At 43.2% G+C, this 72089-nt stretch overlaps 3 protein-coding genes and 1 long non-coding RNA gene across 5 annotated transcripts in view; 2 read left to right on the forward strand and 2 right to left on the reverse strand.

The window, feature by feature from the left end:
* LOC127297270 (uncharacterized) overlaps positions 1-1207 on the reverse strand; it is a 2151-nt gene extending 944 nt beyond the window's left edge. Inside the window, exon 1 of the mRNA XM_051327565.2 lies at positions 444-1207. Coding sequence (XP_051183525.1) covers positions 444-1006 — 563 coding nt within the window. The 5' untranslated portion in view covers positions 1007-1207. The remainder of the gene's footprint in view (positions 1-443) is intronic.
* Positions 1208-27843: 26636 nt separating this feature from the next.
* Positions 27844-33392, forward strand: LOC127348104 (uncharacterized). 2 transcript variants are annotated; one of them, XM_071819524.1, is made up of 6 exons: positions 27844-27911; positions 27981-28269; positions 28405-28469; positions 28536-28860; positions 28995-29139; positions 33054-33392. In XM_071819524.1, the coding sequence occupies exons 1-6, from the start codon at positions 27883-27885 to the stop codon at positions 33197-33199; spliced, it is 999 nt and encodes a 332-aa protein (XP_071675625.1). In that variant the 5' UTR covers positions 27844-27882; the 3' UTR covers positions 33200-33392. The 2 variants fall into 2 exon arrangements, with proteins under 2 accessions (XP_071675625.1, XP_071675626.1); XM_071819525.1 differs by having other exon boundaries at positions 28539-28860.
* A 1396-nt stretch (positions 33393-34788) lies between these two features.
* LOC139830271 (uncharacterized) lies at positions 34789-39024 on the reverse strand. The gene is made up of 2 exons (XR_011742248.1): positions 38595-39024; positions 34789-35176 (listed from the first exon to the last, which is right to left on the reverse strand). It is a non-coding gene; the product is annotated as an uncharacterized lncRNA (long non-coding RNA).
* LOC139830782 (protein FAR1-RELATED SEQUENCE 5-like) lies at positions 35687-37911 on the forward strand. Its single transcript, XM_071819613.1, has 4 exons — positions 35687-37280; positions 37351-37547; positions 37615-37736; positions 37854-37911. Exons 1-4 carry the CDS (start codon positions 35687-35689, stop codon positions 37909-37911), a joined length of 1971 nt encoding a protein of 656 aa, XP_071675714.1.
* Positions 39025-72089: the final 33065 nt, after the last annotated feature.

Here is a 72089-nt window from a genome sequence, read left to right on the forward strand (position 1 = left end):
CCTCGTCGGCTATGCAGTTGAGGTGCGCAGCTTAAGTACACTCGCGCGCCTTGGAATTGTCGCGCCGTGCGTGCCGGCTTTGGTTTAGCCAGGCCTGCTGCACTGCGTCAACAGTGTCTAAACGTATTCGCTTGGATGTTCCTATGCCCCTGTCTATTGATTGGTAGAAGACCGAGCCCTAACAATTATCCAAAATGGAACAAAGAAGAACGAAGCACCAAATCACTTCCGACGTACGCAATCCATGATCTCATCGTAACAGCGAGCTGCTGCAGCAACAAACTAGCGCGCGATGCAGAGTGTTTGAGAGCTAGTAATTCGTACCGATGCAGAGCGTGTGTTGTGGATGTCAGGATGTGTGATTTGCAAGCGAACCGATCGATCGAAATGGAGTGCCTATTAGGGAGTACGTTGTCCGATCAATTAATGGATGGATTAGTTACCTCTTGTTGGAGTCGTCGGGAACGACGGCGGCCCTGGCGGGGCCGGAGACGGAGGACCCGCGGCCGCCGGCGCGCGGGGCGGTGAAGCTGCGGGTGATGGAGCGGGGCATGTAGAAGTTGAGGAGGACGCTGTCGCTGCTGCTGCGGAAGCTGCTCCTCGCGCTCCCGCTCCCGCTCCCGCTCTCGCTCCGCCGCCTCGAGGAGGGAAAAGGTTTGGTCTTCGCCGCCGGCTGCTGCTCGGACTGCCAACCAGGCCTCCCCAGGGGGCTCGGGATCGGCTCCTTCCTCTCGCTCGGGCTCGGCGGCAGCGGCGGCGGAAGGGGCAGGCCAGCGTTGGCGCCCCCGGAGGCGGCGGTCTTCTCGACGAGGTCGGTGAGGGAGAGCTCGTAGTCGGACTCGGGGAGGCCGTGCAGCATGCCGAGCATCTCGTCCCGCCTCCGCGCGATCTCCAGCGCCCTGGCCGACGGAGAAGCGGCCCCGTACGGCGCCTGCTGCAGGCTCATCCCCGGCACCCACATGCTCCCCGCCGGTAGTAACCGCCGCTCCGAGCCCGCCTGCAGCATGGCCGGCAGTAAGATTGCTGCGGTCGACTATATGGAGGAGAAGGACTAGGGAGGGGGGAAGTGGTGGTGGTGGTGAGCGCGACGACGGACTGCCCGCGCGCGTGTACTTGAGAAGGCGGAGAGGCGGTGCGTGTGATGGCGAGGGAGACGACGAAGCGCCTACATAAGAGGCACGCGGGCAAGCCAGCGATATGGCGGGAAAGCGACGGTTGGATACGTGACGTTGGGATCTACTGTACTACTAGAAGGCCTCGCGCGCTTTTGCGGGGCGTGCCTTCGGTTGCAAGCATGGAAGTCTTTTCTTCCTAGAATGCAGAGGCATGGAAGTCTGGGAACTCTAGAAGCGTTAGAGCAAGTCTAAAGTGCCCGGTCCGTCATGTGCGACGCTGCAACTGCACCCTGCCACACTACCTCAAAATCCAGAGTATCTGATACGCCCTCATCGACTCTGCTTTCTTGCTGCTATGCACAAGCTATCTTTGGTGGGATTTGCTAGCTCAGAACTAAGTTCGAACTCACTCTACACCATTTAATTTACTTCGTGATTCGTGCTAGTCATCAGTTGTGAGATGAGATGCAATTGAGATTTGATGACATCATCTGATTCAGAATGAAACTAGTTCTCAGTCGAAATAGTCACGCCCATCCTTAATGCTTTCCGAGTCGTTGGTTTCACGCCAAGCAAGCTGGCTCGTTCGTGGACCGTTTGGAGACTCTTAGGGCTTAGTCACTCCTAGCTAAGGTGTCAAGCGGGGCGGGATGCGGGAAGAAAATTTGCACCGGCTCCTCTTTAATTATTACTTTAATATACAATGCTCATTTTTGCTGTATTTCTTGTTTTGCGGGACGGGATGCGGGCGTCGCTTGCCACCTTACTCGTAGCAAACCTCGTCCTCCTTCACAAGTTGCGGGCATTTTTTTTTTGTTCAACTAGTACTACTAAAGTTTCAGCACTAGTTCCTTCATCTTCTATCAGATATATATTCTGGTCTATCGAGCATGAAAATTGTTTGAATTTTGGTACCAAAGGGTTTTTAACGATGCCATGGCAGAGGTTTTGCACACTTGATGGCCCATTCAATGAACAAAAGAAGCTAAAGAAATGAAACGCTTTTGAAAAAAATAATACATTGATTTTTCTATAATTTTATTTGCAAGACATGACATACAGAAATAATGGATTCCAATAGACTTCCTTTCTGTATTTTACTTTTATATTCTTACTTTTTTTTGTATCTTCTTTTTAATATACCTATTTTTAGTTTTCCCAATTATCTTAACTTCCTTAAAATTTTATGTTTTATCCTTTTCCCGGTACTTCTTATTTAATATTCCGTGAAATTTGATGGTTTTGCCTTTTCATGTTACTTAATTTTAAATTATTGAATATGTGTATTATATTAATATACACTATCCTAAAAGGTTATATGTTATATGAACAGAAGAAGCTAAAAAAGTACATCGGTTTTGAAAAAATAATACCATACAGAAAGGATAGTTTTAGGGGGATCGTGGAAGAACAAGTATTCTTATTAAAATATTTAATTTTCTAGAATTTTATTAGAAAGACATGACATACATAAATATTTTAGGAAACTATGGATTCCAATAGACTTCCTTTCTCTAATTTTATTTTTTTATTTTTGTATCTTTGAAATATTTTGTACCTTTCCTCATCCAAGACTATGTTTTAGTGCTTCTAGATTCTTTGCTTTCACGCCAAGCACGCGGGCCTTCGTTGATAAAATATATGAATAAATTGCATCTAAATAGGAGAAACTGATCATGTGTAATGCGATTGCTAGAACTAGAGAACCTAGAAAGATGTGAAAGAGTGGAAAACATGACATATGGCGTAGCCGGAGCCAAGGAAACAACATCTTTCGCATCAACGTTGTCACCCGTGTCGCCGAAGAGATTGGCGATGACCGGGAAAATTTGTCGTCGAGGAAGGAGTCCTCATACGACGTGATGTCGCCAATAGTCGTGCCGAAGCCGAAAAAAATTGAACTCCCCTCAACCATACATGTCTACGAGAGGTGAATTTTCGAAGGCCTATTGTCCAGTCATTTGGCGTACACTGGAAGATGCAAATGGGAAAGAAGCTCACAAATTACTACACAATTAATTTACCGAACAACAAAAATATAAGCGACATGCACAATCCATGGAACACGAGCACGGTGCGCATGGCGGGCAGCGGAGGAGTGCATGTGAACTATTTCTCTTCTCACTCACTTAGTGGAGCTACAAGAACTCACCGTATAAGCTGCTCAACTCTCATCCAACGAGTAATATGGAACTAAACTTCAGTTTGAACCTTTGCCATAGATTAATGGGCCATATGAGAATTTCAAATTTGTATTGGGCTAGGTTTTAAGCCCCACGAGCTAAATTCTAACAATTATCTTACCTTTGGTACATTTTTATGTTTATGCTTTTTCATGGCATTTCTTATTTAATTTAAATTATTGAAAATGTGTATTATAAAATAATATGCACCATCCTAAAGAAATAATATACATCATCTTTTGTTCATATATGTTTACAAAGAACAGGATTGCCATGGTAGATGTTCTACAAGGATTGTGAAGGTAGAGAAAACGCCTCCATGTTTATGATTCTTGCAGTGAGGTTTCTCATGTGTAATCCATATTTTTTCGCGCATGGAATGTGCTTATGTGCTTCCATTTTCCAGCGGCGGTTATTCAGGTCGACATTGCCATCAGTGATAACTCACTACGGAGCATTTTGCTCAGGTAGTTTCCCTCACCGGTCACCAACGTGCTACATCAGTTGATCTATCATCACCAAACTACATCACTCAGCACTTAACGCTTCGACAGAACCACCGTACCTACTCGCTGAGCTGCTGGCTGCTGCCTGATGTGCTCCTTTACCTTGACCATAACATACACATTTAATACATCAGACATGTTAGCTGAATACCTGGAAACAGATGGGAGAAATTTGACCATCGACATCTTGATGATGCTGACACCCTAACCATTTAGATTAAGAGAACCAACTTGATAGGCTAAAACACAGTAGCACACTAACACTTTAGGCCCCGCTTGGCAAGCCGTTTACTTTCCTCCCCGCTTGGCAAGCCAACAATAGTTACTTCTGTCCTGGTTTACAAGTTCTACGTGTATCTCTAGATCGCCAATTTAACCGACGTAACACAAGATATATATTGGAAAGTTCAGATGTTGTATTTTTTAATGGTATAATTTTTATAGTGTAAATTTTATATTATATTAGTTAAATTGACAATCCTGGGATACGCGTAAACCCTATAAATTCGGCTTTCGCTGCTGAAGCAATTTCGATGAGAGAAGGGTTGGCCTGGCTAATCGCATGGGATGTACCAATGTTGAAGCGGAGTCTGATTCTATGGACGTTGTGCATGCTTGCATGGGAGAAGAAGCCTGGTGGGGGTGAAGCATCAGCTGTGTTCGCTGATTCTGTAGACCTGATGACGCAGATCCGAAATATTTCTTTTAAATACTGTCCACGAGAAGCCAATGAAGTTGCTCACGACTTAGCTAGATCTTGTTTTCTAGATAAAATCTCTTGTAATTGGATAGCTGATCCTACTAGTTTTATTTTGAGCAAACTTATAAAGGATGCAACTATTGTTGGCAATTAACAAAATTCCACAGCACCCCAGCCCCCGCACGCCCCCACCCCTAACCCTCCTCCCGCACCCCAACCTAACCGCCACCGCCGCCGCCGCCGGCAGCGCCGCCGGGGCAAAGTCCCACGGGGCGTGGCGGCGGCGGGGGCTCCTCCTCGTCGACGCCTGGTGACGGCGGTCGGATCTCCTTCCTCGATGCATGGCGGGCGCGGATGAGTCGGGCGGCGGCGGCCTGCGCTGCGCCCCTTCTCCCGTCGGCTCCCCTGGCGGCCGGCGCATGGGATGGGCGGCGGCGGCCAGCGCTGCGGCCTCCCTCCTCCCGTCGGCTCCGCAGCACTCCGGCAGGGGTTGGTGGTGGGCGGCGGCCAGGCTCATGGCCTGCGCCAATTTCCCCCCGCCTCTTGCCGGTGAGTGGAGGCGATCTCGGGTTTCACCCGCGACACGAGGTCGCCCGGGGCAGCAGCCTTGGGTACGACGGTGGAGGTGGCCCTCTTCTTCGCCGGAGAGGGTCGGCCTACGGTTGGTGGTGGTGGATCTATCGATCTATCACCGCGTTCCGGCGGCAAGATGGAGATGCTTGGAAGCCGGCGACGGAGTCGCTGGTGGAGGGTTGGCATGGCCAGCCCGGGACGGTCGCCGACGTGTTGGTCCGACCTGAATAAAGGTGGTGGTCCTAGGGTCTCTCTTGCGTGAAGAGGAAGACCTACTGGAGGCCTGGACTCGTGATCTAGCCGGAGTGTTGAGTTCCGGAAGGCTCCGCTGGCGAATGTAACAGTGCTTTTTGCCTGGAGTTTGCTGGATCGGTGGTATTCGGTCGTGCGCACCCATGCTTTTATTCCGACCGATTGGTTCTGGAGGGAGCGGCGCGAAGCTCTTTTTCTGTGTTGACATCAAGTGCCTATGGATCCATGATGAAAGTCGGAAGAAGGGAAGTTCATGAAGGCCGGAGGGGAGGACTAGCTAAGGGAGGTTCAAATCTCCGCGCTGTTGAGGGATTTGCTTGGTCTTCCGGGATTCACAACAGCGGTATGAAAGTGGGGGCGACAACACAAGTGAAGTTCAGAGTCCTACCTTTCAGGGTGAAAACCCAAGGTCTGGCCTTAACTGGTTGTGTCTGGCAATGACCTTGTTGGAGGCATTGTTTTGAGAGCGGGGACTATCTTCAGGGTGAAAACCTAAGATCTTTGATCGGGCGACGATGGTGTTAGCGCACTGTTTCCTTCTTGGAGGCGTAGTTTTTGGAGAGTCAGTACTTCAGGTGTTGTCTTGGCGGTGGATGTATTGCTGTTGTTAGGCCCGAGATACTGTAGCGGGACTTTTGTTTCTTAGTTTTCTTTTCCTTTTTTGGCTGTGTGCATCCGTAGTGCCATTAGGGTGGTGCGTTGTTGCAGAGGCTGGGTGTAATTGGTATCGTTTTGATATTAATATATTCCCTTTATCGAAAAAACAAAATTCCGCAGCAGAGTCCTGCTGTTTCGCTCAAAAAAAGAAAAGCAGGGGCATATTTTCCAGGCCACCGACGAGCGTTTTTTGGCCTAAAAACATGCCAAAATCAGGCCAATTCACAAGTAGTGCGACCAATTTGCACGTCACTAACAACTTTTGGGACTGCTGTTGTATGTAGGTCAACATAAAAGAGCGGGCGATTTGCACAAAAATAACCCAAAAGTGAAAGAAAAGCACAGACTAACCCTCCGGCGAAACTATTTCACCAATCTAACCCTTTTGTGTGGCGCCCCTCCCACGGGCGCCATACAAGCCCATGTGGCTCCCCTCCTGCCGGCGCCACTGTCCCAGCCGACGTGGCCCCCTCGCCGCTGAGCTGGTGCGCCCATCCGACGTGGCACCATGTGTGGCGCCCCTCCCAACGGCGCCACACATGCACTTGTAATTGCCCAAAACATACTGTGAGACAAATCCTCTGGGACTTAGCCGTTTTGCGAGGCTCGATGTGTGGCGCTGATGTCTACTTCCCCCTCCTTTTCCTGTAGACAGTGTTGGGCCTCCAAGAGCAGAGGTTTGTAGAACAGCAGCAAGTTTTCCCTTAAGTGGATCACCCAAGGTTTATCGAACTCAGGGAGGAAGAGGTCAAAGATATCCCTCTCATGCAACCCTGCAACCACAAAGCAAGAAGTCTCTTGTGTCCCCAACACACCTAATAGGTGCACTAGTTCGGCGAAGAGATAGTGAAATACAGGTGGTATGAATATATATGAGCAGTAGCAACGATGCCAGAAAATAGCTTGCTGGCGTGTAGTTGATGGTGGTAGTATTGCAGCAGTAGTAACACAGTGAAACAGTAAACAAGCAGTAGTAACGCAGCAGTATTTAGGAACAAGGCCTAGGGATTAGACTTTCATTAGTGGACACTCTCAACATTGATCACATAACAGAATAGATAAATGCATACTGTACACTCTTGTTGGATGATGAACACATTGCGTAGGATTACACGAACCCTCAATGCCGGAGTTAACAAGCTCCACAATTCAATGTTCATATTTAAATAACCTTAGAGTGTAAGATAGATCAATACGACTAAACCAAGTACTAACATAGGAAGCACACTGTCACCTTCACACTATGTAGGAGGAATAGATCACATCAATACCATCATAGCAATAGTTAAATTCATAATCTACAAGAGATCATAATCATAGCATACGCCAAGTACTAACACGGATGCACACACTGTCACCATTACACCGTGCAGGAGGAATAAAACTACTTTAATAACATCACTAGAGTAGCACATAGATAAATTGTGATACAAAACACATTGCAATCATAAAGAGATATAAATAAGCACTTCACTATGCCATTCATAACAGTGAATAAGTATTCTGTGAAATATAGCCTAAGAGACCCACACGGTGCACACACTGTCACCTTTACACACGTGGGACAAGGAGTCTCCGGAGATCACATAAGTAAAATTCACTTGACTAGCATAACGACATCTAGATTACAAGCATCATCATATGAATCTCAATCATGTAAAGCAGCTCATGAGATTATTGTATTGAAGTACATAGGAGAGAGATGAACCAAATAGCTACCGGTACAGCCCCGAGCCTCGATGGAGAACTACTCCCTCCTCATGGGAGCAGCAGCGGTGATGAAGATGGCGGTGGAGATGGCAGCGGTGTCGATGGAGAAGCCTTCCGGGGGCACTTCCCCGTTCCGGCGGCGTGCCGGAACAGAGACTCCTGTCCCCCAGATCTTGGCTTCGCGATGGCGGCGTCTCTGGAAGGTTTCTGTGGGTTTCGTCAATCGTGTCGATGTTTTTAGGTCAGGGACGAATATATAGGCGAAGAGGCGGCGTCAGAAGGTCGAAGCGGCGCCGACACTATAGGGCGGCGCGGCCAGGGCCTGGGCCGCGCCGGCCTATGGTCTGGGGGCCCAGTGCCCCCCTCTGGTCCTTCTCGTGTGTTCTGGATGCTTCCGGGCAAAATAGGAACCTGGGCGTTGATTTCGTCCGATTCCGAGAATATTTCGTTACTAGGATTTCTGAAACCAAAAGCAGAGAAACAGAATCGGCACTTCGGCATCTTGTTAATAGGTTAGTTCCATAAAATGCACGAATATGACATAAAGTGTGCATAAAACATGTAGATAACATCAATAATGTGGCATGGAACATAAGAAATTATCGATACGTCGGAGACGTATCAGCATCCCCAAGCTTAGTTTCTGCTCGTCCCGAGCAGGTAAACGATAAACAAAGATAATTTCTGGAGTGACATGCCATCATAAACTTGATCATACTATTGTAAACACATGTAATGAATGCAACGATCAAAACAATGGTAATGACATGAGTAAACAACTGAATCATAAAGCAAAGACTTTTCATGAATAGTATTTTCAAGACAAGCATCAATAAGTCTTGCATAAGAGTTAACTCATAAAGCAATAATTCAAAGTAGAGGTATTGAAGCAACATAAAGGAAGATGAAGTTTCAGCGGTTGCTTTCAACTTATAACATGTATATCTCATGGATAATTTTCAATGCAAAGCAATATAACAAATGCAATATGCAAATATGTAGGAATCAATGCACAGTTCACACAAGTGTTTGCTTCTTGAGGTGGAGAGAAATAGGTGAACTGACTCAACAATGAAAGTAAAAGAATGGTCCTCCATAGAGGAAAAGCATCGATTGCTATATTTGTGCTAGAGCTTTGATTTTGAAAACATGAAACAATTTTGTCAACGGTAGTAATAAAGCATATGTATCATGTAAATTATATCTTATAAGTTGCAAGCCTCATGCATAGTATACTAATAGTGCCCGCACCTTGTCCTAATTAGTTTGGACTACCGGATCATCGCAATGCACATGTTTTAACCAAGTGTCACAAAGGGGTACCTCTATGCCGCCTGTACAAAGGTCTAAGGAGAAAGCTCGCATTGGATTTCTCGCTATTGATTATTCTCAACTTAGACATCCATACCGGGACAACATAGACAACAGATAATGGACTCCTCTTTTATGCATAAGCATGTAACAACAATTAATAATTTTCTCATATGAGATTGAGGATATATGTCCAAAACTGAAACTTCCACCATGGATCATGGCTTTAGTTAGCGGCCCAATGTTCTTCTCTAACAATATGCATGCTTAACCATAAGGTGGTAGATCTCTCTTACTTCAGACAAGACGAACATGCATAGCAACTCACATGAAATTCAACAAAGAGTAGTTGATGGCGTCCCCAGTGAACATGGTTATCGCACAACAAGCAACTTAATAAGAGATAAAGTGCATAAGTACATATTCCATACCACAATAGTTTTTAAGCTATTTGTCCCATGAGCTATATATTGTAAAGGTGAATGATGGAATTTTATAGGTAGCACTCAAGCAATTTACTTTGGAATGGCGGAGAAATACCATGTAGTAGGTAGGTATGGTGGACACAAATGGCATAATAGTTGGCTCAAGGATTTTGGATGCATGAGAAGTATTCCCTCTCGATACAAGGCTTAGGCTAGCAAGGTTATTTGAAACAAACACAAGGATGAACCGGTGCAGCAAAACTCACATAAAAGACATATTGTAAACATTATAAGACTCTACACCGTCTTCCTTGTTGTTCAAACTCAATACTAGAAATTATCTAGACCTTAGAGAGACCAAATATGCAAACCAAATTTTAGCATGCTCTATGTATTTCTTCATTAATGAGTGCAAAGTATATGATGCAAGAGCTTAAACATGAGCACAACAATTGCCAAGTATCACATTATCCAAGACATTTTAGCAAATTACTACATGTATCATTTTCCAATTCCAACCATATAACAATTTAACGAAGAAGAAACTTCGCCATGAATACTAAAAGATAAGAACACATGTGTTCATATGAACCAGCGGAGCGTGTCTCTCTCCCACACAAGCATTTATTCACACAAAACAAAAACAAAAACACACAGACGCTCCAAGTAAAGCACATAAGATGTGACCGAATAAAAATATAGTTTCAAGAGAAGGAACCTGATAATTTGTCGATGAAGAAGGGGATGCCTTGGGCATCCCCAAGCTTAGATGCTTGAGTCTTCTTGAAATATGCAGGGATGAACCACCGGGGCATCCCCAAGCTTAGAGCTTTCACTCTTCTTGATCATAGTATATCATCCTCCTCTCTTGACCCTTGAAAACTTCCTTCACACCAAACTTCTCATAAACTTCATTAGAGGGGTTAGTACATAATCAAAAACTCACATGTTCAGAGGTGACACAATCATTCTTAACACTTCTGGACATTGCTCAAAGCTACTGGAAGGTAATGGAACAAAGAAATCCACCCAACACAGCGAAAGAAGCAATGCGAAATAAAAGGCAGAATCTGTCAAAACAGAACAGTCCGTAAAGACGAATTTTTAATAAATACTTCCGTTGCTCAGATCAGAAAACTCAAAACTAATGAAAGTTGCGTACATATCTGAGGAACACGCACGTAAATTGGCATATTTTTCTGATTTTTCTACAGAGAAAACAGCCCAGATTCGTGACAGATAGAAATCTGTTTCTGCGCAGAAATCCAAATCTAGTATCAACCTTCGATTAGAGGCTTCACTTGGCACAACAAAACATAAAACTAAGATAAGGAGAGGTTGCTACAGTAGTAAACAACTTCCAAGACACAAATATAAAACAAAGTACTGTAGCAAAATAACACATGGGTTATCTCCCAAGAAGTTCTTTCTTTATAGCCATTAAGATGGGCTCAGCAGTTTTGATGATGCACTCGCAAGAAATAGTAGTTGAAGCAAAAGAGAGCATCAAAAGGCAAATTCAAAACACATTTAAGTCTAACATGCTTCCTATGCATAGGAATCTTGTAAATAAACAAGTTCATGAAGAGCAAAGTAACAAGCATAGGAAGATAAAACAAGTGTAGCTTAAAAAATTTCAGCACATAGAGAGGTGTTTTGGTAACATGAAAATTTCTACAACCATATTTTCCTCTCTCATAATAATATCCAGTAGCATCATGAGCAAACTCAACAATATAACTATCACATAAAGCATTCTTATCATGAGTCTCATGCATAAAATTATTACTCTCCACATAAGCATAATCAATTTTATTAGTTGTAGTGGGAGCAAATTCAACAAAGTAGCTATCATTATTATTCTCATCAAGTGTAGGAGGCATAGTATAATCACAACAAAATTTACTCTCCATAGTAGGTGGCACCAAAAGACCACTATCATTATAATCATCATATATGGGAGGCAAAGTATCATCAAAGAAAATTTTCTCCTCAATGCTTGGGGGACTAAAAAGATCATGAAAACCAGCTTCCCCAAGCTTAGAACTTTCTATATCATTATCAACAATGGTGTTCAAAGCGTTCATACTAATATTACTACCAGCATGCAAATAAGATTCCATAGGTTTTTTAATTTTCGCATCAAACAATCCATGTTTTAAATCAGGAAATAGCATAAGAAGCTCATTTTTGTCCATTATGCCAAACTAGTGTAAACAAGAAACAAAAAGTTGCAATTGCAGGATCTAAAGGAAATAGCTTCGAGTACTTACAATGCGCCGGAAAATAGCTTAGTAGCCGAGATCCGGAGTGTGAGTACCTTTTACCTTTCCTCCCCGGCAACGGCGCCAGAAAATAGCTTGATGTCTACTTCCCCCTCCTTTTCACAGCAGGTGTTGGGCCTCCAAGAGCGAGAGGTTTGTAGAACAGCAGCAAGTTTTCCTTTAAGTGGATCACCCAAGGTTTATCGAACTCAGGGAGGAAGAGGTCAAAGATATCCCTCTCATGCAACCCTGCAACCACAAAGCAAGAAGTCTCTTGTGTCCCCAACACACCTAATAGGTGCACTAGTTCGGCGAAGAGATAGTGAAATACAGGTGGTATGAATATATATGAGCAGTAGCAACGATGCCGAGAAAATAGCTTCTTTGGCGTGTAGTTGATGGTGGTAGTATTGCAGCAGTAGTAACACAGTGAAACAGTAAACAAGCAGTAGTAACGCAGCAGTATTTAGGAACAAGGCCTAGGGATTAGACTTTCACTAGTGGACACTCTCAACATTGATCACATAACAGAATAGATAAATGCATACTCTACACTCTTGTTGGATGATGAACACATTGCGTAGGATTACACGAACCCTCAATGCCGGAGTTAACAAGCTCCACAATTCAATGTTCATATTTAAATAACCTTAGAGTGTAAGATAGATCAATACGACTAAACCAAGTACTAACATAGGAAGCACACTGTCACCTTCACACTATGTAGGAGGAATAGATCACATCAATACCATCATAGCAATAGTTAAATTCATAATCTACAAGAGATCATAATCATAGCATACGCCAAGTACTAACACGGATGCACACACTGTCACCATTACACCGTGCAGGAGGAATAAAACTACTTTAATAACATCACTAGAGTAGCACATAGATAAATTGTGATACAAAACACATTGCAATCATAAAGAGATATAAATAAGCACTTCACTATGCCATTCATAACAGTGAATAAGTATTCTGTGAAATATAGCCTAAGAGACCCACACGGTGCACACACTGTCACCTTTACACACGTGGGACAAGGAGTCTCCGGAGATCACATAAGTAAAATTCACTTGACTAGCATAACGACATCTAGATTACAAGCATCATCATATGAATCTCAATCATGTAAAGCAGCTCATGAGATTATTGTATTGAAGTACATAGGAGAGAGATGAACCACATAGCTACCGGAACAGCCCCGAGCCTCGATGGAGAACTACTCCCTCCTCATGGGAGCAGCAGCGGTGATGAAGATGGAGGTGGAGATGGCAGCGGTGTGATGTCTACTTCCCCCTCCTTTTCCTGTAGACAGTGTTGGGCCTCCAAGAGCAGAGGTTTGTAGAACAGCAGCAAGTTTTCCCTTAAGTGGATCACCCAAGGTTTATCGAACTCAGGGAGGAAGAGGTCAAAGATATCCCTCTCATGCAACCCTGCAACCACAAAGCAAGAAGTCTCTTGTGTCCCCAACACCTCAAATAGGTGCACTAGTTCGGCGAAGAGATAGTGAAATACAGGTGGTATGAATATATATGAGCAGTAGCAACGGTGCCAGAAAATAGCTTGCTGGCGTGTAGTTGATGGTGGTAGTATTGCGACGGTAGTAATGCTTGATAAAACGGTAAACAAGCGGCGATAGCGATATTTAGGAACAAGGCCTAGGGATTACACTTTCACTAGTGGACACTCTCAACATTGATCACATAACAGAATAGATAAATGCATACTCTACACTCTTGTTGGATGATGAACACATTGCGTAGGATTACACGAACCCTCAATGCCGGAGTTAACAAGCTCCACAATTAAATGTTCATATTTAAGTAACCTTATAGTGTAAGATAGATCAAAAGACTAAACCAAGTACTAACATAGCATGCACACTGTCACCTTCATGCATATGTAGGAGGAATAGATCACATCAATACTATCATAGCAATAATTAACTTCGCAATCTACAAGAGATCATGATCATAGCATAAACCAAGTACTAACACGGATGCACACACTGTCACCATTACATCGTGCAGGAGGAATAGAACTACTTTAATAACATTGCTAGAGTAGCACATAGATAAATTGTGATACAAACACATTGCAATCATAAAGAGATATAAATAAGCACCTCACTATGCCATTCATCAGTGAATAAGTATTCTGTGAAATATAGCCTAAGAGACCCACACGGTGCACAAACTGTCACCTTTACACACGTGGGACAAGGAGTCTCCGGAGATCACATAAGTAAAACTCACTTGACTAGCATAATGACATCTAGATTACAAGCATCATCATATGAATCTCAATCATGTAAGGCAGCTCATGAGATTATTGTATTGAAGCACATAGGAGAGAGATGAACCACATAGCTACCGGTACAGCCCCGAGCCTCGATGGAGAACTACTCCCTCTTCATGGGAGCAGCAGCGGTGATGAAGATGGCGGTGGAGATGGCAGCGGTGTCGATGGAGAAGCCTTCCGGGGGCACTTCCCCGTTCCGGCAGCGTGCCGGAACAGAGACTCCTGTCCCCCAGATCTTGGCTTCGCGATGGCGGCGGCTACGGAAGGTTTACGTGGGTTTCGTCGAACGTATCGGGGTTTTCGATCCAGGGGCATTATATAGGCGAAGAGGCGGCGCAGAGGGCTTACGGGGGCCCACACTATAGGGGGGCGCGCCCCCCCCTTGGCCGCGCCGGGGTGTGGTGTGGGGCCCCCAGGGCTTCCCTCTGGCGACTCTCGGGTGTTCTGGATGGTTCCGGGAAAAATAGGAACCTGGGCGTTGATTTCGTCCGATTCCGAGAATATTTCGTTACTAGGATTTCTGAAACCAAAAACAGCAGAAAACAGGAACTGGCACTTCGGCATCTTGTTAATAGGTTAGTTCCAGAAAATGCACGAATATGACATAAAGTGTGCATAAAACATGTAGATAACATCAATAATGTGGCATGGAACATAAGAAATTATCGATACGTCGGAGACATATCAGCATCCCCAAGCTTAGTTTCTGCTCGTCCCGAGCAGGTAAAACGATAACAAAGATAATTTCTGGAGTGACATGCCATCATAAACTTGATCATACTATTTGTAAAGCATATGTAATGAATGCAGCGATCAAAACAATGGTAATGACATGAGTAAACAAGTGAATCATAAAGCAAAGACTTTTCATGAATAGTACTTCAAGACAAGCATCAATAAGTCTTGCATAAGAGTTAACTCATAAAGCAATAATTCAAAGTAAAGGTATTGAAGCAACACAAAGGAAGATGAAGTTTCAGCGGTTGCTTTCAACTTATAACATGTATATCTCATGGATAATTGTCAATGCAAAGCAATATAACAAATGCAATATGCAAATATGTAGGAATCAATGCACAGTTCACACAAGTGTTTGCTTCTTGAGGTGGAGAGAAATAGGTGAACTGACTCAACAATGAAAGTAAAAGAATGGTCCTCCATAGAGGAAAAGCATCGATTGCTATATTTGTGCTAGAGCTTTGATTTTGAAAACATGAAATTTTTTTGTCAACGGTAGTAATAAAGCATATGTATCATGTAAATTATATCTTACAAGTTGCAAGCCTCATGCATAGTATACTAATAGTGCCCGCACCTTGTCCTAATTAGCTTGGACTACCGGATCATCGCAATGCACATGTTTTAACCAAGTGTCACAATGGGGTACCTCTATGCCGCCTGTACAAAGGTCTAAGGAGAAAGCTCGCATTGGATTTCTCGCTATTGATTATTCTCAACTTAGACATCCATACCGGGACAACATAGACAACAGATAATGGACTCCTCTTTTATGCATAAGCATGTGGCAACAATTAATTTTTCTCATATGAGATTGAGGATATTGTCCAAAACTGAAACTTCCACCATGGATCATGGCTTTAGTTAGCGGCCCAATGTTCTTCTCTAACAATATGCACGCTCTAACCATAAGGTGGTAGATCGCTCTTACTTCAGACAAGACGAACATGCATAGCAACTCACATGAAATTCAACAAAAGGTAGTTGATGGCGTCCCCAGGAACATGGTTATCGCACAACGAGCAACTTAATAAGAGATAAAGTGCATAAGTACATATTCAATACCACAATAGTTTTTAGGCTATTTGTCCCATGAGCTATACATTGTAAAGGTGAAGAATGGAAATTTAAAGGTAGCACTCAAGCAATTTACTTTGGAATGGCGGAGAAATACCATGTAGTAGGTAGGTATGGTGGACACAAATGGCATAGTGTTGTTTGGCTCAAAGATTTGGATGCATGAGAAGTATTCCCTCTCGATACAAGGTTTAGGCTAGCAAGGTTATTTTGAAACAAACACAAGGATGAACCAGTGCAGCAAAACTCACATAAAAGAAATATTGTAAACATTATAAGACTCTACACCGTCTTCCTTGTTGTTCAAACTCAATACTAGAAATTATCTAGACTTTAGAGAGACCAAATATGCAAACCAAATTTTAGCATGCTCTATGTATTTCTTCATTAATAGGTGCAAAGCATATGATGCAAGAGCTTAATCATGAGCACAACAATTGCCAAGTATCACATTACCCAAGACATTAATAGCAATTACTACATGTATCATTTTCCAATTCCAACCATATAACAATTTAACGAAGAAGAAACTTCGCCATGAATACTATAAGTAGAAACCAAGGACATACTTGTCCATATGCTACAGTGGAGCGTGTCTCTCTCCCATAAAGTGGATGCTAGGATCCATTTTATTCAAACAAAACAAAAATAAGAAACATACAGACGCTCCAAGCAAAGCACATAAGATGTGACCGAATAAAAATATAGTTTCAAGAGAAGGAACCTGATAATTTGTCGATGAAGAAGGGGATGCCTTGGGCATCCCCAAGCTTAGACGCTTGAGTCTTCTTGATATATGCAGGGGTGAACCACCGGGGCATCCCCAAGCTTAGAGCTTTCACTCTTCTTGATCATAGTATATCATCCTCCTCTCTTGACCCTTGAAAACTTCCTTCACACCAAACTTCTCATAAACTTCATTAGAGGGGTTAGTACATAATCAAAAACTCACATGTTCAGAGGTGACACAATCATTTTTAACACTTCTGGACATTGCTCAAAGCTACTGGAAGGTAATGGAACAAAGAAATCCACCCAACACAGCGAAAGAAGCAATGCGAAATAAAAGGCAGAATCTGTCAAAACAGAACAGTCCGTAAAGACGAATTTCTAATAAATACTTCCGTTGCTCAAATCAGAAAATTCAAAACTAATGAAAGTTGCGTACATATCTGAGGAACACGCACGTAAATTGGCATATTTTTCTGATTTTTCTACAGAGAAAACAGCCCAGATTCGTGACAGATAGAAATCTGTTTCTGCGCAGAAATCCAAATCTAGTATCAACCTTCGATTAGAGGCTTCACTTGGCACAACAAAACACAAAACTAAGATAAGGAGAGGTTGCTACAGTAGTAAACAACTTCCAAGACACAAAGTAAAAAAAAAGTACTGTAGCAAAATAACACATGGGTTATCTTCCAAGAAGTTCTTTCTTTATAGCCATTAAGATGGGCTCAGCAGTTTTAATGATGCACTCGCAAGAAATAGTATTTGAAGCAAAAGAGAGCATCAAGAAGCAAATACAAAACACATTTAAGTCTAACATGCTTCCTATGCATAGGAATCTTGTAAATAAACAAGTTCATGAAGAGCAAAGTAACAAGCATAGGAAGATAAAACAAGTGTAGCTTCAAAAATTTCAGCACATAGAGAGGCATTTTAGTAACATGAAAATTTCTACAACCATATTTTCCTCTCTCATAATAACTTTCAGTAGCATCATGAGCAAACTCAACAATATAACTATTATATAAAGCATTCTTATCATGAGTCTTATGCATAAAATTATTACTCTCCACATAAGCATAATCAATTTTATTAGTTGTAGTGGGAGCAAATTCAACAAAGTAGCTATCATTATTATTCTCATCATCAAATATAGGAGGCATATTGTATTCATAATCAAATTCATCCTCCATAACAGGTGGTAACAAAAGACTACTATCATTATAATCATCATAAATGGGAGGCAAAGTATCATCAAAGTAAATTTCCTCCTCAATGCTTGGGGGACTAAAAAGATCATGCTCATCAAAACCAGCTTCCCCAAGCTTAGAACTTTCTATATCATTATCAACAATGGTGTTCAAAGCGTTCATACTAATATTACTACCAGCATGCAAATAAGATTTCATAGGTTTTTTAATTTTCGCATCAAACAATCCATGTTTTAAATCAGGAAATAGAATAAGAAGATCATTCTTGTCCATTATGCCAAACTAGTGTAAACAAGAAACAAAAAGATGCAATTGCAGAATCTAAAGGAAATAGCTTCGAGTACTTACAACGGCGGAAAATAGCTTGGTAGCCAAGGTCCGGAGTGTGAGTACCTTTTACCTTTCCTCCCCGGCAACGGCGCCAGAAAAATAGCTTGATGTCTACTTCCCCCTCCTTTTCCTGTAGACAGTGTTGGACCTCCAAGAGCAGAGGTTTGTAGAACAGCAGCAAGTTTTCCCTTAAGTGGATCACCCAAGGTTTATCGAACTCAGGGAGGAAGAGGTCAAAGATATCCCTCTCATGCAACCCTGCAACCACAAAGCAAGAAGTCTCTTGTGTCCCCAACACACCAAATAGGTGCACTAGTTCGGCGAAGAGATAGTGAAATACAGGTGGTATGAATATATATGAGCAGTAGCAACGGTGCCAGAAAATAGCTTGCTGGCGTGTAGTTGATGGTGGTAGTATTGCAGCAGTAGTAACGCAAAGAAACAAAGTAAACAAGCAGCGATAGCAGTATTTAGGAACAAGGCCTAGGGATTACACTTTCACTAGTGGACACTCTCAACATTGATCACATAACAGAATAGATAAATGCATACTCTACACTCTTGTTGGATGATGAACACATTGCGTAGGATTACACGAACCCTCAATGCCGGAGTTAACAAGCTCCACAATTAAATGTTCATATTTAAGTAACCTTATAGTGTAAGATAGATCAAAAGACTAAACCAAGTACTAACATAGCATGCACACTGTCACCTTCATGCATATGTAGGAGGAATAGATCACATCAATACTATCATAGCAATAATTAACTTCGCAATCTACAAGAGATCATGATCATAGCATAAACCAAGTACTAACACGGATGCACACACTGTCACCATTACATCGTGCAGGAGGAATAGAACTACTTTAATAACATTGCTAGAGTAGCACATCGATAAATTGTGATACAAACACATTGCAATCATAAAGAGATATAAATAAGCACCTCACTATGCCATTCATCAGTGAATAAGTATTCTGTGAAATATAGCCTAAGAGACCCACACGGTGCACACACTGTCACCTTTACACACGTGGGACAAGGAGTCTCCGGAGATCACATAAGTAAAACTCACTTGACTAGCATAATGACATCTAGATTACAAGCATCATCATATGAATCTCAATCATGTAAGGCAGCTCATGAGATTATTGTATTGAAGCACATAGGAGAGAGATGAACCACATAGCTACCGGTACAGCCCCGAGCCTCGATGGAGAACTACTCCCTCTTCATGGGAGCAGCAGCGGTGATGAAGATGGCGGTGGAGATGGCAGCGGTGTCGATGGAGAAGCCTTCCGGGGGCACTTCCCCGTTCCGGCAGCGTGCCGGAACAGAGACTCCTGTCCCCCAGATCTTGGCTTCGCGATGGCGGCGGCTCTGGAAGGTTTCTGTGGGTTTCGTCGAACGTATCAGGGTTTTCGATCCAGGGGCATTATATAGGCGAAGAGGCGGCGCAGGAGGGCTTCTGGGGGGCCCACACTATAGGGGGGCGCGCCCCCCCCCTTGGTCGCGCCGGGGTGTGGTGTGGGGCCCCCAGGGCTTCCCTCTGGCGACTCTCGGGTGTTCTGGATGGTTCCGGGAAAAATAGGAACCTGGGCGTTGATTTCGTCCGATTCCGAGAATATTTCGTTACTAGGATTTCTGAAACCAAAAACAGCAGAAAACAGGAACTGGCACTTCGGCATCTTGTTAATAGGTTAGTTCCAGAAAATGCACGAATATGACATAAAGTGTGCATAAAACATGTAGATAACATCAATAATGTGGCATGGAACATAAGAAATTATCGATACGTCGGAGACGTATCACGGTGTCGATGGAGAAGCCTTCCGGGGGCACTTCCCCGTTCCGGCGGCGTGCCGGAACAGAGACTCCTGTCCCCCAGATCTTGGCTTCGCGATGGCGGCGGCTCTGGAAGGTTTCTGTGGGTTTCGTCAATCGTGTCGATGTTTTTAGGTCAGGGACGAATATATAGGTGAAGAGGCGGCGTCAGAAGGTCGAAGTGGCGCCGACACTATAGGGCGGCGTGGCCAGGGCCTGGGCCGCGCCGGCCTATGGTCTGGGGGCCCAGTGCCCCCCCCCCTCTGGTCCTTCTCGTGTGTTCTGGATGCTTCCGGGCAAAATAGGAACCTGGGTGTTGATTTCGTCCGATTCCGAGAATATTTCGTTACTAGGATTTCTGAAACCAAAAACAGCAGAAAACAGCAACTGGCACTTCGGCATCTTGTTAATAGGTTAGTTCCAGAAAATGCACGAATATGACATAAAGTGTGCATAAAACATGTAGATAACATCAATAATGTGGCATGGAACATAAGAAATTATCGATACGTCGGAGACGTATCAGGCGCCGATGCCACGGGCGCGACACATGCCTGTGTGGCGCCGATGCCACGGGCGCCACACATAGAGGCTCGCGAAAACGGCTAAGGACTTATCGTCCGGAGCCCCTGGATGTTTTCGACCCAGTAGTTCATATAAGTTGGCATGTGTGGCGCCGATGCCACGGGCGCCACACTAGCATTTGTGGCGCCAGTGGGAAGGGCGCCACACATTGACTTGTGTTAAAAACATGAAAAATCCTACCAAACTCCAACAGTTACGAGTACAACATTGGACACAACAAGTAGCAATTTCATGACATACACATATAACACTTCATAGGTCACATTGTAGCACGTAGATTCAAACAACAAGTAGCATTACAGACCATGGTTCGAAATGACATAGGGTTCACAAATCGATACTTATGAATATAGAGTTCATACACAGTGGCTCGCCCTGAATAGGTAGTCCAAGGATCATGGAAACATCCTGGAGAGTAGGGGCCATCTCGCCGGCCCTCAAGTGGAAGGTGTGAGTCTCCGGCCTCCACCGGTCGACAAGGGCGGTGAGTGCCGAGGGGTTCATGTGTGGCCCCCCACGGCTTACAAGGGATATGAACGGCATAAGACCGGTAGGCCGGATGAACTCCGTGTACCTCTCGTCATACGGTATATCCGCTGTGCCATGGTAACGAATCTTCAAAGGGTGAAGATCCGTTCCCCTCTCCGTCATATGAACATCCCGGTGCGCCCTGTCGTACTCTTCATCCAGAAGCCACACCATCCTACATGTTTACACAACCATATTATGAGTCATTCCACTAACAAAAATGAGCAACACATACATGAGAGTTCATATCCAAATACATGAGAGTTCTATACATACACACATACATTCATATCTAGGGTTCCAACAAATATTTGGTTCAAATATGAGTTATTCCATCACAAATAGTAGACATTTCAAGACATACATACATAGAATTTGAACACATACATAGCCATTTTATATCTACATAGCCAAATCTAGGGTTCATATCCAAATCCACCAACATATCCAAATCTAGGGTTCATATCCAAATCCACTAACATATCTAGGGTTCCTACACATACACATTCAACACTTACATAGCCATTTCAACACATACATGTAAAATTTCATATCTAGGGTTCCAACAAATCTAGGGTTCATATCCAAATCCACCAACATATCCAAATCTTGCTAGGTTCAGAGCCAAATGCACTAACATATCAATGGTTCATATCTAAATCCACCAACATGAATTTCCATGTCTAGGGTTCATACCCAAATCTACCAAATCCACCAACAATAGTGGACGAATCAGAGGGAATCGAAGGGGAATACCTTGAGGAATGGAGGAGGAAGGACTTGGCCGGATAGATCTGACGATTCCTTGGTCGATTTGGTGGGGGGGCCGAAGGGGAGGCGGGCGGCGGCGGCGGTTGGGGAGGAGAAGCAGAGAGGAAGAGAAAAAAGAAAGAGAGGGTCAGGCTGGGCGCGGGCGCCACACTTAAGTGGATGTGTGGCGCCCGTGGCATCGGCGCCACACAGGCATGTGTGGCGCCCGTGGCATCGGCGCCACACATCGAGCCTCGCAAAACGGCTAAGTCCCAGAGGATTTGTCTCACAGTATGTTTTGGGCAATTACAAGTGCATGTGTGGCGCCGTTGGGAGGGACGCCACACATGGTGCCACGTCGGATGGGCGCACCAGCTCAGCGGCGAGGGGGCCACGTCGGCTGGGACAGTGGCGCCGGCAGGAGGGGTGCCACATGGGCTTGTGTGGCGCCCGTGAGAGGGGCGCCACACAAAAGGGTTAGATTGGTGAAATAGTTTCGCCAGAGGGTTAGTCTGTGCTTTTCTTTCACTTTTGGGTTATTTTTGTGCAAATCGCTAAAAGAGCGAGCCAAACGGTCAGACTGATCTCGATCCGAAAATAACTGTGCTCCCAGAAAAAGGTATCAGCCTAAATTACGGCAATCCAAGAGGGCCCTTAGAACCTGTTCAATGCATAGAGTAAGTTCGCATTACAAACATAAGCATGTACAATGTGTACTTCATAATGGGAGCATCCGTCAGCAATAGCACCAGAAACTGTTTTTATTTGTGAGTATATTTGGGGCTGACGAGCAAGAATATCATAGGATTGGGATCAAGGTTTTGGATACCGGTTTGAAAAAAATCTCGGAGGGGACTGAGATTTCCGGTAACCGTGGTTACCGGAGATAACCGGTCAAATACCGAACAAGATTCTCAAACAAAATTTGAATTTCAAACTGAAAAATATCTAAATATTTTAAAAATAAGATTTAGATGAGAAGGAAGTGAATGATTCGAACAAATAAGAATAAGTTGAGGCATGGGGTTATAGTGGAGAAGGAACACACGTGCGGTTCAGGTCGGACTAACCAACCAGTCTAAATTCAAACCAAATTTAAATAAACCGAGATTTTTTGGCCGATAAGTGCATTTACCGGAGGGGGATGAGAATTCCGGTTACCAGCCGGTAACCACGGTATTTCATCCGGTAACCAAATCCCTGATTGGGATAGGCCTCTCGTATGGTTTTTATTGCCTGCTCGTTTTAACTGGTGGTGCGTCAAAGAAGCACTGGCTTGGGATAGGCATCCTTTGAATTAGGAAGATTTCATTAACGTTGCGCTGAAAAATCCTGGGGCTAGCTCCAGCTCTGTAGGATTGGCTATTTTTGGAGCTATTCCTTGGTTCATCTGGAATTCGCGTGATGGCTCGGTCTCTGCAATAATATGGTTTGTTCCTCGCCTCTTAACAATGCGTTCATAGTGGACATGCATGTTGCCGGCTAATTTTTGCAGAGATCATGCCTATATTAGAGCATCTCCGCGTCCCCCAAATCGTCCCCTAAAGCGCGCCGGATTGAGCGTTTGGAGGACGTGTTTTGTTCGTGCCGCCTTTGAGGGACGTCGCTCCCCTGCCGCGTCCCCCAAACGCCGCCCCCAAACATTTAAAATACTTTTTTTGGCATTTTTATTTTAATTTCCACAAACTAATACATAATTGGGAACGTGGTTTTCCACAAACTAATACATAATTGGGAACGTGGTTTTCCACAAACTAATACATAGTTTGAACCGTCGTGGACACAAATATAAAATTTTGCAAAGAAACTAAACCTAACTATGCCGTGTATCGAAGGTTTCCTGTGTTCGCTGCTAAGAAAGAACACTCGAGGGCACACCCAGTCACCTAAACTGGAAAATCCAGCGGGAGGATGGTGCCCTTGTTGGTTCTACCGATGAGGCGAACAGGCAGAAACCTCCGAGCACGTGTTCGCTGCGAAGAAAGAACACTCAGTCGTCCTCCTCGTCGGTGCTGTCGCCGTGGTAGTCCCGGCGGCACCGCGTCTCGTCGAAGACCTTGACGCTCATGTCCCTGTCGCCGAAGTAGGAGAACAGGAGGATGAAGCTGGCTTGGAGGCTGTGGTGCCGCGCGAACTTCTCCCAGCCGATGTTGAGGTACATCTTGCCGCGCGCGTCGTAGATCACGTCGACGATCCACCGGTAGTAGCCGCACGCAGCCTCCCGCAGATGCATCGTGCGCGGGCGATCATCGCCGGCGACGTAGTCGGTGAAGGAGTCCGGCAGCCTCTGGATGCCGCGCGGGTCGCCCTTGAGGACGAGGACGAACTCGAATCGCACGTCCGGCTCCACATCCATCTCCGACGATGATGAAGCCGGCGGCGTGGAAGGCGACGGCGAGCGTTCAGCTCTGCCGCGGCCACGACCACGACCACGACCACGACCACGAGGTCGGCCTCCGCCTCTACCGGACATAGCGTCGAGTCTTGTTGAGATGGTGGCGGCTAGGGTTTGGGAGGGAGGCGCTAGGGTTTGTGTGTGAGAGGGACGATGAGAGGCGGCCCTTTTATAGGCCGGAGGGAGGCGGGGGAGCGGTGGCGCGCATTAACGCCGGCACACAGAGCTAGGCGCGACGGGACGCGTCGCTGCGGGAACTGCACCGTCGCTGCGTCGCTGCGGGAACTGCACCGCCAATAACTTCCGTCGCGAGGTAGGCGACGGTTAGGTTAAAAATTTATTGTGCCGCTGACGAGTCGGCCCCGCCACTCCCCGCCTCGCTTTTCGTTGTGTCCGGCGTCCCCGGTGCGTCCTCTGTGGGACGGGGACGGGCTTGGGGCGCCGGACACCGTATGGGGGCGCGCCGGACAAAAATGGGCTTTGGGGGACGCGGCTGGAACGGTTTTTTTGTCCGGCGCGCCCCAAATCGCTTTGGGGACGGTTTGGGGGACGCGGGTGGAGATGCTCTTAGTATATTACCCAAGCTTCAAATAATAATTCCACACGCTAAATATGTCGCCCGGGCATTCACGTCAGCCACAGGTGCTAGTTAAGACCTATTCAGTACAACGGATCACCCCGAATACAGAGTACCAAGTTCAAACTTACAAAGATAACATGTCACAGATTGGCGAATCACAAAGATCATACACAGAACCTGAACACTGACAACATGTCATTGACTATCATATGCCACTTATTAGACCAGGTAGACCAACCACAGTAAAATTGTACCCTCCGCCTACATAATGCAGATTCCAAGTCCTTTGTGGCTTTTTACCGTTCAAAAACAAAGGCAGGTTTCCTGTCAAAAAAAGGCAGGTTTGAGACGGGAGATGTGGTGTTACACGCCTCCAACTTCATGCTCTTCCCTCTCAAGGATGCCTGCATGAGAGAGCAAAGCCCACAGGTGGGTGATGAACTCGCCGCCTTTCGCTAGCTGTGCGACGTGTGCATCAGCGTCATCTGACGGCGCAAGGTAGAGCAGCATCTTGGCCCAAAAATCGGCAAGCACCTTCCAACACTGTGTAACATCTTATACCTCCTTTTCGAAAAAAATCTCCTCGAGTTGCTTCCCCAGCTTGGCACCCTTCTGAAAGAGTGTCTCCTCTGATTCTGCTAAATTCCTGATCTCTTCGTACTTGTCCCTAAAATCTTTCAGGAATTCGGTTGCTTCTCGGGCAACTGCATGGCTCAGACACCATGTATAATCTGTGTGCCCAGGAAGAAGCTGCGGTGCAGAGACCACCAGATATGCACAATATTTTGACACTTTTGTGGCAATGTCATGATGGAACTTGAGTTCCGCTCACTCATTTTGGCAAGCATTGTTCTTCACTGTTGCCATCTCACAGTAACAAGTTGCTATGTGCCAAGTCATATAAGGTGTGCCTGATTCTCCTTCCCAGAGCAGATTTTATCTGAGTATATATCATGTCCACAAGCCTATAAGAGGTCTTGTGCTCCATTAGACACCAATGATGATTTCCCATTTGTTAGCTTGCCACGAGTACGTATAAGGGAGCGGACAATTGCCTCTTTTATTTCTGCCGGCAACTCGATAGGTTCACCAGCAGCCATGCAGACCGTTGATGCACCATAACTTTGGTGTATGAGATTTGCGTCTGTAAGATTAATAGAACTTGTCGCTGATATGATAAACTTCCCAAACTTTTTGAGTACTTTATGCTCTTTCTTGGAGCGATCAGCTGACTGATTCAAGTAAAGAGTACTGCCCAAGCTTGTGTCGCCAGTAGTGTTTGTCTGACGCACAGTGAACACCAATCTTTGTAAGTAGCACTTTTAATCTCATCATGCAGCTCCCTCTTGTGTTTGATATTGGTTGTTGTTTGAGAAACTGACAAACAAAGTATACTCTGGCCCAAATGGCCGTCCAGTAAAGTAGCAGCTGTAGCAATTCAAGCAAAGCAGCACATGCAAGTATCAGTAAGGTGATCACAACCTCAGTTGTGTTGTTCACAACAAGAGACTCATCTTCATCGCAACAATTGATCAATACACGACTGGCAACGCCATATGCTGTAAGAGATATGCAGGTGAGTGAAGCTAAGGACCAGAATGTTGCAGCTCTTGATCCATAATAAATGACAGCGTACTTGGTGAAGTGGAAATCATAGATAAAGGCTAGCTCTACCTCAATCACCTTGAAAACCCTTTTGTAGTCTGTGGCATTCTCCAATAGCGGACCCTTGAAGACAAAATCATGCGCCTTTTTTCTGGATTCGCCACAAGCAAACCCAAAGCAGCGCCTATTCAACAGATGAAAGAGTGAGAAGGAAAGGCAAGTGTATTTTAGCTCTAGGCCTATAGAACGATCATTGCACTGCCATATCTTCTCTATGTCAATGGCATCGTCATCCTCCGCTGTTAATCCTGTTGTATTCCAGCTGTCTATTCTCAATCGAGTAGTTAACATCAAAGTTACCATCACTTGAGGATACCTTGATCAAAAGTAACCCAGCATACCCATATAAGGGCGCAGCCTGGCATATATGTCTTGTGTCTAGCCTGTTGTCACTGAGAGTATAAGCTGTCACAGAGTCAGCAGAACCATAAAGAATACCGAGAGATATGGCCCAAATGGGATACATGCTGCTCTTCACCGCAGAAGGATTGCATTGAACCTAATGTATATATGTTATCAAAGAGCTTGATATTGTTTTCACTAGACAGAATAATGTCCTCCGTATTCTTATCACTTGTTTAGACCCCTCTCTGATCCCTGACACTTGGGACCTTAAGGTCAAGAATGAGTTCTTTCGGTTAACTTTTGAGGTGGAAGGGGAGCAAGAGACAAACAATGTTGATGTTTCTATGTCTGATGTACATGGTGATGGGGGAGATGATGAGTCTAATCCTAATGACCAAGATAAGCCAGCAGGTGGTGATAATGATCGCAATGTGAAGAGAACCAAAAATGTAGAGAGTGCAAAGGATGTAAAAGGTACATCCAACGCGCCACCAATGGCAACCAAGACTGCATTACTGATGAACTCCGAAGCACCGATACTTCAAAGTCTGCCGTGTCCGCGTATAATACTCCGCCGATACTCCGATACCCCGATACACGGGCGATACACGTATCCCAGGAGTATCGGCTTTTCCGATTTTAAAAAGAAAGAAAAAAAATACCGATACACCACCGATACACCGCCAGGGACATCATCGACACGGCTAGGACACATGAATGTTGGGAAGCCCAATCAAAGCCCACTAGTGACCCTAATAGTTAGTGTCCTATCTATCTATTTTCTTAATTAACTATGGAAGTGGTTTGGATTGAGGCCTCAGGAGTGAGTGCACCGCCACCGTTGCCGTCTGGAGTCGCTCGCCGCCATCTAGAATCGCCTCCCCGCAACCTGGAATCGTTCTCTCCTCCGCCACCTCAATTATTCTTTGACTTCACAAGTCATTGCATAGCATTTCATTAATTTTATATGTATATTCGCCGTATCGCCGTATTGTTGTTTCTAGAAATTGCCGTATCGCGTATCCCCGTATCCGTATCGCCATATCTGTCTCGCCGTATCGGTGCTTCGTAGCTGATGAATACGGATAGTTCTGTGGTCTTGGATACGGGCCATCTTATGTCGCCAAACAGTGAAAACACACCAAGGTATGATGATGTTTTGTCCAGATCGCATAATTTGGGTTTAAGTCCTAAAGTTCTTTTTTCTTCTTTTAGTGCGGCTGCGGAGGGAGCTATGGAGTATGATCCAGTAGTGCCTCGCGCTGATCTAATTTCCATCTCAAACAAGCAAAAAAATGATGTGCTGGTACCTGAGTTTGCCGTCGCTAGCGAGGAGACAGGGGGCACGTCGATCACGATGGCGTTGCATGCTGCACGTCCATCGATCCATGCAGCGCCGAGACTGGAACCCGCGGCTCACACGCCGAGCGGGCCGAAGACGGCGAGCGGACCTGTTGTGTCTCAGCCAACCTCGCATGGTCGTTTTGACATCATGCATTCTGAGGTACCTCCTTCTAGTACGGTTATGGCATCAATTGTTTCAAATTCCATTACAACACCTAAGGTGAATGAACCAGCTCAGTTGCATGTTTTAAATAATTCTGTGGAGACTCATACTCCTGGTCCTTCTGTTGCACAGGGAGCGAGTAACCCTGGTCTTTCTTTGGCTGTTGACACTGTTATTTCTTGTAAGAATTTACCAAGGTATGATGAGGTACATCTTACGTCTAATCCCGTGTGTAACATCTCTAAGATTTATTTTTCATCTAGCAGTATGGCTGTGGAGGACAGTGAGAAGTATGCACAAACTGTTTTACCAGACACGGTGATAGATAACAAAGCGGGAAAGAAGACGTCGACTGTGGCAGATGTGCATGGCACATGCAGATCGGACCTTGCTGGAGCAGGACACGTGGCTTTGGCCACGCCGACGATCTCCAAGCCGTCCCCTTTTGTTGGCTCTGCTTCGCCTATGGGGAAGGGAAAATCTTTTAGGCCTGGTATGCATGGCCCTTCTAAACCCATACAGACGACGCCTACCAAGACTACGTCGATTCATACTGTCATTAAGCACAAGGGTGCGGAAAAAAATAAGGTGAATAAATTACATGTTATACATTCTTTGAATCAAGAGGATCTGTCTCTCTCTTTGTCAGATAATATACACAAGGAGCTTCTGTTCCGGGTGAGAATAATATGTCTTTGGTTTCACCTTTCTCTTACAAACAGATTGTTGATTTTGGGGGTATTGAAGAGACAACTATGCAAAGTGTGCGATCGAGTGGAAGGTTGCGCGCTCAGCCAAATTATGACGCTACTCAAATGGAGAGGGCGAGAATGATTCTTCAGAAGCGAGATGAAATACCTGTGATAGGTACGCCTAAGATACAAACCAACTCTTTAATTTCTTTCTCCGAGGATGAGATTATTCAGCATGCTAATTCTTTGGGGGTATCGCTGGGTAATTCGCATTCGGAGAATATTGCTTCAGTGAACCTAATGAAAGAAATTGAAATGGGCCGCATGCTTACTGTTTTGGAAAAAAGGATAAAAAAACTAGCAACACTGCTTTTGATTCAGCTTGTTTGATAGTTTCCCGTGCATCTAATTTGTGTGAAGATTTGGAAAATGAAGAGGATTTTGTTGGGGATGAGTTAAATAAGTTTACTCCTATCATTATTAAAGATAAGAAAAGACGGAAAAAATCCTATGATAAGAATAATGTTAGGAGGAGTAACCGTATTCGGGTTAAAACTACGAAATCTTAATGCATAATTTAAAAGGAATTACCTGGAACAGTGAAGGATTTAAGGATCCCGGAAAACATCTTTTTGTTAAAGAATCTATTAGGGAGTATGACCTGGATTTTTTTGCTTTATTAGAGACAGGCCGGTCGCATTTTTCTATACCTTTCCTTAGAGATTTGTCGGCGGGAAAGGAGTTCGCTTGGTTTTGCTTACCTCTGCAGGGACGATCGGGGGGTATTTTAGTAGGAATAAATTCTGCTACATTGAAAGTAAATAGAGTTGATAGTGGAGATTTTTGTGTTAAGTTGGCTATTAAATCAAAGATAGATGGTTTTGAATGGTTATTTGTGCCGGTGTATGGGGCGGCACAGGACAAGTTCAAACATGATTTTCTTGCGGAGTTAGTAAGGATGTGTGATTCTGAGACTCTGCCAATGTTGCTGGCAGGGGATTTTAATATTTTAAGGAGACCACAGGATAAAAGTAATGATAATTTCAATCCTAGGTGGCCTTTTGTTTTTAACGCTATAATTGAAAATCTGAATCTAAGAGAGATTGCGCTGTCAGGAAGACAATTTACTTGGGCAAGTAGAAGAGATAATCCAACATATGAAAAATTGGATAGAGTCCTAACTAGTGTCGAATGGGAGCAAAAATTTCCAATGGTATCTGTCCGGGCTTTGACTAGGGCAGGTTCGGACCATACCCATTTGCTCATTGACGCTGGTCGTCAAGCTCATGTAGGAAACAAGGTTCGTTTTTCTTTCGAGCTATCATGGTTAGAGCAGGAGGGTTTCCATGATATGATTGCAGCTGAATGGGCTGCTGGACCTATTGGGAAGACTCCTATTCAAACCTGGCAAAATAAAATAAGACACTTACGTCGTTTTTTACGGGGTTGGGCAAAAAATTTAAGTGGAAAATACAAAAAAGAAAAGGAATGTCTGTTAGCTATTATTGACGCTTTGGATATTAAGGCAGAATCCGTTCCTCTATCTCCAAATGAGAAGAATGATCTGAAAATAGCCAACGAAAAATTAAACAAGCTTAGGCGTGATGAAGAAATTAAATGGGCACAAAGGGCAAAGGTGAAATATATCCAGGAAGGAGGAGACAATACTAAGTATTTTCATCTAATAGCAAATGGGAAACATCGGAAAAAGAAAAATTTTCAGTTAGAACAAGACGAAGGTACCATTGTTGGTGATGATAATCTAAAGATTTACATAACTGAATACTACAAAAAATTGTTTGGCAACCCAGATCCAAGTTCTGTCACTTTGGATGAAAACAGAACTGATGATATTCCACAATTGTCGACAAATGAAAATAGTCTATTAATTATGAATTACTCAATGGAGGAAATTCATAAAGCTATCTTGCAGATGGAGCATAATAAATCGCCTGGACCCGATGGATTTCCGGCTGAATTTTATCAGCACTTTTGGGAAGTCATTAAATTAGACTTGATGGCACTTTTTGAGTGCTTTCAGAAAGGAAATTTGGATTTGTATAAACTCAACTTTGGAGTTATCACATTGCTCCCAAAAAAAGAAAACGCTACCCAAATTCAACAATATAGACCCATCTGCCTGCTGAATGTTAGTTTCAAATTTTTTACTAAAGTTGCGACGAATCGAATTTCAGAAGTAGCCCAGAAAGTTATCAAACCGACACAGACTGCTTTTATACCAGGAAGACATATCTTAGAAGGAGTGGTGGTATTACACGAGACGATACATGAATTACATCGGAAAAAGCTTAATGGGGTTCTCTTCAAAATTGATTTCGAGAAGGCTTATGATAAGGTAAAATGGCCTTTTTTGCAACAAGTCCTTCGTATGAAAGGCTTTGATCCTATTTGGTGTGAGAGGATTAGACAATATGTGCAAGGGGGGAGTGTAGGTATTCGAGTTAATGATGATATTGGACATTTTTTTCAAACTAGGAAAGGTTTGCGCCAAGGGGATCCGTTGTCTCCGATACTATTTAACATTGTTGCCGATATGTTGGCTATCCTTATTTCTCGGGCTAAGGAAGAAGGGAAAGTTGGAAGTTTGTTACCACATCTGATTGACGGGGGGATTTCTATATTGCAATATGCGGATGATACGATTTTATTTATGGAACATGATATAGCTAAAGCGATTAATATGAAGCTTATTCTCTCTATTTTTGAACAATTATCAGGCCTTAAAATAAATTTTCATAAAAGTGAAATTTTTTGCTTTGGTGAGGCTCGGGATATGGAGCATCAATATAGAAATATTTTTGGGTGCGAAACTGGATCTTTACCTTTCAGATATTTGGGCATTCCTATTCACTATAGGGCACTCCGAAATGCGGAGTGGAACCTTGTTGAGACTCGTTTTGCATCTAAGCTAAGTTGTTGGCGTGGGAAAATGCTTTCTTACGGTGATAGACTAGTCTTAATCAATTCGGTCCTGACAAGTCTCCCAATGTTCATGTTATCCTTCCTCGAAATCCCAGTTGGGGTGAGGAAAAGGTTAGATTACTATAGATCAAGATTTTTCTGGCAATCAGATGAGACTAAAAAGAAATATCGACTTTCTAGGTGGAATATTTTGTGTAGACCTAAAGATCAGGGGGGTTTAGGGATCGAAGTACTTGAGTTAAAAAAATAAATGCTTACTCAGTAAATGGCTGTTTAAATTGCTTTCGGAAGAGGGTATGTGGCAGCAACTGTTGTATAATAAATATCTCAAGAATAAAACTCTTTCACAAGCTGTAGCAAAACCTACTGATTCACAATTTTGGAAAGGACTTATGCGGGTAAAGGAGGATTTTTTAATCGGGTTTTTTTTAAGGTGGGTAATGGTATGACAGTTAGGTCTGGGAGGATGTTTGGCTAGCGGATGCCCCACTGTGTCAACAGTACCCAGCTTTATACAACATTGTTCAACATAAAAATATTCTTGTTTTAACGGTTATGGCGCATACACCTTTGAATATCACCTTTAGGAGAGGTTTAAGTGATAACAACTGGTTACAATGGCTGAATTTATGCCAACAGCTAATGGCAATTTCTTTAAATAGTGAACCTGATGTGTTTTGTTGGAAACTTACAGATTCTGGGCTGTTCTCAGTTAAGTCTATGTATCTCGATATGATGAACGGACATACTATTTATCTTCGAAAATATTTGTGGAAATTAAAGATTCCCCTCAAAATTAAAAAATTTATGTGGTTCCTTAGTAACAAAGTGCTCCTTACGAAGGATAATCTTGCTAAAAGAAAGTGGAATGGGTGTCAAAAATGTTGTTTTTGTGATTCCACTGAAACTGTTAACCATTTGTTTATTACTTGCCCGTACGTAAAAATTATTTGGCGTATGGTTTATTTAACTTACAATATTCCTCCACCAGCTAATGTTACTAATATGTTCGGTAAATGGCTCAATGGGATATGTAAGGATGATAAACACAAAATTCGTGTGGGAATATCTGCTATATGCTGGTCTGTATGGAGGACGAGGAATGATATCATTTTTAACAAGCAAAATGGAACTAATTTTTTGCAGGTTATCCGACGCGCTGCTCATTGGATTCACCAATGGGTTTTACTTCTCCCTATGGAACAACGGGAGGATATGGTTACTGGATGCAACCGGATGCTGGTGGTTGCTCAGGACTTCTTTTTCCAGGCTTCTGGATGGCGACACATTAATAGATTAGCAGATGGATAGCCTGTCTTTGTGTCGCATTTTTCTGTGGTTGATTCATATATCGACCCTAGCTTTTCCATGAGTGTAATACTGAACCTTGTGTACTTGTTTTCCGTACTTTTTGTTCAATAAAGTTAGCCGTGTGCATCTTATTGATGCAGAGGCTGGGGCGATGCTCCCATATCGAAAAAAAAATATGGCGAAGACACCTTTCTGGATGAACCAGTTTCTGCGCCGGCGACGGTATGAACCAAAGGTAGCGAGGAACAAGAAGGCAACGCTAGCCAGCAATACAGTACTTCTATGCGGATCACTGTCCCCCTTGAGGTCTTCCACAAGTAAGTATCTTGCATACTGTGATAAGGTAATTACTGTAGCATTCCCAAGATGGTTCTCATTCTTGAACATCTTGCAGTAATCATTAACCTTCAATGAATAGATTGATGTATTCACATATTCGTGCGGTAATTGCAGGTATGTCTGTCTAAGAGATAATTGGTTTAAAAAGTTACTCTTTGTAGCTAATACGAATATATCCTTTTTTATAGAAACCAAAACAACCAAGAGTACATACCTTGTCATTACTCATTTCCTTAAGCCGGTTTGAACTGCCTGCACTGGACTGTAATTTTCTTCTTTCCTCGAGCACTCTCCAGTTTCCACAGGTTTAGGATGCAGACCGGATATGCTGCAAATGGTTCTCAGGTTTATGATGCAGATCGGATATGCTGCAAATGTTTGTCAGATAAATGCAATCAGACATTCAGACATGTGTATCAATATCACCTATTGGGAGGTGACAAGCTGACCTTTTTAAAAGCCTCGCAATCCGAGATCTGAGCAGCTCAACTATACATATTCTATTGGCCATATCTCGGGTTCAGATCCGTCTGATTCTTTATTCATGCAGAACATGGCTTCGTTTATCTCGTCTTGATCCTGGGAAAGAAGACTTGACAATTTTCAAATGGTACGATTGAAAATTAGTGAGCAATAAATTTGTCCCCTCCCAGGTTTGTCGAACAAAATAGTTACCTGGCTCCTGCGGCGAGGATGACTCACACGACACGGGGAGACACTGACCGGAGCAACGAGGCGCCTCAAGCGGCTCAAAGGACGTTCTTGGCACGCGCCATTTGGGCGGCTCCCGGAGCTCCGCTCGCCGCACCTCCCTCGTCCCGTCAGTTGCACGCTGCTCCGTCGGCCTCCCCTCATCTCCACGCCTCAGTCTCAGCATGCTGGACATCGGGAGATCCACATGCAGCTCCGCTCCTCTCCTTCCTCCTGCCACGCCCATCGAAGCCGCTGCTGTCCGCGAGCAGAAGCCCAGCGGACCAGGCTTGGCCGGCGCGGCACTTTCAGAAGCCACCAATCATTCCGGGCCGTCCGGACACAGATCAGGTGACATGCGGACGGGGCTTGCCTGTTCCCAATAACTGCTCCCATCGGTGTTCCGTGCGTACGTGGCGAGCATCCAGGCGTACCCACCTTTTCCTCCCCAAACGTGATTTTTTCTCCCAGAAAAAAAGAGAAATACGACCGTATCCCTTCACGTAATTCTCGGCACTGAATCTGCATCTAACAAAATACAGGAGGGAAACTTTCTCCTTCGCGCCAAATAACAATACAATATACCTCTGCGCGCCAAAAACACTTGATGCACAGAACAACAAATCGCACCTCCTTCATCTACGTACAGCATACACAACCAGGGAGAAGCGGAGCCAGATTACAGAAAATATACAAGTGTAGAAGACCTCCATCAATCAACGAATCTAGGGACAAGCTGATGCGAATTCAATAAGTCCCAGGCAAATTCTCCCTTGTCCATTGATGGCTTCTTCAAGGATTGATCCTGTGAACCGTGAGCACCATGATGAATCACAACAACAGGCAGTAAGAAACAGCACTCCCAATCCTCATGATTTCGTTTTCTAGTTCTAATATCTTCTTTTTGAACTGGCCATTTACTTCCCATCCTGCAATGCAAACAGATCTGATCTCAACAATATGTACACTGACTATAGTGAAATACTATCTTATATAGGATGCACATGAAACTGGCGCTACCATTGTCACTGATGGTATTGATCAGAGAGTACCAAAGGTCGGTATGGAATTCTTATCTGAACAGGAAGCCTATTTGTTTTATAACAAATATGCAGAAACTATTGGTTTTAGCACACGAAGAGGGAGTCACCATAAAGTAAAGAACACCGATACAATACAACATCGGACTTTTTTATGTTCCCGTCAAGGTATGGACTACATGTAATTTGATCCTTTCATAATCATTTTTGGATGCACTTACTGAATAACGTGAACCAACAGGAATCCGTGGTGAAGATAAAAGAGATGATACATTTAGTTACAGTAGGCCTCAAACAAGATGTGGGTGTGGTGCTCGTATGAAGATAAGTCTAAAAAATGGACTTTATCATGTGTATGAATTTGAAGAAACACATAACCATGTTCTTGCTACTGGAAATATGGCCCAATACTTGAGATCCCACAGGAAAGTAACTGAAGCACAATTAGCAAATGCCGAGGTTGCAAAGTCTGTGGGAATTTCAAACAAAGCAACTATTGATCTTATGGCCAAAGATGCAGGTGGAATTGGAAGTCTTGGCTTTACACGGGTAGATATGAAAAATCGGCTGTACTCAAAGAGAACATTAAAAGTAAAGCAAGGTGACACAGGGGGAGTGCTAGAATACATGGAGAAGAAAGTATCCGAAGATGTCAATTTTTTTTATTCAATTCAAATCGATGAGGATGATTTGATAACTAATATCTTTTGGGCCGACTCCAAAATGGTCTCAGACTATGCAATATTTGGTGATGTTATATGCTTTGACACCACATACAGGAAACTAGACGATGGGCGTCCATTTGGTTTGATTGTTGGAGTGAATAATCATAAGAAAACAATGGTGTTTGGTGCTGCACTTCTCTATGATGAAACTGCTGAGAGTTTTGGTTGGCTTTTTAGAACTTTTCTAAAAGTTATGTCAGGAAAATATCCACTAACAATTTTGACTGACGAAGATGCAGCAATGGCCAAGGCAATCAGTATAGTCCTGCCTTTTACTCACCATAAACTTTGTGTATGGCATATGAATCAGAACGCTTGCAAGCACCTTGCTGGAGTTGTTCCGGACTATAAGAAGTTTAATGCTGATTTTCAGCATTGTATCTATGATATTGAGGAGGAAGATGAATTTATAACTGCATGGAATGGAATGCTTCATAAATATGGACTACAAGAAAATGCATGGCTCCAAAGGATATTTGAGAAAAGGGAGCAATGGGCACTAGTATATGGGAGAAATACATTTTCTGCCCACATGAGCACTACTCAAAGGAGCGAGAGCATGAACAACGAACTCAAGAGTTACATTAATATTAAATATGACATGCTTACTTTTTTTGAGCATTTTGAACGGCTAGTTGCAGATAAAAGAGATGAAGAGGTAAAGTATGACTTTAGAGCAACACAAACTACTCCCAAGCTCATGGCAGAGTCTAGCTATGTATTAAGGCAAGGTGCAACTACATATACTCCAGCAATATTTAAGCTGTTTCAGGAACAAGTGCTTCGGACCCTCAACTATGACACATTTCTTTGTGATGATAGTGACCTAGAGAAGAAGGTTTACAGAGTAAATTTTCATGGTACACATCGTGAGCATATTGTCAGATTTGTTCCAAAAGAAGAAACAGTCATTTGCAGTTGCAAGAAGTTTGAATTTGCTGGAATACTTTGCTCCCATTGCTTAAAGATACTTGATATTAATAATATCAAGCATATCCCCGAAAAATACATCTTAAAAAGATGGACAATTGATGCAAAAGTTCTGCAGATAACAAGCAATCGCAACCTACATGACAACCCAAAAGAAAGAATGTCAAGTCGCTACAAAGACTTATGCAAAATGTTTGTCAAAATAGCTGCTCGTGCCGCGGAGTCTGAAGAATCATACAATGAAGCTGCTAATTGCGCAGCACAACTAGCACAGAATGTGGAGAAATGTTTGAAAATTAGAGCTGATCCTGATTTGGGCAGTTCCTCCGGTTCAGAAGGTGTGTACTATGCTATATTTTTAATTCTGTAGAGTAATGTCGAACTAAGATTTACTTTTTTTCGCTATAGTTGCACCTCTGAAGATTGACTCTAGTAGAGTATCAAAACACAACGAGGGGCTTGTTGAACCAAAAGGCATCAAGGTCAAGGAGAAGGATGTCCGAGGATCAAGAAGACCTATTGGTGGTTTGGAGAAAGCAAAATCAAAGAAGAAAAAGAAAAATAACACCGAAAATGCACAACCGCTACCTCATGGCGCCTCAATGGTATAAACTGTCTTGATTGTTCCACATAAAACTTTAGTTACTGAACATTCTTTGTAACTTTTGACAGGGACACTTAGAATCTTTCACAAGTCAAATTCCTACATATAAGTTACAGTACAGCCCAATCATAAATACTCCAATGCAGCCATCAGTTGGTACCATCCCCATGTCAACACAAAACGAAAGATTGTTTGCAGAATTACAGCCTTACAATACACTAATGGCACAGCAGTATACAATCAACCATGTTAAGCTTTATCATCTTAAAACTACGGTGATACTGAGCTTTCATATTTCTTTTTACAGGGTCAAGGCGCTGCAGGAGTCTACCATCCCAATGGATTACATCCATACAATACATTAATGGTATACCAGCCTACAATCAATAATTTCAGTGCTAAAATCTTAAAACTTTGGTGACACTGAGATTTGCTACTTCTGTTTATAGGGTCAAGGCACTCTAGGAGTGTACCATCCCAATGAATCGCACTCATACAGTGCACTAATGGTACATCAGTTCAAATTCAACAATGTTAAGTTTATCATCTTAAAACTTAAGACTTACTAAGCTTTGTTACATATTTTCATAGGGACAAAGCGATCCAGGAATTCCGACAAATCAGAACTATACCTATTTGCAACAGACACAGTTCAACTCAGCTATGCATCCCTCAATGCAGCCAGCCATTGGTACCTCGAGCGCTAGTACAATGACAGGACAAAATCAAGCCTACTTCTATCAACAGAAGCCAACTTAATCAATGTGTTACGAGATTCAAACTCTTTATATTTTGACTTGCTAGTTCCAAGTACTTTTATAAAAACTTGTAACGAAAGGTATTCAATTGAAATTCATTGTCTTTCACCACTCTTGGTTGTTAATTCTGAACAAGCACATTTGTATCATGTACACTATTGGTCAGACAGGGACGGTCAGATACAGGGGCAAAATTGGCCTCAAATACTTGCATCATCAACAAAGATGAGAAGTACAGTACATATAAATCAATTATGCTCCAATCGTAATAATCAGCAAAAGAAAATTACCTGTGTTGTCTCCTGTGGAGGTACGAGGTGGAGACGAAACAATTAGACGAACGCCGGCGCCGGTTCGCTTCCGGACGGGAGGAGGCACCGCAGCACGGCCTGGACCGACGACGCAAGTCGGCGCCACCTCTGTTGCGCGTCTACGACCTCCATCTCCGTACTCGAAGACGAGTGCTGCTGCCGCCAGTGCAACCCCAAGAGGTTTCAGAGCAGCGGATGAATGGAGGTACCCTGGTAGGGGAAGTGCGGGAGGAGAGGCCGTCGGAGAGATAGCGCAAGGGCATCGGCTGAGGGAGGGAACGGGGCCGCCGGCTGGAATAATGAGGCGGCGACCGGAGGACACGAACGGACCAAGCTACAGAAAGGGGATGAAGGACTGCAGCAACAGAAAGTAAGGGAAGGGGAACGACGTCGGAGGGAGGGAAGGAGGGCGGGGAGGGGGCGGGGAGGACGGTAGCCGTGACCGGAGACCATGGGATTCATCGTCTTGTCCTAGCTCGAAGGTGAAGAAAGCCGAAGCTGTTCTCGGAGTATTACGGTTGTATTTGTCTTCTTTTTTCAAGTCAGAAAGTAGCGCTAGGGAGAGGAAAAGGTGGGTACGCTGGATGCTCGCCACGTACGCAGGGAACACCGATGGGAGCAGTTCGTGGGAACACGGACATGCGGTCTAAATCCAAATTTAAACATTGCTAAAAAATCTGAAAAAAATCATGCATGTTCACAGCACATATTAAGATAATCTCTAAAAATTTTAGATCAAAATTCAAAACATACATCGAGAAACAAAAAAGAGAAACTCAGATGTCAATAGTCTACAGAGAAACTCATATTTGAATTCGGTAACTATTCATGACAGATTTTTCTTTTTTTGTTTCTCGATGTATGTTTCGAATTTTGATCTGAAATTTTTAGAGGTTATCTTAATATGTGCTATGAACATGCATGATTTTTCTCAATTTTTTCGCAATGTTTAAATTTGAATTTAGACCGCATGTCACACGGTAACATGCAAAAGGTGCATGTCACCTGATCTGTGTCCGCTGCGGTTCCCTTTCGAGCTCCGCAGGTGGCCGTCACTGTATCACACCAGGAGAACGAGACGGAATCTCGCCATACATATGTAAAATTAATAAATCTTGCAATTTTTAGCAAAAGTTTTTTTTTCATCTATCTTCATAGAAAATAAAATCAAGAAAAAATACCACGAAATTTTTCACGAAAACAAAAAGTCTAGAGCTTGGAATCACGCAAGAGGAGCCATAAAGACCAAAGGCTAGTGGCGCACCACTAGGGCCTACTTGGCCCTTGAGTTTCGCCTCATCTCCATCTTTCGTTTATATACCCTAAAAACCTACCCTGCCGAAGCCACGGAGTTTTTCGCGAAACAGAGTGTCGCCACATCCACGATCTTCGTTTCGAGGGTAAGATTGACCCTATTCTCCACTCCTGAGAGGGGGATTTTGAGGGCTTATTTATCATCACCGTCACCAACATCATCACCAACAACCATGTGCTCACTCTCCATCATCATGAATGAGTAGTTCTGTGTAGGCATATAAGGTGGCTGGAGTTTGGATGAGATTGATCACGTAATCATCCGTATGTATCGAGATTTAACGTATTCGTCTTGAGGATATTCATGTATGAATGTTGGTACACCTATACTATGTTTAATGCTTATTGGTAGGACCCGAGTGACATGATTTTAATACTGAACCTATATTGCTATATCATATATATAATATTGGTATTTATACGAAGGTGTATTGCTTATTATTATGTTAAACCTACGAATCCCTAAAGTGACAGTTAGGGAAACCCAAACGGAATATGTGATAGTTCGAGGATATTCTGTATTCATGAAATTTAATGCTCTGTTGTTCTGAGCTATTCAAAATGATAAACCTTAATTTTATGTAGTTCCAAATTAGCCCCGGTGAAATGGGGGTAGGGCAAAAAATATTATGCAAATTATCTTCTTAGTATGCATAATTATATTTGGATCACATATCTACACGCAACTGAATTACAGATATGTGCTATGTAATTAGGATTACATTATATGATCAATATTATTCATGCAACAACCCGCTATCACCTCATGCTTACAGTTTTAGTTACTGAAAGTTACACATCTTTACTTCTGGTGAAAACAAGACATTTAGTTCTATTGTCTACTACATATTTACTGCTTTGAATCAACAACTACAAATCACCGTTTTCTCGATGAATTTATTGATATATACGTGTGGTTGAGAGTGACGTCTCAATGGCTAAAATCTTATTGGTATTCTTGTGCTCCCCTTGAATCGAACTATAAATTTAGGTAACACTTCTTATGAAAGATTTCAACAATCCCTTATACTTGTAGACATCACTATGCTGTCACTACGGGAAAAACTGTCTTTGCCGTGCAACTATTTGCACGGCAAAGGGCCTTATATGCACGACCGCACGGTAAAGTCATTGACGGCAAAGGCTTCTTTGCCGTGCGCCTCGCCAATGTTGCACGGCAAAGGTCTTTGCCGTGCGACGCCGCACGGCAAAGGTCGCTTCTTTGCCGTGTGCTAAATATGTTTTATCTAAAAAAAAAAAAAGCTCCAAACTGGTCGGTCTGGGATTCGAACCTAGGACGCAGAGTAGGGAAATCGTGCAACCTTGCTACTGAGCTAAACGTTCGTTTGTTGATAACTATACCACGCCACACCTTTTGAGCCGAGAAGAAATCCAGTTTTTACATCTTTGCCGTGCGCTTACACTAGGCAAAGGCTTGCTTTGCCGTGTGTTTGTTAAAAACACTAGGCAAAGGCTTGCTTTGCCGTGCGTTTGTTAAAAACACTAGGCAAAGGCGTGCACGGCGATGCCTTTTGTGCTTTGCCGTGTGCCAGCGTCTTTGCAGTGTAGCCTATCTTTGCCGTGCGCTATGTTAGTCCTTTGCCGTGCAACTTTCTTTACCGTGCGCTCTCCTCCGTCGTTGCCATGAATCAAATCTTTGCCGTGCGTTCGTGTCTGTGTTTGCCGTGGCCAAAATCTTTGCCGTGCGTTTTTCTACGTGCGCTTTGCCGTGCGGAAACACACGGCAAAGATGCACTGCACGGCAACTGCATTTTTTCCCGTAGTGTGTAGTGGTAGGTAACTTTCCAATACCAACAGGTAACTTCGCAACAATAATACGCAACTTCATAGCAACAACGGTTAGTAGTGCGTTGAAAATGACACATCAGCATGCAACTTTAGTGAAGCTATAGTCAGCTTCAGAATAATGACATACAACTTCCAAGCAACATGATGCAACTTCAGTGCCGATGTGGATAACTCTAGAATACCGTAAGCAACTTCACAACAACATGAGGGCAAAGTTAATGTAGTTATAAATAATTTTGTTTCAGCGATAGACAACTTTGATTGCAGCTATATACAACTTTAAACCAGCTAATATACATGCTCTACCGGGGACGCCGGATACAAGAACATCGTCCGGACGCATGTTTGCAGCCCCTAGTCCTCATATGTTATTTTCTTTTTTTCCCACATTGTCTCTCACATATTTTTTCAAATGGGATGACCCCTCTATTAAAATGCATGCATCTAAATACTGTTTTTTTTCCGATAAAGATCTAGACACTGTTTGAGCGATATGATTGGAAAAAGCATTTTTTGTACAGATATTTTATCTCTTTTTATTCGGTCCTGTCCGTAAATACGCTCCAAATCATGGTGCTGAACATTTTTTGAGAGGGCCGAGTGGAGATGCTCCTACCTGCCTCTTTCGCGACGTGCATGTTCGCCCCGTGCAGAGCGACCAGTTGCCTCAGAATCAGATGCGCCCCCGCGAAGAGCAAATACAAAATACTGAGTATAGATCGATTCGATGCGTCCATTTGATGGAGAACTGAATTTATTAGGCTATCCTAACCATTACCTGCCACTGCAGTACTTTCATCGACGATAGATGGACCATGCTACCACTTGAGAACATGGCTCGTGATCCACCCTTCCTCCTCATGATAAGAGACATAATAATAATACTCCCCTCCGTCCTCGAAAAGTAATTGTTTAGATTTAAAATTTATCTATAAAAGTGTATTTCTCCATATCCAATGCATTCTAAAGTAGGAAAAAAAAATGCTTCTCTCTGGTTCTAGCATGCGGTCTCTTTATTTTCTACCTACGCTTAGCTCATTAGAAGTAGAAAGTTTAATAGGGTGAGAGATGGTGTGTGCCACTTTTTTATTGCAAAATTCTTAATATATATTGGATAACTCTGTCGTCCACTTTTATGATGATGGAGGGAGTAAGTACAGCCAAACTCTTGGCTATATTCAATCTTATAGCTATACACATATTAGGTAGCTATATAAAAGCCGGAAATTCTATTCGGCACATGGGAGCATATGCTCCTGCCACCGAAAAAACATTTTGAAATGTTCAAAAACTTCGGAAAAAAAATTCTCGCTTACATATCAACATTTTACGTGTGCACATCAAGTCTTGCGAAAAAACGATATTTTTTGTGACTTGTGTGAAAAAGACAAACAAAATGTCTTGTACACAACCTTTTTATAGAAAAATTTGTCTTTTTTACAGATGACACTCAAAATGTCGGTTTTCTGTGGAACGACTTTGTGAACGTGTAGAATTTCGAGATGTATCCACTAAATTTTGTGTTTAATTTTTCAACATTTTAAAAGTGCAATAAAACGAAGTTTAAAAACCGGGAGCATATGCTCCCGGGTGCCAAAACGCCACTCCAAAAAAGTGCTATTTTTTATACATGGTCCATCTTATAGCCACAAAAAATATCTGTAGCTTACTCTTAATTTAGAGTCTAACTTATTTTCTTTTCGCTATTCTCCCTCTTCTATTTAACCACAAAAATTATATACATATATAAGGCATAATAAAGCTGGTAATAACTATGTCATGTATTAAACATTCTTCTTGGCGTGCAACCATGCATGCAACTGGTCCTCGCGGAGAGTCTCGAAGGAGTACTCCACCACGCGATGCACAACTTCTTCCTCACGTCGCGCTAACTTGATGGACTTCCCCAGCATCATCTGCTCCTCCAAGTCTTCCTCCATCCCGGCCAGATCCTCCTCCTCTGCAACATGCTCCTCCTACTCTGGAGTGTGCTCCTCCCCGTGAGGTTGATGATGCTTCCCCCAGCACCGTTGTGCTGCGAGGAATGCTCATCATCCGCATCTAACGGCGCAAGATCGATGCAACCTAGAGTGGATTGGCGGGGAGGAATGGTGGAGAGGTGGGTAGGCCGCTAGAGGGAAGAGTGAGCGATACATTTTATAGGCAAGGAGGTAAACGGCGCAAAGATTTTGATTCCGCATTTTGAACGATATTGGTGAACTCGCGGGAACATTTCACGACCAAAATATTCGCAAACAATTTCGAAGAAAAAATCATTTGCACAGCAAGCTGACATCGTTTGCGATACCTTCCCCCGCATACGATTCTATTTGAACAAACCGGTGTTTGCGATATTTTGTCATGCACCTATTTGGCAGCCGCAACAATCCCACCCATCTCCGTGCACTCTTCCATGCCCTCCGAATTCATTTTGCCTTCTTCGTTGTCTTGGTTGTTGGTTAGTTGGATGGACTGCTCCTGCTCCTCCTCGGCCACCGGAGGCGCCCGCTCCGCCACGTGAGGTGCCTCCTACGCCACCTAAGGGGCCTGGCTCTAAATGGCAATGGTGCGCCTACGGCTACCATTGCACGATGTACGAGAGGTGAGCGGTCTTCTTGGTGGAACCATGACGAAGTGAACTGCATGTGTACCGTAATGGTGGGGTGTGTCAAACATTACGGCAAAGGCAAGGCGTCGACTGAAAGTTAGACACGTGACTTTTACATATTGTACCGTTTGAGTACCGCAGATGAGAAAAGACGGAAAAGATTAAAAAATTGTCGCAAAATGTTCACACATGATAACGTTAGTCATAGTCGTGTGCGATGAATGCCCTATAGGTTGATTCTTATTTCTAAATGGCTTGTTGTGAACTTTTTCTGAAAGCCCGGAAATGACTTCAGTGTGGGCCTGCCTCAAGACTAAGCATACAATTCTTGTTTTGTGCCATTAGCATTCAGCCGCACAACAAGAAAAAATGTTTCCATGTGCCACGGGATCTTTAATAGGCCCGATCTATTTTTATTATGTGTACTATATTTTCTCGTTCAATTGAAAGATGTGTATTGGAGGTACAGCTTCAATTTTTCTCGACGATTGTAATAACCCAGAACATAGGAACAACGAAGGGTAGATTTAGAAATGGGATGTGCATTTCATCGCAAAACGGGGGAAATTTTCGCGCCTTATTGCAACTAAACCGAAGAGGGATCGAGGTTCTCTCTCATTTTGCACTTAGGGTTAGGCAATGTGAGTTAGGGCAATTTCGAGATGATCTCTTTTGTATCTTATTGATTTGGGGAATTATTGCATTTGACAAGTGTTAACACATTTAACAATAAGCATCACACAATAAAGAATGAAATTCATAATTCAAACACAACTTATAAATTCAAATGACTTTGAATTTCAAATTGAATCTCAAATACAATATTTAATCAAGAATAGAAATACTACATAAGACAAAAGCTCATAAACAAAACTTGAGCTTTATTGATACATAACACAAATTACAAAATCTTTACAATATTCTTGATACAAGAATTGAGGAATAATTAACAGAAATATAAAAAGGAAGATTACAAGTTTGTTCTAAACTAAAACCTAGACTAAATGACTTGAAGATGATCTTCTGGCCATATTCCATTTCAAACCTGTAAAACAAATAACAAGTGCTAGACCAGAATGTAAGTGTTAGAAAATTCAGTTTGGACAGTTAGCACAAATCACAGAAATTCAGTTTGGACAGTGAATACTGTCACTGCACACTTGTGCTTGTCCAAATTCCTAGACAGCACAAGATAAGACCAAGGCAGACCAAACCTGAGCAGCCACAGGGGCTCAAGTTTCAGCATATGAGGGCTGTTGCTAACCAAGCAACAGCAAGGCAATGCAAGGGATGAGTCACAAAGTAACCAGGCCTTGTGTGTCATGGCCAGAGTAGAAGTAGGGAGCATATAAATAGAACACAAACCCTAGAACCTTGACAGTCGATAGATAGGATAATTCACCAGGTAAGGGTGAAGCTAGAGCCAACACAAGTTCATCCAGTTCATACTCAAGAACAGCACCAACACACAACCACTTAGCCACCAGGAATCATGGTGACCTGAGAAGATCAACCAGAGCCTGGAGGTGAAGGGCTGTGCACAAAACCACAAGTCTGCAACAACAAAACATCTCATACTAGGAGCTGGAACAAGGTATACCAAGTTCCTGGACAGATCCAATGGATCTGATCCATAAATTATGCATGACATAATCATGGGATTGAGCAGATGCTCAAGTGGGTAGATCATCACTTGGTTTTCACCAAGGATTACTGCCAGTCTAAAAGCCACTAAAAATGGAAATCATCTAGATACAGATCTTGTACACAGAAGCTAGCAACCATGCACAGATGCACACACTAGCCAGATCATATGCACATATAGCACCAGTAGATGTATTGCAAGGATTAGCAGCTAATAAAGACTACACAGTAGATCCTAAGCAAGTAACCATCAGCAAACCCTAGATTTCATCAGGCAAGCATATTGGCATTCATATCTAGTATGATCCCCAAATATGCAAGCAAAGGTTGAGTAGCCACAAGATCCAATCAAATAAGTAAGCAACCAATCAGTAGCAAGGCTACTAAGGTCACATCACACTTAGCACCATTTAAAATAAAGCAAACTATAGCACATCATTATCCAGAAATGGATTCGGATTCATTTGCTTGCTAAACAATCATGAATAGTCAATTCATATACAAGCAAGACATTTAAATCATCACTGCATAAGCAGTTCATTATGAATCAATTTAATTCAAGCATGAATTTATTACAGATCCATGATTAGTACTAACAGTAGCATACTGTTAAGCAACACAGCACCAACCACTAGATCATAGCCACTGGATCAAGTCCAGTAAGCTTGAATGAGCAACAGCACAAGTAAGGAGTAGCATAGTGATGATTGAGCATCAACATCAACAAGGAAAATGAATCACTTAGCCAGAATTAATCAGCAAGCCATCACTGACATTTAATTGATCAAATGGATCAATTGAATCCAGCCAAGCCACACAGATAAGCTAGCCAACAAGCAATGGTTGATCCAATGGATCATTAGCTTACACAGGAAGCACAGAAGCATGTCACAAACACCACTGGCACTCACAAGTGTCACTGATGCACCACAGTATACCTAGACAATCAAGCATAACATGCCAGTAAGCACAAGCAAGCCCATAAGCAAGTACATCATGGCATAGCAAGCTCTTAAGCAAGCACAGCAGAGCATAGCAAGATTAGAGCAGGCTAGGAGCAACAGATAAGCAAACAGAGCATGTACAGCAAGCAAGGCAACACTAGCCAGTACCAGAAATGGGTGCTTTGGTCATGAGCTTGCAGCCAATGGAAGTATAGGCAGATTAAGCAGCCATGGCAGAGCTCTGTGTGATCACAGGATCACCAGAGAGCAACAGATCATGAGGAGGAAGAAGTACAGTAGCAAGGGAGGCGCACAGACATGGAGAAGAGAAGGAGGAGGTGAAGAAACTTACACGCGCCTGGAAGCAGAAGCTAGGGCATGGCGAGGCAGTGCTCGCGCGGCCATAGCAGCTGCAAAGCCAGGGTAGGCGCCGACGTTACGCCGGCAAACACGAACACACCACCGTAGCAGAGCACCAGAGACGACGGCACGGGTACTGCAAGCAGCACCTGCGCCAGGTCAATCTCTGGGGCGCACACGTCGACAGCGAGGACGAGGGCTCGCCGGAGATCGTGAATCGCCAGAGGCGATTCTCCACGAGATCCAGAGAGGGGCGATTCGCCAGGAGAGGAAGAGATGGGGGAAACCACGCGGACAGATCGGTAGATCTTCTCGCGGCGGTCCCGATTTGGTAGGTGGCTAGGGCAGGGGAGCATGGAGATGGCCGGAGAGTGGCGGCGGCCATGGCAGCGACGCCATCGCCACGAGCGACGCGAGAGAGAGTTAGGGTTAGGGACGAGCGAGTGAGAGAGACGAGTGAGGAGCGAGGTGGGCCACTTCGGCGCCACCGACCCATAATGGGACAAGCCTTAATGGGCTGTCCCATGGGCCTTAGTTAAGTGGGCTGGCCCAATAGGGGCCAGGGGTATTTCTGTCTTTTTTACTTTTTATAAAAAGACCAGAATTTCACCAATTTTTAGTAAATAAAATACAACTATAAAAATCCATTAAAAATTGGATTAGTGAATGAAAAATAAATCTTAACCAGAATAAAATATGAAATAGAATTTAAGAAACAAATTCAAAATTATGAATTTTAAGAATTTAAATAATAACTTGGAATTTTAAATTATTATTTCCTTGTATTTAAAATTCAAGGAAAAATATCAAATAAGTTCAAATACTTATTTTTAAACATTTCAAAATGAAATTCTACTATTCCAAGTCATTTCTATTGAAAAAGGTATTTTTCCAAGAAAATACTATATTCCTTTTTATTCCAGAAACTATAGAGGTAACTCTATGATTTCAAATTATTTTTGGAATGAGTAAAGGAATCACCAAGTAAAGTAGTTTTACTTTGAAGTATCTTACTTTATGTGAATTAAAATGGTTTACACTTTTAAATCAATTGCAAGTTACTGCCAAAGGCATAAATCTTAACTCAACCCTAAATTGCTATAACTCAGCGGGGTAAAGGGATTCAACATAACATAATACATCCATGATTGCATTATTTGGATTTTTATAACATTGTCCTTACCGGACAATGATGCTTCTTACAGAACCCAAGGTCCAGGTTCCATCAACTGCATTGAACTGCACTATCTCGCAGTCCATAGGCAAGTTCACCCTTGCTCATGTCAACTTGATTATTTTTTACTACTTTAATGCAAAGCAATATACTTATCATTCCTGCATCGCAAATGAAATGTTACTTTCCAACTATGAATATGACTATGTGGCTGGCAATGGAACCATGGTATGTGTTGATATGGTGGAGGTTCCATTGCATGGGTTATATCACCCTAGGATTAATTACCAATGCCGTCCAGTGATTCTAGCGCCGTACAAACCGCGTTGACCATGAGATCTATAATGGCTCTGGGGAAGCCGGCCGTATCTTTTCCCTTCTGCACGCCAACGGATTGGTAGAGCTGGTGGGGTGTTGGAGGCACTGCCGCAATAGGTTGGGATTGTAGGATAACGTTGCATAGAAAACAAAAATTTTCCTACCGCGAACACGCAATCCAAGCCAAGATGCAATCTAGAAGACGGTAGCAACGAGGGGGTATCGAGTCTCACCCTTGAAGAGATTCCAAAGCCTACAAGAGGAGGCTCTTGTTGCTACGGTAGACGTTCACTTGCCGCTTGCAAAAGCGCGTAGAAGATCTTGATCACGATCGGTTTCGGCGCCACGAACGGGCAGCACCTCCGTACTCGGTCACACGTTCGGTTGTTGATGAAGACAACGTCCACCTCCCGTTCCAGCGGGCAGCGGAAGTAGTAGCTCCTCTTGAATCCGACAGCACGACGGCGTGGTGTCGGTGGTGGTGGAGAAGTCCGGCGGAGCTTCGCTAAAGCTACGCGGGAGTTATGGAGGAGAGGGGGGCGGCTAGGGTTTGGGAGGGGGTGGCCAGCCACTTCAAGGGGGGCGGCCAGCTTGTGGTCTTGGGGTGGCCGGCCCCCTCCCTTGGCCCCTCATTATATAGGTGGATCCCCAAGAGTTGGTCTCCAAGTCTTCGAATAAGACCCGAACCAAAAACCTTCCATATGGAGGGGAAACCTAGCCAAGCTAGGACTCCCACTAGAGGTGGGAGTTCCACCTCCCATATGGGGGGGTGGCCAGCCCCCTAAGGGGGAGTCCACTTGGGACTCCTCCCCCACTAGGGTTGGCCGGCCATGGAGGTGGAGTCCCATGTGGACTCCACCTTCCTTGGTGGTTTCTTCCGGACTTTTCTAGAACCTTCCATAGAACCTTCCGCGACATTTTAATTCATATAAAATGACATCCTATATATGAATCTTATTCTCCGGACCATTCCGGAACTCCTCGTGATGTCCGGGATCTCATCCGGGACTCCGAACAAATATTCGAACTCCATTCCATATTCAAGTTCTACCATTTCAACATCCAACTTTAAGTGTGTCACCCTACGGTTCGTGAACTATGCGGACATGGTTGAGTACTCACTCCGACCAATAACTAATAGCGGGATCTGGAGATCCATAATGGCTCCCACATATTCAACGATGACTTTAGTGATCGAATGAACCATTCACATACAATACCAATTCCCTTTGTCACACGATATTTTACTTGTCCGAGGTTTGATCTTCGGTATCACTCTATACCTTGTTCAACCTCGTCTCTGACAAGTACTCTTTACTCGTACCGTGGTATGTGGTCTCTTATGAACTCATTCATATGCTTGCAAGACATTAGACGACATTCCACCGAGAGGGCCCAGAGTATATCGATCCGTCATCGAGATGGACAAATCCCACTGTTGATCCATATGCCTCAACTCATACTTTTCGGATACTTAATCCCACCTTTATAGCCACCCATTTACGCAGTGGTGTTTGGTGTAATCAAAGTACCTTTCCGGTATAAGTGATTTACATGATCTCATGGTCATAAGGACTAGGTAACTATGTATCGAAAGCTTATAGCAAATAACTTAATGACGAGATCTTATGCTACGCTTAATTGGGTGTGTCCATTACATCATTCATATAATGATATAACCTTGTTATTAATAACATCCAATGTTCATGATTATGAAACTAATCATCCATTAATCAACAAGCTAGTTTAAGAGGCATACTAGGGACTTCTTGTTGTCTACATATCACACATGTACTAATGTTTCGGTTAATACAATTATAGCATGATATATAAACATTTATCATAAACATAAAGATATAAATAATAACCACTTTATTATTGCCTCTAGGGCATATCTCCTTCAGTCTCCCACTTGCACTAGAGTCAATAATCTAGATTACATTGTAATATACCTAACACCCATGGCATTCCGGTGTTGGTCATGCTTTGCCCTAGGGAGAGCTTTAGTCAACGGATCTGCTACATTCAGATCAGTGTGTACTTTGCAAATCTTTACTTCTCCATCTTTGATGTACTCGCGAATCGAGTGGTAACGCAGCTTGATATGCTTCAGCCTCTTGTGTGACCTTGGCTCTTGTGCATTGGCGATGGCACCCATGTTATCACAAAGAATGATTAATGGGTCCAATGCACTAGGAACCACACCGAGCTCTACAATGAACCTCTTCATCCATACCGCTTCTGATGAAGCCTCTGAAGCCGCTATGTACTCTGATTGTGTTGAAGACTTCGCCACCGTGCACTGCTTCGAGCTTGCCCAGCTTACTGCAGCACCATTCAATATAAAAACGTACCCAGATTGTGACTTAGAGTCATCAGGATCAGTGTTCCAACTTGCATCGGTGTAACCACTTACAACGAGCTCTTGGTCACCTCCATAACAAAGAAACATATCCTTAGTTCTTTTCAAGTATTTCAGGATATTCTTGACCGCTGTCCAGTGTTCCATTCCTGGATCACTTTGATATCTGCTAGTCAAACTAACAGCATGTGCTATATCCGGTCTAGTACATAGCATGGCATACATGATAGATCCCATCGCCGAGGCATAGGGGATTTTACTCATCCTTTCTCTTTCTTCTGCCGTAGCCGGTCCTTGAGTCTTACTCAAGACTTTGCCTGGTAACATAGGTAAGAACCCTTTCTTACTTTCGTCCATTCTAAACTTCTTTAGAATCTTGTCCAGATATGTACTCTGTGATAGCCCTATTAGGCGTCTTGATCTATCTCTATAAATCTTGATGCCTAATATATATGATGCTTCACCAAGGTCTTTCATTGAAAAACTATTATTCAAATAACCTTTAACACTGCTTAATAGTTCTATATCATTCCCGATCAATAATATGTCATCTACATATAATATCAGGAATGCTACAGAGCTCCCACTCACTTTCTTGTAAATACGAGGCCTCTCCATGACCTTTGCATAAACCCGAAGTCGTTGGTCACCTGATCAACGCGTCGGTTCCAACTTCTTGATGCTTGCTTCAGTCCATAGATTGAACGCTGAAGTTTGCATACTTTGTCAGCATTTTTAGGATCGACAAAACCTTTGGGTTGTACCATATACAACTCTTCCTCAATGTCTCCATTAAGGAACGCCGTTTTGACATCCATCTGCCAAATCTCATAATCGAAAAATGCAGCTATTGCTAACAAAATCCTTACAGATTTTAGCTTCGCTACAGGTGAGAAAATCTCATCGTAGTCAACTCCTTGAATTTGTCGGAAACCCTTTGCGACAAGTCGAGCTTTATAGACAGTAATATTACCATCAGCATCTGTTTTTCTTTTGAAGATCCATTTATTCTCGATAGCCTTGCGGCTATCAGGTAAGTCTACCAAAGTCCATACTTTGTTATCATACATGGATCCCATTTCGGATTTCATGGCTTCTTGCCATTTGTTGGAATCTGGGCTCATCATCGCTTCTTCATACGTCGCGGGGTCTTCATCATTGTTATCCACAATCATGACATTTAGACAAGGATCATACCAATCAGGAGTGGTACGTTCCCTTGTCGATCTGCGAGGTTCAGTAGTTTCCTCGTTCGAAGTTTCATGATCATTATCATTAGCTTCCTCTGTTGTCGGTGTAGGCGGTACTGGTACAACTTCCGTCTTTGCGCTACTACGATCAACGAGTATAGATTCATCAATCTCATCGAGTTCTACTTTTCTTCCAGTCACTTCTTTAGTGAGAAATTCTTTCTCAAGAAAGGTTCCGTTCTTAGCAACAAAGATTTTGCCTTCGGATTTGTGATAGAAAGTGTACCCTATAGTTTCTTTAGGGTATCCTATGAAGACGCATTTCTCCGCTTTGGGTTCTAGCTTGTCCGGTTGTAACTTCTTTACATAGGCTTCGCAACCCCAAACTTTCAGGAACGACAGCTTAGGTTTCTTATTAAACCATAATTCATACGGTGTCGTTTCTACGGATTTTGATGGTGCTCTATTTAAAGTGAATGTGGCTGTCTCTAATGCATAACTCCAAAATGATAACGGCAAATCAGTAAGAGACATCATAGAACGAACCATATCTAAGAGAGTTTGATTACGACGTTCGGACACACCGTTTCGTTGTGGTGTTCCCGGCGGTGTCAATTGTGAAAGTATTCCGCATTTCTTTAAATGCATGCCAAACTCATAACTCAGATATTCACCTCCACGATCAGATCGTAGAAATTTAATCTTCTTGTTACGTTGATTTTCTACTTCACTTTGAAATTCCTTAAACTTCTCGAAAGTTTCGGATTTATGTTTCATGAAATAGATATACCCATATCTACTCAAATCATCTGTGAAGGTTAGAACATAACGATAACCACCGCGCGATGCTACGCTCATTGGTCCGCATACATCGGTATGTATGATTTCCAATAAGTCAGTAGCTCGCTCCATCATACTGGAAAATGGAGTCTTTGTCATTTTTCCCATTAGACATGCTTCGCATCTATCAAGTGACTCAAAGTCAAGTGATTCAAGTAATCCATCAGTATGGAGTTTCTTCATGCGTTTCACTCCAATATGACCAAGGCAGCAGTGCCACATATAAGTAGAATTATCATTCAATTTAATTCGCTTAGCATCAATGTTATGTATATGCGTATCACTACTATCGAGATCTAACAGAAATAAGCCATTCTTTTGTGGTGCTCGACCATAAAAGATATTATTCATAAAAATAGAACAACCATTATTCTCAGACTTGAATGAATAACCGTCTTGCATTAAACAAGATCCAGATATAATGTTCATGCTCAACGCGGGTACAAAATAACAATTATTTAGGCTTAAAACTAATCCCGAAGGTAGATGTAGAGGAAGTGTGCCGACAGCGATCACATCGACTTTGGATCCATTTCCAACGCGCATCGTCACTTCATCTTTCAGTAGTCTTCGTTTATTCTTTAGTTCTGTTTCGAGTTACGTATATGAGCAACCGAACCGGTATCAAATACCAGGTACTAGAACGAGAACCGATGAGATAAACATCTATAACATGTATATCAGATATACCTTCTTTCTTCTTCTTGACAAGGCCACTCTTGAGATCAGCCGAGATACTTGGAGCAATTACGCTTCAGGTGTCCCTTCTCCTTGCGGTAATAGCACTCAGCATCAGGCTTAGGGCCGTTCTTAGGTTTCATAGGAGGCGTGGCAGCTTTCTTGCCACCCTTCTTGAATTTTCCCTTAGACTTGCCCTGTTTCTTGAAACTGGTGGTCTTGTTGACCATCAACACTTGGTGCTCTTTCTTGATCTCAATCTCAGCAGCTTTTAGCATGCCAAAGAGTTCAGGTAACTCCTTGTTCATGTTCTGCATATTGTAGTTCATCACAAAGTTCTTGTAACTTGGTGGCAGTGATTGAAGGACACGATTAATCCCGATCTGTTAGGAATCACTATTCCCAAGTCACTCGAGTTTCTTCGCATGCCCGGTCATGGCGAGCATGTGCTCACTAACGGAGCTGCCTTCTTCCATCATGCAGCTGAAGAATTGTTTCGATGCTTCATAGCATTCCACGGCCGCATGAGTCTCAAAAATAGCTTTCAGCTCTTTCATCAACTCATGAGGATCGTGGTGCTCAAAACGTTTTTGAAGATCGGATTCCAGACTGCACAGGATGGCACACTGAACTTGAGAGTACCGAATTTTCCGAGTCTCGTAAACAGCTTTTACTTCATCGGTTTCAGTTTCTGCAGGAGGGTCACCTAGCGGTGCATCAAGCACATATTGCAGATTTCCGCCAGAGAGGAAGATCCTCACATGACGGAACCAGTCGGTGAAGTTGCTACCGTTGCTCTTAAGTTTCTCTTTCTCTAGGAACTGATTAAAATTGATTGGGGACGCCATCTCTACAACATATATTTGCAAAAGTTTAGACTAAGTTTATGACAAATTGAGTTCAAATTTTAATTCAACATAATTAAAAATCTAGGTGAACTCCCACTCAAAACAATATCCCTCGCATTGTCTTAGTGATCACACGAACCAAATCCACCGCACCTATGTCCGATCATCACGAGACAAGGTGTGATTTCAATGGCGAACACTCAAAGTGTTCATCATATCAACCATATGATTCATGCTCTACCTTTCGGTATCACGTGTTCCGAGACCATGTCTGTACATGCTAGGCTCATCAAGGCCACCTTAGTATCCGCATGTGCAAAACTGTCTTGCACCCGTTGTATGTACTTGTTGATTCTATCACACCCGATCATCACGAGATGCTTCGAAACGACAAGTCTTGGCAACGGTGCTACTAAGGATGAACACTTTATTATCTTGAGATTTTAGTGAGGGATCATCTTATAATGCTACCGTCGCGATCTAAGCAAAATAAGATGCATAAAAGGATTAACATCACATGCAGTTCATATGTGATATGATATGGCCCTTTTGTCTTTGCGCCTTTGATCTTCATCTCCAAAGCGCGGACATGATCTCTATCATCTTCGGGCATGATCTCCATCATCGTCGGCGTAGCGTCAAGGTCAATGGCGCCATCTTCATGATTGTCCTCCATGTAGCAACTATTACAACTACTTTGAAATACTACTCAACATGAAATTTAAAGACAACCATAAGGCTCCTGCCGGTTGCCACAATACAATAATGATCATCTCATACATATTCATCATCACATTATGGCCATATCACATCACCAAACCCTGCAAAAACAAGTTAGATGTCTCTAATTTGGTTTGCATATTTTACGTGGTTTAGGGTTTTCGAGAGAGATCTAATCTACCTACGAACATGAACCACAACGTTGATACTAATGTTTTCAATAGAAGAGTAAATTGAATCTTTGCTATAGTAGGAGAGACAGACACCCGCAAAGCCTCTTATGCAATACAAGTTGCATGTCGAACGAGGAACAAGTCTCATGAACGCGGTCATGTAAAGTTAGTCCGAGCCGCTTCATCCCACTATGCCACAAAGATGCAAAGTACTCAAACTAAAGATAACAAGAGCATCAACGCCCACAAAACCATTGTGTTCTACTCGTGCAACCATCTATGCATAGACATGGCTCTGATACCACTGTAGGATAACGTTGCATAGAAAACAAAAAATTTCCTACCGCGAACACGCAATCCAAGCCAAGATGCAATCTAGAAGACGGTAGCAACGAGGGGGTATCGAGTCTCACCCTTGAAGAGATTCCAAAGCCTACAAGAGGAGGCTCTTGTTGCTGCGGTAGACGTTCACTTGCCGCTTGCAAAAGCGCGTAGAAGATCTTGATCACGATCGGTTTCGGCGCCACGAACGGGCAGCACCTCCGTACTCGGTCACACGTTCGGTTGTTGATGAAGACAACGTCCACCTCCCGTTCCAGCGGGCAGCAGAAGTAGTAGCTCCTCTTGAATCCGACAGCACGACGGCGTGGTGTCGGTGGTGGTGGAGAAGTCCGGCGGAGCTTCGCTAAAGCTACGCGGGAGTTATGGAGGAGAGGGGGGCGGCTAGGGTTTGGGAGGGGGTGGCCGGCCACTTCAAAGGGGGCGGCCAGCTTGTGGTCTTGGGGTGGCCGGCCCCCTCCCTTGGCCCCTCATTATATAGGTGGATCCCCAAGAGTTGGTCTCCAAGTCTTCGAATAAGACCCGAACCAAAAACCTTCCATATGGAGGGGAAACCTAGCCAAGCTAGGACTCCCACTAGAGGTGGGAGTTCCACCTCCCATATGGGGGGTGGCCGGCCCCCTAAGGGGGAGTCCACTTGGGACTCCTCCCCCACTAGGGTTGGCCGGCCATGGAGGTGGAGTCCCATGTGGACTCCACCTTCCTTGGTGGTTTCTTCCGGACTTTTCTAGAACCTTCTAGAACCTTCCATAGAACCTTCCGCGACATTTTAATTCATATAAAATGACATCCTATATATGAATCTTATTCTCCGGACCATTCCGGAACTCCTCGTGATGTCCGGGATCTCATCCGGGACTCCGAACAAATATTCGAACTCCATTCCATATTCAAGTTCTACCATTTCAACATCCAACTTTAAGTGTGTCACCCTACGGTTCGTGAACTATGCGGACATGGTTGAGTACTCACTCCGACCAATAACCAATAGCGGGATCTGGAGATCCATAATGGCTCCCACATATTCAACGATGACTTTAGTGATCGAATGAACCATTCACATACAATACCAATTCCCTTTGTCACACGATATTTTACTTGTCCGAGGTTTGATCTTCGGTATCACTCTATACCTTGTTCAACCTCGTCTCCTGACAAGTACTCTTTACTCGTACCGTGGTATGTGGTCTCTTATGAACTCATTCATATGCTTGCAAGACATTAGACGACATTCCACCGAGAGGGCCTAGAGTATATCTATCCGTCATCGAGATGGAAAAATCCCACTGTTGATCCATATGCCTCAACTCATACTTTCCGGATACTTAATCCCACCTTTATAGCCACCCATTTACGCAGTGGTGTTTGGTGTAATCAAAGTACCTTTCCGGTATAAGTGATTTACATGATCTCATGGTCATAAGGACTAGGTAACTATGTATCGAAAGCTTATAGCAAATAACTTAATGACGAGATTTTATGCTACGCTTAATTGGGTGTGTCCATTACATCATTCATATAATGATATAACCTTGTTATTAATAACATCCAATGTTCATGATTATGAAACTAATCATCCATTAATCAACAAGCTAGTTTAAGAGGCATACTAGGGACTTCTTGTTGTCTACATATCACACATGTACTAATGTTTCCGTTAATACAATTATAGCATGATATATAAACATTTATCATAAACATAAAGATATAAATAATAACCACTTTATTATTGCCTCTAGGGCATATCTCCTTCAGGGATATCCTTTTAAATCCCCATCCATTAGTGATGATAAGCTCTACGATCTATGATGGATTGTCCGGAGTACACCGTGAGTAAAGCCGTATTATCGGGAGAAGTCTACTGGGGGTGTACGGTTGGACAAAAGGGTGGGTTTGCAGTCACGGAGAAGGCGGTGTGGGCTTGGATTTTCATACCTGGCCTCACACCAAAGGAAGTGTGAACGGGGGCAAGTCCCTGCGGATGGCAAAAGGGGTGGAATCTCTTATGGGAAAAGTAACGCACCTCTGCAGAGTGTATCAAATTATGGCTGTCACTCCTTGTTCCGGGAAGGGAACTGCGAACGCGGCAAGAAAGGAACTCCACGAAGTTCTAGTCAACCTGTGAAGACTGACGGGCATAGTTTTCATAATAAAAGCAACCTTTTGAAGAAATGATTTCAAAACATGCATTGACCTGCGATTTCCTGATCAATGGTTGTAGCTAGTGCATCAAACACCTTTTTACTCTTTTAGAACTTGCTGAGTACCTCTGTACTCACTTTCTTTCGACACCCTTGCTAGACTGTGATCCGGAAGTGGAGGCCATCAACGATGGAGCACCAGAAGGAAGTTACGAGCTGGTCTACGAGGAACCTGATCTTACCGGCGGAGTGGAAGGAGTAGACTATGAGATAGTCTACGGACCTGATGACACGGAGGTGGAGGAGTAGTGATATACCCTAGCATCATAGAGCCGAGCAACGTAGAACTTACCTAAATAAGTTTTTGAGCTCTCTTTATATTTGTTATGAGTTGTAATCATACTTAAGTAGTATCTTAGGGTGTTCTCATAGGACCTGTGAAAATACCAACTTGTTAAGACAATGTTTGTAATAAAGTATGGAGTGTTATGACCTGCAATGTTTCTGTTGTACCACTCTGAGGGATATGGCAAATTGTGAAGAAGTCCCTTCACAAAGATCATATCAACGACTTGTATACTACAACATGCAGTGGTATGCTGGGTCACCGCAACTGGTATCAGAGCAAATGTTGCGACCTTAGGTTGGAAAAACCTAGTATAGGGAAGAAACCTGTAGGAGTCTAGTAGAAATAGTAAATGATTCTCTAGAAATATGGTGATTATTCACATGAGAATAGCAAAACCATATATTTTAGTGCGATAATTCTTTATTATAGCTCTTATGATGCATTGTCACTACTAATATTCTGCTTTTGTATACAGCCATAATGGCGAACACTTTTCCTAAGAGGACTTTGAGGAAGGTTGAGGGATGGCTCGGCGATCATGATGGACCAATCACAACTCTCCTGTGTGGGATGCTGAAGGAACTTCATTGTGACCCACGGATACCTGTTATCAAGTATACCTACTATGATGGGGAAATCCTAGCCAAGTGCAGAGTATCGGTCCAACTACCGACAAAACTGCTGATGAGTCGTGTAATGCCATACAGAGAAGCCAAAACCATCACCACAGCCTACCACATGGGCCTATTCAAGGCAATCCTTGAGATAAGGCAGCACAAGTCAGTAGAACTGTTATGTTCAGAGTTTTCTCATATACCTCATGCCGAGGAAGATGAGGATCCCACTCTGAATCATCTGGTGTTAGCACACAGAAGTCCTGAAGCTGCAGCACAACACATGGATAGCTGTAAGTCTTTATTGACCACGATGTACCTTTTACACATGAAGATGAGGGGTGAGATTGACCACATGTTAGCTGAGTTCACGGACCCTGATAAAGTCCAAACTCGGATGCGTGATCTAAGGGCACAACCACAACATACTACACCTTTCTTTAGCCTAGACAACTATGTAGATTTGAGTGACCAGTTGTCCCATAAAGATCCACTCACACCCAACTTTGTCCCACATTATCCACATGTGTCAGCATCATATGAGTCTGGATATGGGGGAGATGATTCCAGGAACCTAAACTGCTCGGAGTCACCAATCGAGAATTCGACTGGTTGGCGCTTCGGGGAACCATTTGGAGATGAAGGAGAACCCATCACTTGTGATTCAGAGGATGAAGGAGGCGCAGCTAACCAGAATGTTAACCAAAGCTTTGGGCAGGAAGAGAAAGACACCAACTCCATTTCTTTAGATCTGGAGATGGGGTTACCCAAAACATCCCAGTACGTTGTAGGTGAGAGTTCTGGAACCAAGAAAAAGAAGAAGAAGAAGAAGATGAGGGGTCAAGTGAATAGGAATCCTCCATGGATGGCCGAAGAAGGTGAGCTGTATCCCACTGGGGATACATATGAGTCTTTATCCAGTTACTTTGGCATGACAGATCTCTGTCTCGGCACTTCGTCCGATTCAGACTACATACCTACTGGAAGGACCTTTGTTCCGGACGGTGTTCGGAAGACAAACCGATGTACCGGATGGACCCCAGGGATGTACGCGGAGGCGAGTTATGATGACGAGGAGTAGGGCTCCAAGGAAGAATAAAGTAATCTAGGTGGTATTGTAATGGAACGTATTTTAAATTCCCGTTGGCTTGGGCTTTGAGCCAAATAAGTGGTTTATATATACCACATGTAATATATGTGTGTGTGTGTTATGTATTATACAAAGTATATGCATAATAAATGTTTGTTTTGTATTTGCTTCTTGATTTCATTGTGTGACTAGTTCTGGGCATTGAGTTGAGCTTAGAAAGCATTTGCATGGTGTAATTATGAGTAATCGCTCTTTGTTACAGGACTAGGGGGAACATGGTGTTAGTAGAAACCGAAGAGGCTCGCAGAGAGTGGGAGGCAAGAGAAAAGAGGAGGCAGATGCAGCAGCTAGAGCAGAGAATGCACCACCAACACCACACCCAATGATGCACCCAGACTTCCAACAGTATATGAGAGCAATGGAGGAAGATAGGAGACGTTACCAGGAAAGCCAAAGCAAGAACATGCAAGACTTCTTTACCCACGTCATCAATGATAGGGGTAATGAAGGCAAGGGAGTAACTGTGGTGACCCTGCATACCACTGCATGTTGTAGTATGCCAGTCGTTGATATAACATTCACGAAGTACCATTCCGCAAATATTACATCCCTCAGAGTAGTACAACAGAACATAGCAGGTCCATAACTCATTCATTTATTATTACAAGCATAATACACATATCGTCTCGGAGCTCCTCTTGGGTCCTAAGAGGGATACTCCTGGGTTCGAGGCAAACCCAACTTAACTTACAATATAGAAGTTCCACTAAGTTATACATTTATTCTCTCGAGCAGCTAAGTATTAAGAGTTCGCGCTGCTCGGCTACTACTACTAGTCGATGCTTCTAGGCTTGATCTCCTCCGGAAGCCTCCCCGGTTCCGTAGACTATGAGGTAGTCTACGCCTTCAATACCTCCAGAGAGGTCTGGTTCTTCATAGCCGATGATCTCGGCTCCTTCAGGGTTGTCGTAGTCCTCCTCCAGACGATTCAGACAATCTAAGCAAGGGATTTAAGAGTGGGATGAGTACGAGCGTACTCAACAAGTTCATTATAGATAAGAGGTGTTTAATGCACTAGCTACGATATTAGACCAGATAGTCTAATACCAATGCAGGTTTTGATAAACATTTCTTCAAGAGATTGCTTTTATTTCAAAGAACTATGTCCGTCAGCCTTCACCAGTTTACTAGAACTTCATGGAGCTCCTTTCCGGCCGCGTTTGCAGTTCCATATCCCGGAACAGGGAGTGACAGGTCACGGTTCTTTACACTCTACAGAGGTGTGTTGCTTTACCCATAAGAGATCTTAACCTTGGTGCCAACCGGGCAGCTTTCCCGTCCACACTTCCTATGGTGTGAGGCCCGGTATAAGGTCTAGCCAATCATGTTCCTCCGCTACCTCGAACACCCACCCTTTGTTGCATGCCCCGACCCTGGGTCCACGCCGGTCCCATTATTCCCGTAGATTTCAGGGTGGACCCCGACCACGACGTCAATGCAGGGCTCTACCATACATTCCTACGCCGGTAGCTGCAACCCATCATAGACCGCAATACCGTGGGGACTTAGGACTCCCCATCCTCACCGCTTGCTCCTTCGGGCGACAAGTGTACTACGGACAATGCCGTGGGGACTTAGGACTCCCCAGCCTCACCGCTTGCCCCCTTGGATTACAAGTGTACTACGGTAAAGCGCATTCGTTGATGAACGAGAGGTGGAAACACTTTTGACTATTCCGTCCCACTCCGGATCTTATGGTTAACACGGTTATTACGGCACAAGAATCACTGGCGACATTTGTTGTTTAATCCTAGATGGATATAAACCCTTGCAATGGAACGTCCACCATATCAACACAATCCATGGTTCCATTGCCAACCACATATTTATATTCATAGTTATGAAAATAGTGGTTTTGGTTTTTATGCAATAGTGATAACCATAGTACTTTGCAAGTAATTTGATAAAAATACTCAAATGACATGAGCAAGTGATGAACTTGCCTGAACACTGCAAAGTTTTGCAGTTGGATGGTGTGGACTGACCCTTGTCCTCTGTTTCTGAAAAATAGCATCATTGTCCGATAAGGGCAATGGTTAAAGAAGCAATTATGCATGATTCCAGTTTTAGGGTTTGTTCCCCCCTTCCGATAGCATTATTATTTCATGTCAGAGGTTAATACTAAGATTGATTTGGAGATACTCTATTTAGGGTAAATACAACCTTGAAATGTTGTCAAGGTGTTTTTAAAGTCCAAATGCATTAATGGACTTATTTTCATTATTGAAAATAATATGTGTGATTTAAATGATTATTTAAATCATCAAATTAAGACTTATTCATAGTTGTCTTCAAAAATTCCTTTTGACATTTTATTTAGATAGAGAATTTTATGCTGATCAATTTTCATATTTTTAATTATTTTTTCAGAGCTATTAAACATTTCTTGTGTTATTTCAAAGTTTCTGTTTTTTAATGATTTTGTAAATGACAAGAATGCCCCTGGGCCCCACCTGTCAGGATGGCCCAACGGGTTAGGTCGCACCCGAGCCACTCTGTTGGCTCGGTCGGCCCACTCGCTCTCTCCTCTCTCCTCGCGTCAAAACCCTAATTCCCTTCTCCTCTCTGGCGATTCCCTCGTCGCCGCCCCCTTCGCTGAATTCCTCCGGCCTACTCTGGCCGTCGCCGCCGGCGAGATCAGGTGGATCTGAACCGCCCTTCGACGGCGGACATGGTGGTCCGCGTCGATCTGATGCTGGCGGCCACGTTCGCTCGCCCTCGACCCTCCAGTGCGCATGGCTCTCGGCGTTCGCCGCCGCCGTGCGCTGGAGATGCCGTGGTTCTTCTTCCTGGTGTCTCTGGCGCCATGACGCCACCTCGAGCTTCGCCGAGATGGTGCTGGATCTGCGGCTCTTCCGCGGCCTGGCCTGGCTGGCGCCGCCGTTCGCCCGGCGCGTGCCGCTGTGGCCTCCACGGCCGTGTTCGCCGGCCCACTTCTCCGGTGAGTGATACGCGTACAGCACGCGTCCGTTGGGAACCCCAAGAGGAAGGTGTGATGCGTACAGCGGCAAGTTTTCCCTCAGTATGAAACCAAGGTTTATCGAACCAGTAGGAGCCAAGAAGCACGTTGAAGGTTGATGGCGGCGAGATGTAGTGCGGCGCAACACCAGGGATTCCGGCGCCAACGTGGAACCTGCACAACACAAACCAAGTACTTTGCCCCAACGAAACAGCGAGGTTGTCAATCTCACCGGCTTGCTGTAACAAAGGATTAGATGTATAGTGTGGATGATGATTGTTTGCAGAAAAACAGTAAAACAATATTGCAGTAGATTGTATTTCAGTATAGAGAATTGGACCGGGGTCCACAGTTCACTAGAGGTGTCTTTCCCATAAGATAAACAGCATGTTGGGTGAACAAATTACAGTTGGGCAATTGACAAATAAAGAGGGCATGACCATGCACATACATATTATGATGATTATAGTGAGATTTAATTGGGCATTACGACAAAGTACATAGACCGCTATCCAGCATGCATCTATGCCTAAAAAGTCCACCTTCAGGTTATCATCCGAACCCCCTCCAGTATTAAGTTGCTAACAACAGACAATTGCATTAAGTATTGCGCGTAATGTAATCAGTAACTACATCCTTGAACATAGCACCAATGTTTTATCCCTAGTGGCAACAGCACATCCATAATCTTAGAGATTTCTGTCACTTCCCCAGATTCACGGAGACATGAACCCACTATCGAGCATAAATACTCCCTCTTGGAGTTACAAGCATCTACTTGGCCAGAGCATCTACTAGTAACGGAGAGCATGCAAGATCGTAAACAACACATAGACATAACTTTGATAATCAACATAACAAGTATTCTCTATTCATCGGATCCCAACAAACGCAACATATAGAATTACAGATAGATGATCTTGATCATGTTCGGCAGCTCACAAGACCCGACAATTAAGCACAATGGGGAGAAGACAACCATCTAGCTACTGCTATGGACCCATAGTCCAGGGGTAGACTACTCACTCATCACTCCGGAGGCTACCATGGCGGCGTAGAGTCCTCCGGGAGATGATTCCCCTCTCCGGCAGGGTGCCGGAGGCGATCTCTGAATCCCAGAGATGGGATTGGCGGCGGCGGCGTCTCTGGAAGGTTTTCCGTATCGTGGCTCTCGGTACTGGGGGTTTCGTGCCGGAGGCTTTAAGTAGGCGGAAGGGCAGGTCAGGAGGCGGCACGAGGGGCCCACACCCTAGGTCGGCGCGGCCAGGGCTTGGGCCGCGCCGCCCTATGGTGTCGCCACCTCGTGGCCCCACTTCGTCTCCTCTTCGGTCTTCTGGAAGCTTCGTGGCAAAATAGGACCCTGGGCGTTGATTTCGTCCAATTCCGAGAATATTTCGTTAATAGGATTTCTGAAACCAAAAACAGCGTAAAAACAAGAATCGGCACTTCGGCATCTTGTTAATAGGTTAGTTCCAGAAAATGCACGAATATGACATAAAGTGTGCATAAAACATGTAGATATCATCAATAATGTGGCATGGAACATAAGAAATTATCGATACATCGGAGACGTATCAGCATCCCCAAGCTTAGTTACGCTCGTCCCGAGCGAGTAAAACGATAACAAAGATAATTTCTGGAGTGACATGCCATCATAACCTTGATCATACTATTTGTAAAGCATATGTAGTGAATGCAGCGATCAAAACAATGTATATGACATGAGTAAACAAGTGAATCATATAGCAAAGACTTTTCATGAATAGTACTTCAAGACAAGCATCAATAAGTCTTGCATAAGAGTTAACTCATAAAGCAACAAATCAAAGTAAAGGCATTGAAGCAACACAAAGGAAGATTAAGTTTCAGCGGTTGCTTTCAACTTATAACATGTATATCTCATGGATAATTGTCAACATAGAGTAATATAATAAGTGCAATATGCAAGTATGTAGGAATCAATGCACAGTTCACACAAGTGTTTGCTTCTTGAGGTGGAGAGAAATAGGTGAACTGACTCAACAATGAAAGTAAAAGAATGGTCCTCCATAGAGGAAAGCATCGATTGCTATATTTGTGCTAGAGCTTTGATTTTGAAAACATGAAACAATTTTGTCAACGGTAGTAATAAAGCATATGTATCATGTAAATTATATCTTACAAGTTGCAAGCCTCATGCATAGTATGCTAATAGTGCCCGCACCTTGTCCTAATTAGCTTGGACTACCGGATCATCGCAATGCACATGTTTTAACCAAGTGTCATAAAGGGGTACCTCTATGCCGCCTGTACAAAGGTCTAAGGAGAAAGCTCGCATTGGATTTCTCGCTATTGATTATTCTCAACTTGGACATCCATACCGGGACAACATAGACAACAGATAATGGACTCCTCTTTTATGCATAAGCATGTAACAACAATTATTTTTCTCATATGAGATTGAGGATATTGTCCAAAACTGAAACTTTCACCATGAATCATGGCTTTAGTTAGCGGCCCAATGTTCTTCTCTAACAATATGCATGCTTAACCATAAGGTGGTAGATCTCTCTTACTTCAGACAAGACGGACATGCATAGCAACTCACATGATATTCAACAAAGAATAGTTGATGGCGTCCCCAGGAACATGGTTATCGCACAACAAGCAACTTAATAATTAAGAGATAAAGTGCATAAGTACATATTCAATACCACAATAGTTTTTAAGCTATTTGTCCCATGAGCTATATATTGTAAAGGTGAATGATGGAATTTTAAAGGTAGCACTCAAGCAATTTACTTTGGAATGGTGGAGAAATACCATGTAGTAGGTAGATATGGTGGACACAAATGGCATAGTGGTTGGCTCAAGGATTTTGGATGCATGAGAAGTATTCCCTCTCGATACAAGGTTTAGGCTAGCAAGGTTATTTGAAACAAACACAAGGATGAACCGGTGCAGCAAAACTCACATAAAAGACATATTGTAAACATTATAAGACTCTACACCGTCTTCCTTGTTGTTCAAACTCAATACTAGAAATTATCTAGACCTTAGAGAGACCAATTATGCAAACCAAATTTTAGCATGCTCTATGTATTTCTTCATTAATGGGTGCAGAGTACATGATGCAAGAGCTTAAAAATGAGCACAACAATTGCCAAGTATCACATTATCCAAGACATTTTAGCAAATTACTACATGTATCATTTTCCAATTCCAACCATATAACAATTTAACGAAGAAGAAACTTCGCCATGAATAATATGAGTAGAGCCTAAGGACATACTTGTCCATATGCTACAGCGGAGCGTGTCTCTCTCCCATACAGTGAATGCTAGGATCCATTTTATTCAAACAAAACAAAAAAAAACAAAAACAAACCGACACTCCAAGAAAAGCACATAAGATGTGATGGAATAAAAATATAGTTTCAGGGGAGGAACCTGATAATGTTGTCGATGAAGAAGGGGATGCCTTGGGCATCCCCAAGCTTAGACGCTTGAGTCTTCTTAGAATATGCAGGGGTGAACCACCAGGGCATCCCCAAGCTTAGAGCTTTCACTCTCCTTGATCATATTGCATCATACTCCTCTCTTGATCCTTGAAAACTTCCTCCACACCAAACTTAGAACAACTCATTAGAGGGTTAGTGGACAATAAAAATTAACATGTTCAGAGGTGACACAATCATTCTTAACACTTCTGGACATTGCATAAAGCTACTGGACATTAATGGATCAAAGAAATTTATCCAACATAGCAAAAGAGGCAATGCGAAATAAAAGGCAGAATCTGTCAAAACAGAACAGTTCGTATTGACGAATTTTATCGAGGCACCAGACTTGCTCAAATGAAAATGCTCAAATTGAATGAAAGTTGCGTACATATCTGAGGATCACTCACGTAAATTGGCATAATTTTCTGAGTTACCTATAGAGAATTTTGCCCAGATTCGTGACAGCAAAGAAATCTGTTTCTGCGCAGTAATCCAAATCTAGTATGAACTTTACTATCAACGACTTTACTTGGCACAACAAAACACAAAACTAAGATAAGGAGAGGTTGCTACAGTAGTAAACAACTTCCAAGGCACAAAATAAAAACAAAGTACTGTAGTAAAAACTATGGGTTGTCTCCCAATAGCGCTTTTCTTTAACGCCTTTCAGCTAGGCGCAGAAAGTGTGTATCAAGTATTATCAAGAGACGAAGTGTCAACATCATAATTTGTTCTAATAATAGAATCAAAAGGTAACTTCATTCTCTTTCTAGGGAAGTGTTCCTTACCTTTCTTGAGAGGAAATTGATATTTTATATTACCTTCCTTCATATCAATGATAGCACCAACAGTTCGAAGAAAAGGTCTTCCCAATATAATGGGACAAGATGCATTGCATTCAATATCCAAGACAACAAAATCAACGGGGACAAGGTTATTGTTAATGGTAATGCGAACATTATCAACTTTCCCCAAAGGTTTCTTTGTAGAATGATCAGCAAGATTAACATCCAAATAAGAATTTTTCAGCGGTGGCAAGTCAAGCATATTATAGATTTTCTTAGGCATAACGGAAATACTTGCACCAAGATCACATAAGGCATTACAATCAAAATCTTTAACCTTCATCTTAATGATGGGCTCCCAACCATCCTCTAGCTTTCTAGGAATAGAGGCTTCGCGCTCTAGTATCTCTTCTCTAGCTTTTATGGGAGCATTTGTAATATGTTGCGTGAAAGCCAAATTTATAGTACTAGCATTAGGACTTTTAGCAAGTTTTTGCAAGAACTTTATAACTTCAGAGATGTGGCAATCATCAAAATTCAAACCATTATAATCTAAAGCAATGGGATCATCATCCCCAATATTGGAAAAAATTTCAGCAGTTTTATCACAGGCAGTTTCAGCAGTTTTAGCAGTTTTAGTGCGGTTCTCGCGCTTTGCATTAGAAGTGGAAACATTGCTAACACCAATTCTTTTATTATTAATAGTAGGAGGTGCAGCAACATGTGTAGCATTAGCATTACTAGTCGTGGTAATAGTCCAAACTTTAGCTACATTCTTCTCTTTAGCTAGTTTTTCATTTTCTTCTCTATCCCACCTAGCACGCAGTTCAGCCATTAATCTTATATTCTCATTAATTCTAACTTGGATGGAATTTGCTGTAGTAACAATTTTATTTTCAATATCCCTATTAGGCATAACTTTCGATTTCAAAAGATCAACATCAGCAGCAAGACTATCGACTTTAGAAGCAAGTATATCAATTTTCCCAAGCTTTTCTTCAACAGATTTGTTAAAAGCAGTTTGTGTACTAATAAATTCTTTAAGCATGGCTTCAAGTCCAGGGGGTGAATTCCTATTATTGTTGTAAGAATTCCCATAAGAATTACCATAGCCGTTGCCATTATTATAAGGATATGGCCTATAGTTGTTACTAGAATTGTTCCGGTAAGCATTGTTGTTGAAATTATTATTTTTAATGAAGTTCACATCAACATGTTATTCTTGTGCAACCAATGAAGCTAACGGAACATTATTAGGATCAACATTTATCCTATCATTCACAAGGATAGACATAATAGCATCAATCTTATCACTCAAGGAAGAGGTTTCTTCGACAGAATTTACCTTCTTACCTTGTGGAGCTCTTTCCGTGTGCCATTCAGAGTAATTGATCATCATATTATCAAGAAGCTTTGTTGCTTCACCAAGAGTGATGGACATAAAGGTACCTCCAGCAGCTGAATCCAATAGGTTCCGCGAAGAAAAATTCAGTCCTGCATAAAAGGTTTGGATGATCATCCAAGTAGTCAGTCCATGGGTTGGGCAATTTTTAACCAAAGATTTCATTCTTTCCCATGCTTGTGCAACATGCTCAGTATCTAATTGTTTAAAATTCATTATGCTACTCCTCAAAGATATAATTTTAGCAGGGGGATAATATCTACCAGTAAAAGCATCCTTGCATTTAGTCCATGAATCAATACTATTCTTAGGCAGAGATAGCAACCAATCTTTAGCTCTTCCTCTTAATGAGAAAGGGAACAATTTTCATGTTATAATGTCACCATCTACATCTTTATATTTTTGCATTTCACATAGTTCAACAAAATTATTAAGATGGGCAGCAGCATCATCAGAACTAACACCAGAAGATTGCTCTCGCATAACAAGATTCAGTAAAGCAGGTTTAATTTCAAAGAATTCTTCTGTAGTAGCAGGTGGAGCAATAGGTGTGCATAAGAAATCATTATTATTTGTGGTTGTGAAGTCACACAACTTAGTATTTTCAGGAGTGGCCATTTTAGCAGTAGTAAATAAAGCAAACTAGATAAAGTAAATGCGAGTAACTAATTTTTTTGTGTTTTTGATATAGTAAACAAGATAGCAAATAAAGTAAAACTAGCAACTAATTTTTTTTGTATTTTGATTTAGTGCAGCAAACAAAGTAGTAAATAAAACTAAGCAAGACAAAAAAAAAAGTAAAGAGATTGGGAAGTGGAGACTCCCCTTGCAGCGTGTCTTGATCTCCCCGGCAACGGCGCCAGAAAAAGAGCTTGATACGCGTACAGCACGCGTCCGTTGGGAACCCCAAGAGGAAGGTGTGATGCGTACAGCGGCAAGTTTTCCCTCAGTATGAAACCAAGGTTTATCGAACCAGTAGGAGCCAAGAAGCACGTTGAAGGTTGATGGCGGCGAGATGTAGTGCGGCGCAACACCAGGGATTCCGGTGCCAACGTGGAACCTGCACAACACAAACCAAGTACTTTGCCCCAACGAAACAGCGAGGTTGTCAATCTCACCGGCTTGCTGTAACAAAGGATTAGATGTATAGTGTGGATGATGATTGTTTGCAGAAAAATAGTAAAACAGTATTGCAGTAGATTGTATTTCAGTATAGAGAATTGGACCGGGGTCCATAGTTCACTAGAGGTGTCTTTCCCATAAGATAAACAGCATGTTGGGTGAAGAAATTACAGTTGGGAAATTGACAAATAAAGAGGGCATGACCATGCACATACATATTATGATGAGTATAGTGAGATTTAATTGGGCATTACGACAAAGTACATAGACCGCTATCCAGCATGCATCTATGCCTAAAAAGTCCACCTTCAGGTTATCATCCGAACCCCCTCCAGTATTAAGTTGCTAACAACAGACAATTGCATTAAGTATTGCGTGTAATGTAATCAGTAACTACATCCTTGAACATAGCACCAATGTTTTATCCCTAGTGGCAACAGCACATCCATAATCTTAGAGATTTCTGTCACTTCCCCAGATTCACGGAGACATGAACCCACTATCGAGCATAAATACTCCCTCTTGGAGTTACAAGCATCTACTTGGCCAGAGCATCTACTAGTAACGGAGAGCATGCAAGATCATAAACAACACATAGATATAACTTTGATAATCAACATAACAAGTATTCTCTATTCATCGGATCCCAACAAACGCAACATATAGAATTACAGATAGATGATCTTGATCATGTTCGGCAGCTCACAAGACCCGACAATTAAGCACAATGGGGAGAAGACAACCATCTAGCTACTGCTATGGACCCATAGTCCAGGGGTAGACTACTCACTCATCACTCCGGAGGCGACCATGGCGGCGTAGAGTCCTCCGGGAGATGATTCCCCTCTCCGGCAGGGTGCCGGAGGCGATCTCCTGAATCCCCCGAGATGGGATTGGCGGCGGCGGCGTCTCTGGAAGGTTTTCCGTATCGTGGCTCTCGGTACTGGGGGTTTCGCGACGGAGGCTTTAAGTAGGCGGAAGGGCAGGTCAGGAGGCGGCACGAGGGGCCCACACCCTAGGTCGGCGCGGCCAGGGCTTTGGCCGTGCCTCCCTATGGTGTCGCCACCTCGTGGCCCCACTTCGTCTCCTCTTCGGTCTTCTGGAAGCTTCGTGGAAAAATCGGACCCTGGGCGTTGATTTCATCCAATTCCGAGAATACTTCGTTACTAGGATTTCTGAAACCAAAAACAGCAGAAAACAGCAACTGGCACTTCGGCATCTTGTTAATAGGTTAGTTCCAGAAAATGCACGAATATGACATAAAGTGTGCATAAAACATGTAGATATCATCAATAATGTGGCATGGAACATAAGAAATTATCGATACGTCGGAGACGTATCAGTGAGTACCCATGCCTCCTCCTATTTCTCCCATTCTGCTCCTTCTTCTCCTGGCCTGCTCTACTTTGCGTATGCTGGTGCTGTGCCTATGCCGCTATGCTGTGTGCTGCTGCTTGTGCTCTTCTGGCCATGGCCATTATTTCTAAGGCCATTCCTGTGCTTGTGCTTCTGCTGTGTATAGCTTCTGTGCTTCCTAGCTAATTCTGTTCATGGTGATCTCCTGCTGTGGCCCTCCTGTAATTGCTCATGAGCATCCAGTGATGCTCATGGCCTACTGACTTGCTCCTGTTAGTGCTACTGCCATTTGGACATGTTGTGTGTGCATAATTCTGACCCTGGCTTGATTACAGTGTGCAATTTCTTGCAAATTTGCAAGTGCCAGAGCCATGGTGGCTTATTCTGGTGCTCAGAATTAGGATTGTGCTCAATTGGGCATTACTGTGAGCTTACAGTGTTATTCAATTATGCTTTGATGTGTGCCTTGCTTGTGCACCTTGATCCAGTGGCTCATCATGCCTTTGATGTGCTCTGGATACAATCATGAGTTATTATTTGATTATCTGTGAAGCATCTCTTGATTAAATGTGGATGTTTAATTCATACAATTCCTGTGTGATGCTAGTGATTGATTCTAACATGCCTTGGCATGCTCTAGCAGGCTCTGGTGATCAATTGATCACCACTTGCTTGTTGCTTGCATGCTTGCTCATTGCCTGTGCCTATCTGCAATGATCCATTGGATCATCTGCAAGGCCTGGTGCATAGTTTACCTCTCTGTTTCATTTATCTGTGTAGTTTTGATTCATTAA

This window comes from Lolium perenne, chromosome 4 (assembly GCF_019359855.2).
Source record: "Lolium perenne isolate Kyuss_39 chromosome 4, Kyuss_2.0, whole genome shotgun sequence".
Classification (NCBI taxonomy): domain Eukaryota; kingdom Viridiplantae; phylum Streptophyta; class Magnoliopsida; order Poales; family Poaceae; genus Lolium; species Lolium perenne.

Bases quoted from the DNA above. Each gene is read 5' to 3' on its own strand.
- LOC127348104 (XM_071819524.1), top strand. From the start codon at position 27,883: ATGTCGCCAAACAGTGAAAACACACCAAG. The intron at 27,912-27,980 runs GTATGATGATGT...TTCTTCTTTTAG, and splicing joins AACAGTGAAAACACACCAAG to TGCGGCTGCGGAGGGAGCTA. The intron at 28,270-28,404 runs GTACCTCCTTCT...TCTGTTGCACAG, and splicing joins TTGACATCATGCATTCTGAG to GGAGCGAGTAACCCTGGTCT.
- LOC139830782 (XM_071819613.1), top strand. From the start codon at position 35,687: ATGGCCCAATACTTGAGATCCCACAGGAAAGTAACTGAAGCACAATTA. The intron at 37,548-37,614 runs GTATAAACTGTC...AACTTTTGACAG, and splicing joins TACCTCATGGCGCCTCAATG to GGACACTTAGAATCTTTCAC. The intron at 37,737-37,853 runs GTTTGCAGAATT...TTCTTTTTACAG, and splicing joins TCAACACAAAACGAAAGATT to GGTCAAGGCGCTGCAGGAGT.